At 36.5% G+C, this 72,089-nt stretch overlaps 1 protein-coding gene, 1 long non-coding RNA gene, 1 other non-coding gene and 3 pseudogenes across 12 annotated transcripts; 5 read left to right on the forward strand and 1 right to left on the reverse strand.

Moving 5' to 3' along the window:
- Nucleotides 1-5,410: 5,410 nt before the first annotated feature.
- LOC145814713 (G-type lectin S-receptor-like serine/threonine-protein kinase SD2-5) lies at nt 5,411-10,223 on the forward strand (annotated as a pseudogene).
- A 7,361-nt stretch (nt 10,224-17,584) lies between these two features.
- Nucleotides 17,585-20,293, forward strand: LOC114322391 (uncharacterized). 3 transcript variants are annotated; one of them, XR_014358014.1, is made up of 6 exons: nt 17,619-17,936; nt 18,642-18,741; nt 19,000-19,150; nt 19,273-19,373; nt 19,495-19,530; nt 20,080-20,293. It is a non-coding gene; the product is annotated as an uncharacterized LOC114322391 (transcript). The 3 variants fall into 3 exon arrangements; XR_014358013.1 differs by having other exon boundaries at nt 17,620-17,936; nt 18,656-18,741; nt 20,080-20,292; XR_014358015.1 differs by lacking the exons at nt 18,642-18,741; nt 19,000-19,150; nt 19,273-19,373; nt 19,495-19,530; nt 20,080-20,293 and adding an exon at nt 18,215-18,382 and having other exon boundaries at nt 17,585-17,936.
- A 4-nt stretch (nt 20,294-20,297) lies between these two features.
- On the forward strand, nt 20,298-23,398 carry LOC145814668 (protein ILITYHIA-like). Of its 7 annotated transcripts, XR_014358011.1 has the most exons (10): nt 20,298-20,356; nt 20,453-20,563; nt 20,666-20,857; nt 21,012-21,185; nt 21,897-22,007; nt 22,105-22,174; nt 22,319-22,397; nt 22,659-22,722; nt 22,837-22,918; nt 23,167-23,398. XR_014358011.1 is itself a non-coding variant. In XM_082911641.1 (9 exons), exons 3-9 carry the CDS (start codon nt 20,816-20,818, stop codon nt 22,861-22,863), a joined length of 567 nt encoding a protein of 188 aa, XP_082767767.1. In that variant the 5' UTR covers nt 20,298-20,356; nt 20,453-20,563; nt 20,666-20,815; the 3' UTR covers nt 22,864-23,398. The 7 variants fall into 7 exon arrangements, 4 of the variants coding, with proteins under 4 accessions (XP_082767767.1, XP_082767771.1, XP_082767766.1 ...); XR_014358010.1 differs by having other exon boundaries at nt 22,659-22,918; nt 23,167-23,223; XM_082911641.1 differs by having other exon boundaries at nt 22,837-23,398.
- A 481-nt stretch (nt 23,399-23,879) lies between these two features.
- Nucleotides 23,880-27,482, reverse strand: LOC114284066 (uncharacterized). Of its 2 annotated transcripts, XR_014357963.1 has the most exons (4): nt 27,378-27,482; nt 25,030-26,027; nt 24,427-24,940; nt 23,880-24,312 (listed from the first exon to the last, which is right to left on the reverse strand). It is a non-coding gene; the product is annotated as an uncharacterized LOC114284066 (long non-coding RNA). The 2 variants fall into 2 exon arrangements; XR_014357962.1 differs by having other exon boundaries at nt 24,427-26,027.
- A 13,147-nt stretch (nt 27,483-40,629) lies between these two features.
- LOC145814714 (uncharacterized) lies at nt 40,630-44,252 on the forward strand (annotated as a pseudogene).
- Nucleotides 44,253-45,380: 1,128 nt separating this feature from the next.
- Nucleotides 45,381-49,582, forward strand: LOC145814715 (LRR receptor kinase SERK2-like; annotated as a pseudogene).
- The last annotated feature ends 22,507 nt before the right edge of the window (nt 49,583-72,089 follow it).

Raw genomic sequence — 72,089 nt, forward strand, 5'->3', positions numbered from 1 at the left:
GGTTGAGCTCAATTATCACCGAGAAAGTAGATGTCTATAGCTTTGGTGTGGTGGTCTTGGAAATGTTGTGTGGGCGCAAAAATTTGGATAGGTTTCAGCCTAAGGAAGATATGTAGTTACTGGGTCTGTTTAAGAGGAAAGCAGAAGGGAAACGACTTCTGGATATTGTAGATAAATACAATGACGACATGCAGACACATAGAGCAGAAGTTGTGGAGATGATGAGGGTTCCTTTGTGGTGTCTACAAGTGATTTTTCCATTAGGCCTTCCATGTTGGTGATGGTTAAGGTCTTGGAGGGTTCTGTAGATGTTGGAAGCAATTTGGATTATAGCTTCATAACTGCTGTGGTACCAAGAGCAATCGCAGTTGCTGGTCACCGAGAGGATGACATTGGTGCTGCTACTCCTTTATTTCCAATCAGCTTTATTAGGACCGAGGTAAAGAAAGTAGACTACGAACAAATTACAGTTGATTGTTTAAATTTTTTCTATTTCTTTCTCTCTCTTTTTTTTTCTTTTTTCTTTCTTGGACTGAATGTTTTAGGATTTCGATTTACTCTAGAAGCATTGCAATACAAGGGAAGAAGTTGTCCAAACATGCCATGAAGGCTTTGTAAAATTCCCTGTTCACACCATTCTTATTTAGAAGTCTTGTACAAATTTCACTAGTAAATCTTATAAGCTGGTTGTGGTTATTTCTGCTTAATTTGGTCAAAGGCCACGGTAAAATTGCATGTTCACACACCCAGATCCTTTGAAGCCCAATATTTAGTGAACTATAATCTAAGATTTTTATTTGTGCAAATCACACCCCACGATTCTAGGATTAATGGTGTTTTAGGAAGTGTCTTCTTCCACAGTTCTTTCAATATTCTTCCTTTTTATCTTTCTTCAAGTTCTTCCATCATCATTGCCACCGAACATATAGAACTTGATGAATGTATTGAGCAGTATTAGATTTCTCATAGTTTTAATTCAAACATTCTCAAGTTTTGTAGTGAAGGGGAAGAAGATAGATATTTTGTGAGAGTATGTGAGTTTCTCATGATTCAAGTAAAACAAGAGAACATCAATTAGTGGGTTACCTTTCAAACTTTATTCTCTAAAAGATGTGTGAATAAATAGTAAATTAAGTTTGAAGAAGGAACAAATCTAGCTTATATTTTGGACAAATTCAGAGCCATTTTATGACTAATTAATTTGGTTGATGGGAAATGTTCTTGAATTGCTTGGAAAGAAAACATTTTGTACGTCTGTTAGTTTGCAGAATGTGCATTTTTTTTTTCTCACCTTGAGCTTGACTGGGAAAACAAAAAGAGTGTGACATGATGAACAAAAAAATTCACATTCTACTTGACATGCTTTTCCCCTTGCTTTCCCGGAACCTATTAATCTATAACAGCAAATGGATAAACTGAAAGCAGTGTTGCTATTTCTCTTGCTATTGCATTTTACATTGATTTTGGGCATTTTATCAACGTGCAGCCTGTTGAGCATTCAACCGCTAAACTGTTCACTACATGGATCAACAGCCCCTTAACTTTCATTAATTCCAATGAAGTGTAGATTGGCACCTGTCCTTCTTTGAGGATTCATTGGCTCACAGTTTGTCTATGGCATGAAATTGCGGGCCTCTTGGGAGTCCTCTTGCTCCAGAGTAGATAATTTGTTTTGGAAGACACTTCCCTAAGCCACTGACCCCCCAAATCGTCTTCCAAATATATCTTTATTTTTGGAAGTACATCGCGAATTATGCTATGCTTCCTAGTGGAAGTTTTGCTCTCTTTATAATTAGTGTTGACCAAAATCAGACCATTTGGGGATGGACACCTGAGTTGCTCAGGCAAGCCTATTTGAGGGCAAGGCAAAAAAAATGTAATTGGAGCCTTTTGTAATTTTTTTATACTATGAAGTTTTTTATTATAAATTTTATTTAAAATTCATAACAATGTTCCTAACCTTTGCAGTCAAGATAATTGAGGACTAATTTTTTTATTTTATTTATTTATTTTTGTGGTCTTGAGTAAGAAAATGCAAGAGGTGTAATGTAAATGTCCATTTTGTATTTCTATCTCTATGATTTGACCGATAGTCTAAGATACCTATTGAAGTGGTATTCTTGTTTGATAATTTAATATTTAATCATTTTTATTTGTTTCCAGAGAGATTTTTTTGAGAATTATTTTGACTAAAAGGTCTTTTATGTATATATACTGTGTAGTGAATATATAGTAATTAGGGCCCTCTCTTACTCAGAGTGTCTAAGTTGCATACCTTTTGAACCACTACTAATTTGCAGTAGATATGGTACCATAGCGTGGCAAGTGTGGACTGCACTTGCCCTATTTTAAGCAGATAAATGATAAGCATCATAATCTTGGATGTTTTGAAATTACTACCTTGTACTGAAAAGCTTCAAAATATCACAAGCTCGTAGAGCTGAACAATGTTGCCTACTTCACTGTCAAGGTTGACAAGTCAAATACTACGAATACATAGACATGAAGAATAGTTGCAAGCAACCTGCTTAAGTAACTGCTCTTGCAAGGCTGCTCTGTTTTGTTTAAGTGAAGTGTCTAATTAAAATTCAAGTGGAAAAGGGTTCTTTGGTGGTGGCTAAGTGCAAGAAGACTCATACACTTTATTCGATGTAAGGAAAAATTTGTAAAGGTGTTGTCAATGCAATTGAAGATGATACTTCTACCGAATTATGGCACAAGCGGCTTGGCCATATGAGTGAAAAGGGGCTGCAAGTTTTGTTTAAGAAAAAGCTTCTACCCGGTTTGAAAGGTACACATCTCAAAACTTGTGTTCATTGTTTGGTGGGTAAACAACATAGAGTTTCTTTTCATAAAAATGTTGCTTTAAGAAAAGAAAATGTTTTGGAGTTGATTCATTCGGATGTTTGTGGTCCTTTGAAAGTTAGAACACATAGTGGTGCACTTTATTTTGTTACTTTCATTGATGATTATTCAAGGAAAGTTTGGGCTTTTCTACTAAAAATTAAAGATCAGGTTCTAGAAGTATTTAAGCATTTTCAGGCCATGGTCGAAAGAGAAACAAGGCAGAAATTGAAGTGCATCCGATCAGACAATGGTGGTGAATACATTGGGCCATTTGATGAGTATTGTCACAGCCAAGGTATTCGACACCAAAAGACAGTTAAGAAGACTCCTCAACAAAATAGGGTTACCGAGAGGATGAACCGCACCATTGTAGAAAGAACAAGGTGTTTGCTTTCACAAGCTAAATTGCCAAGATCTTTTTGGGGTGAGGCAATGAAGAGGGTTGTTGACGTGATCAATTTGTCTTCTTCCTATCCTTTGAATGATGATGTTCCAGAAAGAGTTTGGACCGGCAAAGATGTATCTTATGAGCACTTGAGAGTGTTTTGTTGTTGAGCTTTTGTTTACATTCCAAATAATGAGTGGTCCAAGCTTGATAGTAAGTCAAGACAATGTATTTTTCTTGGCTATGGGCGTGATGAATTTGGTATCGATTGTGGGATCCGGTCGACAAAAAAAGTCATTCGAAGTCATGACGTTGTGTTTCTTGAAGACCAAACAATTATGCCATGGTTAGTACAAGGCTGGATATTGCTCACGCCGTTGGTGTGGTGAGTCGTTTTCTCTCTAATCCGGGTAAAGAACATTGGGCAGCGGTAAAATGGATTCTAAGATATCTTCGAGGGACTTCGAAGATGTGTTTGTGTTTTGGAGATGGTAAGCCGATGCTTGATGGGTTCACAGATTCTGACATGGCTGGTGATGTTGATTCTAGGAAATCTACTTCGGGGTATTTGACGACTTTTGCAGGGGGAGCTGTGGCATGGCAATCTAAATTACAAAAATGTGTTGCTCTCTCAACTACTGAAGCTGAATTTATTGCCGTTATGGAAGCTTGCAAATAAGAGTTATAGTTGAAGAAAATTTTGCAAGAGTTGGGTTCGAAGCAAGAAAAGTATGTGCTTAATTGTGATAGTCAAAGTGCTATTCACTTGAGTAAAAATTCTACTTTTCATTCGAGATCAAAACACATTGATGTGAGATACCACTGGATTCGTGATGTGTTAGATTCGAAATTGTTGCAACTCGAAAAGGTTCACACAGATGATAATATTTCGGATATGTTGACAAAGACTTTGTCGAGGGACAAACATTTGAAGTGTCGAACTTTGGCGGGTATGGTTGATCTCTTCACCTAAGTTGGTAGGGAGAGAATTGTAGGGTATACCTCCTTATTGGAGTGTGGGACCTAATTGGTTTGTTAAAAGAATTTTAATTTGGCTTGGTTTAGGTATAATATATTTTTATATATTATATTTGAGGAGACCCAATCCAATTTGCTAACAATTAAGGTTTTGATAAAAACCTAAAATTCAATAATATATATATACATATATATATATATATATATATATATTGTTTTAGTTCTTCGAAAATGTGGGTGGCTGCTACAAACAATTAGTCCTTTTTCAGTGGGTTTTTGGTTTTTCAATGGCAACAACAATTTCATATAGTGCTACTGCTGTTTGGAAGTTTGGGTGCTTTGGTTTTTGGTTCTTGGAAGCACTGTCAGTGTGCTTGTTTGGCTGCTCTGTTTTGAAGATAATTTGGTTCGTTAGTTTGGGTCTTCTTCAACTCTAGTTTTGAAGACTTTTGTTCATCTATTTGGTGAGGTCTTTCCTCTTTGTTTATTTGTGATTATTTGAAATTCACCTAAGGGTGGTTTTGTGAGACCATTCGTGTCTCGTTTGTAATCGTTTGGAAACTTATTTGGTTGATAGTGGAATCGGATTTCGATCTCGTGGATGTACCTCACATTGGGGGAACCACGTAAAATTCTTGTGTTGTTTTTGATTTAATTTTTTCGCATTAGTTTTTATTCCCATTGATTGATTTACTTGTGGGGAATCACATATTTTCCCGAATAGTATGGTCTACCAACACATCAGGAAAATTTTTCATTGGCTTGAATTTCACCGAATTCGGAAACCTTGTTCTCTTTGATAGAAACGATGCAACGGTTTGGCAGTCAATTGATCACCCAATTGACTCCTTACTTGTTGGCCAGACTTTGTTTCCTAGCCAGAAGATCACCTCCACCACATCCTCATCGAACTCGACTCTAGGTTTGTATTTGCTTATAGTTCAGGATAACTGTCTGTTGGGTTATGTAGAATCCAATCCACCCTTGCCCTATTTTCAATCTTCAATATGTTTCATGAATGATGTCAAATACGAGAATGGAAGCTTCAGCGGGCAGAAAATCCCTCTTGCATCATCATCATCAAGTCAATTCATGAGGTTGGATCTTGATGGGCATTTGAGGTTTATGAGTCGGGAGGATTGAATTTGAGCGGCAGTGGTGGATTTGCTAACATCTGGTATTAGTGATTGTGGGTATCCCATGGTCTGCGGCAATTACGGTATTTGTTCTTCAGATGCGCAGTGTGACTGTCCTGACAATGCCAATAGTGAAACAAGTACTTTCAGGCAAAAAACTTATAGGCAACCCAACCTTGGATGTTCCCTTGTTACACCCATTTCTTGTAGCCATTCTCAATATCACACTCTTTTGGAGCTTAAGAATACTAGTTACTTTAACTTCAACTTAAGATACACAAACAAAAACAGTTTCCTCGATGAGGAAATAGATTTAGAGGATTGCAAGAAGAGTTGCTTGAAAAACTATTCATGCAAAGCTGCTTTGTTTGCATATGATTCAAGGAAAGGTTGCTTATTATTGTCTGAAGTCTTTTCTTTAATAAATAATGAGGGAAGGGTTGAGAATGTTACCGTATTTCTTAAAGTGCAGAAATCTTTGACTGCACCAACAAATTCTCCTTTAAGGAAATCAAGGCAAGTCATGTTCATGCTGGGTTCCAGTCTTGGAACTTTCTTTGGTGTATTTTTTGTGGTTACCTCTTGCTTTTTTCTAGTAACGAAGAAACGAGAATCCGAGGAACTTGATGAATTCTTTGTCGATCAAGTACCAGGGAGTCCTACTAGATTTTCTTATGAAGAATTGAGAGTCATGACAAGCAATTTCAACGATAAGCTCGAGGAAGGAGGATTTGGGACGGTGTTTCATGGGACATTAAGCGATGGTACCAAAGTGGCAGTGAAGCGTCTCAATGGTTTTGGTCATGTTAAGAAGTCATTCTTAGCTGAAGTTGAGACAATTGGCAACATTCACCATGTCAATTTGGCGAGATCGGTTGGATTTTGTGCTGAAAAGTCATATCGGCTTTTAGTTTATGAGTACATGTCCAATGGATCCATGGATAAATGGATCTTTCAAAGGCACCAAGAGCTGAAACTTGGGTGGCAATCTAGGAAAAAGATCATCATGGATAGAGCCAAGGGACTAACCTATCTCCATGAGGAATGTAGGCAAAAAATATTCACCTGGATATCAAACCCCAAAACATCCTTTTAGACGAACACTTCAATGCGAAATTTTTGATTTTGGATTGTCAAAACTAATTGATAAGGACCAAAGCCAAGTTGTAACAATGATGAAGCGAACACCCGACTATTTGGCTCCTGAATGGTTGAGCTCAATTTGTCACTGAGAAAGTAGATGTCTATAGCTTTGGTGTCGTGGTTTGGAAATATTGTGTGGGTGGAAAATTTTGGATAGGTCTCAGACTGAGGAAGATATGCATTTACTAAGCCTATTTATGAGGAAAGCAAAAGAGGAAAAACCTTTGGATATCGTTGATAAATACAATGATGACATCCAGACACATAGAGCAGAAGTTGTGGAGATGATGGGTGTTGCTATGTGGTGTTTACAAAGTGATTTTTCCAGGAGGCCTTCAATGTCGGTGGTGGTTAAGGTCTTGGAGGGTTCTGTAGATGTTGAAAACAATTTGGATTATAACATCACAACTCCTATGGTACCCAGAGCACTCATAGCCACTGGTCACCAAGAGGATGACATTGGTGATGCTACTCTATTATTTTCATTAGCTTTATTAGGACCAAGGTAATGAAAGTAGACTCCAATGTATAGATTACAGCTGATTGTTTAAAGTTTTTTGTATTTCTTTCTTTATGTAGTGAACTATATTCTAAGATTTTTATCTGTGCAATTCACGCCCTAAGATACAAAGATTAATGGTGTTTTAAGTATTGTCTCCTTCCAACAATAAAATTTCAACTCTTAATAATGTTCTTCCTTTTTATCTTTCTTGAATTTTCTTCCATCATCATTGCCATAGTGAAGCATACAGAACCACATGAATGTAGTGAGCGAAATTTGATTTCCCATACCTAAAATTCAAACATCCTCAAGTTCCAAAGTAAAGGGGGGAAAAGATATATATTTTGTGAGAAGATGTGAGTTTCTCATGATTCAAGTAAAATAAGAGTGTCAATTAGTTGGTTTTTCAAACTTTCTTTCCAAAAGAAGTGTAAATTAATTTTGAAGAAGGAACAAAGCCAGCTTACATTTTGGACAAATTCAGAGCCATTTTTATGACTAATTCATTTGGTTGATGGGATATGTTGTTAAATTGCTTGGAAAGAAAACATTTTGTGAATCCGTTAGTCTGCAGAATGTGCATTTTTTCCCCCTCACCTTGAACTTGACTTGGAAAACAAAAAGAGATTGACATGCACTTGCCATGTTTTTTCCCATTTGTTTTTTCATAACCTACTGATCAGTAACAGAAAAAGAAAAAAATAAAATATTATTGCACTAATTTTCTTTCCTTCACGTTTTTCATCAATTCAACACTTTTGAACAATGCTCAGCCTGTTGAGCTTTAAATCTGCCCCAATCATATTTTGAATCTGCTTTAGAAGGAAATCCATTTGTCTTTGAGGATGGAAGCTTCAACAACTGCACAATTCCTCTTTAAGCAAGCACTTCTTATGACCATCAATATCATAGTTTTCTAAAGCTCAAAGATAATACTTTATATTATAGTCAGTTTTCTATGGTGGGGAAACAAGGTTGGCTGGGAAAAACTGAGTTGGAGGATTGCAAGAAGACTTGTTTGAAGAACTGTTCATGTAAAGGAGCTTTATTATTTGCATATCAAATAGCTAATAATCTTTTCAAGGGGAGGTTACTTATTATTGTTGGAAGTCTTTTCTTTTACAACTAATGAGGGATGGTATGCCAATGTCTTTGTGTTTATAAAGAGATCCAGTCTCGGTGCTTTCATTGGTTTGTGTATGTGCACTTTTCTTTCTTCTTCTTCTACTTCTTTTTTTATCACTTCACCAAGTCTTATTTTAGCTTCACATTTATGCTCAATTTATATTCAATTTTATAAATATTAAATATATAATATAAATTTTCTATTACAATGTGTAACGGAGAGTCTGATCTTTTTTCTCTTTTTATTATTAGTCAACAAAATGTATGCACCTTTTTTGACGCAATAAAAGGAGTAGGGAACGTAAACAACATCTCTAAGGACTCTTGGAATAATTCTTGTAAAGTGTTGTACACTTGGACTCACCAACTTCAATTCAATCTCCACGGCAAAAACACTCTACCCAGAAAAATCTGTGATGGAGAATCTGGGTCCATAGCATTTTTGTTTGTGATTTGAAATGCAACACTTTCCTTATGGTTAGACGTGGTTAGACACAAAATCTGGAGTTTGCAACACCTTTCTTCTTCAACACCTTCTCCTCCATTGCTTTCCCTAAAGAAAACCAAAAACTAATGAACAAGATGAAGAAACAGAGCTCTACTGGATAGACATAGACCACCACCAATGGGTCTATGTTGTTGTTGTTCTATTTATTATTATGTTGCTGCTGCTGCTGCTATTATCACCTTTTTCACATCCTCTGCACCTTTCAACAAGGCCCAACCTCAATCTCTTGTTGCTGTTGTATTTCCAACAAATGGTGATCCATCTCCAAATCCAGTTCCTGTTGTGTATCTATTAAATGGTGGTCCATCTCCATCTCCATCTCCATCTCCAGCTCCAGCTCCACCTACACCTCCATCTCCACCTCATCCTCTACCTCCATCTTCTGTTGTTGTTGTTGCTCCATTTGCATTTCCATCTCCTGCTGTTGTTCTTTCTCCATTTCTATCTCCATTTTCACCAGCAAATTCTTCTCAAAAGAAATCAAGGCAACTCATAATAATCATACTTGGGTCCAGTCTCGGAGTTTTATCTTTTGTGGTTGTCTTTTGTTTTTACCTTTATAGAAAAAAAGGAGAATCCGAGGAACTTGAAGAGTTTTATGTTGATCAAGTACTAGGGATGCCTACCAGATTCTCTTACAAAGACTTGAGAGCCATGACATGCAATTTCAACGATGAGCTCGGGAAACGAGGATTTGGGTCAGTGTTTCAAGGGAAATTAAGCGATGGTGCCAATATAGCAGTGAAGCGTCTCAATGGTTTTGATCATGTTAAGAAATCTTAATTGAGACAATAGACAGCATTCACCATGTCAATTTGGTAAGATTAATTGGATTTTGTGCTGAAAAATCATATCGTCTTCTAGTTTATGAGTATATGTCCAATGGATCCTTGGATACATGGATCTTTCACATGCACCAACTCTTGGGTGGCAATCCAAAAAGAAGATCATCATAGATATAGCCAAGGGACTAACCTATCTCCACGAGGAATGTAGGCAGAAAATATTTCACCTAGATATCAAACCCCAAAACATCCTCTTAGATGAACAGTTGTGAACATTTCTGATTTTGGATTGTCAAAACTAATTGATAAGGACCAAAGCCAAGTTGTAACAATGATGAAGGGAACACTAGGCTATTTGGCTTCCAAATGGGTGAATTCAATTATCACTGAGAAAGTAGATGTCTATAGTTTTGGTGTCGTGGTCTTGGAAATGTTGTGTGGGTGCAAAAATTTGGATTGGTCTCAGCCGAAGGAAGATATGCATTTGCTAAGTCTATTTAAGAGGAAAGCAGAAGAAGAACAACTTCTGGATATTGTTGATAAATACAATGATGACATGCAGATACATAGAGAAGAAGTCGTGAAGGTGATGAGGGTTGCTATGTGGTGTTTACAAAGTGATTTTTCTAGGAGCTCTTCAATGTCAGTGGTGGTTAAGGTCTTGGAGGGTTCTATAGAAGTTGAAAACAATTTGGATTATAACTTCACAACTCTTGTGGTACGAAGAGCAATCAGAGTTGCTGGAAACCAAGAGGATGCCATTGGTGCTGCTGCTATCCCATTAGTTCCATCAATTTTATCAGGACCAAGATAAAGCAAGTAGTTTTCAACAAACAAATTACAGTTGATTGTTTGAAGTATTGAGTATTTCTTTCTCTACTGTTATGTTTTTATTCTTGGCAATCTCGTTTGACAAAACTCCTTTCAGTTGTAATTGTATTCAATCTTTTATTTCAGTGAGGCTATGAGTTTTAGATGCGAATCCAACCCGAATTGTGCCTTGTAGAGAAGTTTGTGATGTCTATTCTTTCATGTTTGCCAAGAGTCACACACACTTTTTTTTCATGGGATCTATGCTTTTCATATAATGCATCACTTTCTTTTATGAGGAATCTTCTAGAGGCTATGCACATTGTGTTTTCAAGTAATTGTGCTTCTTGGATAATCTTGTGTGTTTTAAGGTACAAATATGAAATTCCTTACTTGCTCCACCATATTATTTTTTGTCGTTTTGTTCTTGTTTATTGTTTTTAGTGTTTGTGGTTGCTTTTAGTGAGGGGGAGTTTGGTTTATCATTGCAAGAGTTTGTTAGCATGAACACTTTGAATTGTTTGGTAAGGGAGATTGGCTTTAGTTGTTTTGCATATTGCTATGCACTGCTTCTTTATTGTTTCCTTCTTGCATGCTACTGCTAATTACATCATCATATCCTTGCTTTTGTGATTTATGCTTTTACTATAGCTGATTGAGCTTTCTTTGACAATTCATGACAAAAAGGGAGAGAAAGTTTGAGGGTGCATGTGTCTTAGCATTTTCATCTATTCATGCTACATGTTCTTAAAGTCTTAGAATTTTCATTTATTCATGCTACATGTTCATATTTCCATCTCATGCTTCAAGATAATCTTGTCATATGTCTATTGCTTTTCATATACTCTTGTGGCACTAATAGTTGTTTTGCAGATTGTGGCACTAATGGCTGTTTTGCAGATCATGACCTTGAGAAAGAAGTTTGCTTTTGTTGGTTGTAATGGGTTGGGGTGATTAGGATTTTATTTGTTAGGTGTGTTTTGTCACGGCATTGCCAAAGGGAGAGATTGTTAGATTTTTATTCTTGGCAATCCTGTTTGACAAAACACCTTTCAGTTGTAATTGTATTTGATCTTGTATTTCAGTGAGGCTATGAGTTTTAGATGCGAATCCAACCCGAATTGTGCCTTGCAAAGAACTTTGTGATGTCTATTCTTTCATTTTTGCCACTTCGCTGACTATGTCGGGGATCGAGCTGACTATGCATTCGAAGTTGCTTGTTCGCTCGAGTGGCAGTTTGTGTGCTCGAGCGGAGAATGTTTGGTTCTAGAAGTTTGACCTGTCTGCAAAAGTACTGAAAGTTGAGATTTTACGCTCGAGCAAACTTTCCTGCAAGGTCTGCTCGAGCGGCCATTCCTGCGCTCGAGTGGAGAACGCGATTCAGTTTTCTATAAATATGTGTTTTGGTTAGATTTTAGGATATGGCTTCTAGATCTTCTTTGAGGGTTCTAGGTTTTTCCTTTGGGGCTATTTTGCTAGTTTTCTTTGATGTTTAATTGAGTAAGTAACTCATGGTTTAAGAAATATACATCAAAAGATTGTTTGTTTATTCTATACAAAAGAGAGAGTTGTTTCTCGGTGGATTCCGTGGAATTTGGGCCTGAAGCTTTGGTGGATTCTGGAGTGGCTCATCGTCATGGATTCGACATCGGCGTTGTGGATTCAACGTTGGGCAAGATGATTCTGAGGTGAAGACCGTGGTGGAAGAGACATATAGGGGTTGGTTCAATTCGGGCGTATATTCGCTAGGTAATTGAAAGTGCACTTGTGTAATTCTTTTTGTCTTCTTAGTTGATTGTTTTGTGGCTTTTGCCCGTGATTTTTTTTATCACAATTGGAGGCACTTCAATTGTGGTTTTTCCACGTTAAAATCATTGTGTTGATTTGTCTTGATTGTTTGATTGGGATTGTTATGTACTGCTTAAAATTGATACATAATCACAAATCAATATCTAGGGGATTTCTAGTTTTTTCATTTACGTTTGTTTTTTTTTCTTTTTTTTTGGGACTAATAAGTTTTAGGATTTCAATTTATTCTAGAAATAAACATCATTGTTCAAGGGAAGAAAACTGTCAAAATTGTACAGTTCTCTGTTCACACCACTCTTACCTGGATGTGGTTGAAATTTGTACAAGACTTATCTAAGAGTCATATTTCTGGTTAATTTTGAGAAAGGTCTTGTCAAATTCCCTGTTCACACACCCAGGTCCTCTAAAGCCCAAATATGTGGTGAACTATAGTTCAAGAGTTTTATTTGTGCAAATCACACTCCATGATACCAAGATTAATGCTGTTTTAGGTAGCGTGTTTATCATTGATAAAATTTTGACTCTCTCAACAATATCACTACAAAAAATTCAGGTTTTTACGACGGTAAAATGCCGTCGCTAATACTCCTATTGTCGTCTCAAAAAAATTTTAGCGACGACAAATGACTTTTAGTGACAGCAAAAGGGGGGGTCACAATAGAGGGCGTTGCAAAAACTTTTTAGCGATTTTTTGTGATGGAAATTGTTGCTTTTTGCGACGGCACTTTACTGTCGCCAATAATATGTAAAAAAGTGAGAACTTTTGCAACGACATTATTTTACCGTCGCTAAAAGTCTTATTTGAGACGGTAAGTAATGTTGTCGCGATTTTTTTTCTTTTTTTCTTTTTTTTTTTTTGGCGGTGTGGTGCCATCACAAAAAAAAAAAAAAAAAACTGCAATATAATTATTAAAAATATTAAAATTACCTTCTTTTTTTTTTGCAATGTTGTGGTGCCATCGCAAAAAAAAAAAAAATGCAATATAATTATTAAAAATATTAAAATTACCTGTATTAAATGAAAAACAATTGAAAAAGAAACTAATAATTACATAATAATATAAAAATTCCTGTATAGAAATCACAATTTCTCTATAATAAAAACATTCTTGCATCCATAACTACACATCAACAAAATTACCCCGCTAAATAATATTCCATAATACATATATAATGTTTAAATACATAAAGTTGTTCACAATTCAAAATAACATAAACCAAAATTTAAAATTTTCCTCATCATTCTCCATGGGTAACAAAAACAAAAGTTTTGCCTTTTTCACAAGCATGCATTCCACAAGAAGCAAACTCCTACTCGGGAAATATCTGAAAACAAAAAATAAAAATAATTAGTGACAATATAATTATGTGTTAATATGTTAATTACAAAAAAATATAAAAATTTAACTTCTATACAATTATAAAGATAATTAAGTAAATAATTTTGCCTAGACCGAAATCCGACTCTAACTCCCAAACCGAGAACACGATTTGAGTCTCGTCCTCTCCTACAAGTCTCTTGTGCCTAGGCGGTCATGTGTGCCAAGTTTCGTGCTAATCCGACGCTGTTTGGTGATTTTGGGGTGTCAATACCTTGAATTCTAAGTTTCTTAAGGAACTATTTTGTCTAGCTTGAAATCCGGCTCTAACTCCAAAATCGGGAACCCGATTCGAGTCCTGTCTTCTCCCACAAGTCTCTCGTGCCTAGGCGGTCATGTGTGTCAAGTTTCATGCTACTTCGATGCCGTTTGGTGATTTTGGGGCGTCAATACCTCGAATTCTAAGTTTCTTAAGGAATTAGTTTGCCTAGAGTGAAATCCGGCTCTTACTCCCAAATCAAGAACCCAATTCGAGTCCCGTCTTCTCCCACAAGTCTCTCGTGCCTAGGCGGTCGTGTGCGCCAAGTTTCGTGCTACTCCGACGCTGTTTGGTGATTTTGGGGCGTTAACACCTCGAATTCTAAGTTTCTTAAGAAACTAGTTTGCCTAGAGTAAAATCCGGCTCTAACTCCCAAACCGGGACCCTGATTTGAGTCCCGTCTTCTCCCACAAGTCTCTCGTGCCTAGGTGGTCGTGTGTGCCAAGTTTTGTGCTAATCCAACGCCATTTGGTGATTTTGAAGCGTCAATACATCGAATTCTAAGAGGCCATAGCTTGCCTATCCTATCTATGGAGTGTTTGAAGATTGTCTATGCTTCCACCCAACTTCCAATTTGTTTAGGGCATTTCAAGATAGTCATTAACACTTCTTTTCTAATATATAGGATGGGGGAAAAATCTCTCTAATTATTTTGATATAATAAAATTTATATATATAACAAATAAATGTTATTATGATTATTATTATTATTGTTATTATGTATCTAAAACATATATTTTGTCTATTGTCGTGTCTTTACTTTTTGAAAATTACTGTATATACCCATGTCTTGTGTCCGCATCTATGCTTCTTAGGTCCTAGAAAATGGGTTTCCAAAGTTTTAGGAGTTTCCCATCATATAAATAGGCTTCAAAAGAAACAAGTTTTTTGTCAAAATTAAATTTAACCTTAAACAAAATAGAAAAAAGATCCAACTCTGTGATAGTTAATTGGAAACAATCTGTGATACCCCTGTTCTGTATTATGTTAATTGGCCCCTAATACGTATGTGATTATATGTTTTGATATGATTTTGTGTGCCATTATGTGAATATATGTGATTTTAGAATTCTATCTGTTCACCGTAGGAATACCTGTTTGAATAATCTGCTTTGGAAATTAAATTGAGGGCCTTATCGGCCATGGAACCCGAAATCGATTACGCCATTGTGACTAGCGTAATTTTTAGAGCCTACGGTGAAATTTAATTGAAAATTGATTCGGGTCAGATTAAATTGATTTATTTAATGGCATTATGCTCAAATTGTTAATATTTTTAATTGTGGCTAGTGGGGTTTGTTGTATTTGAGCACTACACATCCCATTCTCTCCTATGACCTCATTTTGGCTGATCAAAACTTGAGAAAGGGAGAGAGAGCCGGCTGTTAGAGAGAGAGAGGAGAGAATATTGTATTTGTGGTTCAAGACTTGGACCTTTTGGAGATTAAGCTCAAGTGTTGCTAAATTGGGAAGATTAAAGCTCCTTGGTGAGTGATTCATGCATTTATAGTCATCATCTTGTGAATTCAAGTTTAATAGATGGTCAAGAGCATGAATTAGTTTGAATGTAAGGGAATTGAGTTGCTTGTGTTCAATTGAAAGTCAATGAAGGCATGCATGTATATAATTGTTGTGGAAATGCATAATCTAGCATGTATTGAGTTGAACATGGAAATAAAGGTGTTAAATCTTACATGCAAGCATGCTTTTGTTGTATTCCATGAGAGTGAACACCATTTGCATTGTTTGGGATGGAAATGAAATCAAGATTAGCATGCATGTTTGAATAATTAGGATATGAGCTTTGAATGTATGATTTTGTTTGTATTAGAATGAGTTGATGGGAGATTGGGGCATGCATGTGAATTAATTGTGAATTGGGCTCCATTGTAATGTGTTTTGGTGTTTATGGCATGTTAGCATAACTATATTTGAGATTTGAGCCATAACATGCATGTTTTGTTGGTTGAAATTCGAATTGGAGCTCAAGAACTCAATCTGGAAAATCCAAATTTTTGATGTCCGCTCGAGCGGGGGAAGAGTCGCTCGAGCGGGAAAATCGTGCTCCCAGCACTTTTTGCAGAGTTGGATGTCTGCTCGAGCTGGATATCTCACGCTCGAGCGGGGAGTTTTTGTAGACAGGCCTTCCGCTCGAGCGCTCTATTTCACGCTCGAGCTTATTTTTCATGCAACCAGTACTTTTGCAGGCCTTAAGGGTTCGCTCGAGCGGGGAAGTTGGCGCTCGAGCGGGGACCCTGTTCTCTGAAATTTTGTATGCTCGTTCTGTGTTTCGTTTTCCGTTCTCTTTCACTTGTAAGCATTCTTAGGCATATGTTAAGCATTGTAAATGAGTTAATAAGATAAGAATAAAGCCTAAAGAGGAATATGTGAATCAAAGAACGGATTGAACTATTAGTGACCCTTTTGTGTTCATGAAATGTGTAGGGTCAAGCTCCAAGGCAAATCCACAAGCCGATCACTGTGAGTAATATCGATATTTGAAAGCTTGTCAATGTCCAAATGTTTATTTCCCTTATAAACTTTATGAGTTGCTAATTGGGATTGTGGACAAAAGTTTGACATGATAGAAATGAATGGACCGAAGGTCGTTTTGACATGAATGAGTGGGCCGAAGGCCATTTTGACATAAATGAATGGACCCAAGGTCGTTTTGACACGAATGTATGGGCCGAAGGCCGTTTGGACGTAAATGAATGAGCCGAAGGCCGTTTTGACAAAAATGAATGGGCCGAAGGCCGTTCTGACATAAATGAATGGGCCGAAGGCCGTTTTGACATGAATGGAAATCTGATTAGGCCAAAAGCCAGTATGTTTGGAACTACAGTCATTTGATCTGAATTTTGTATAAGTGTATATATGTTAAGCAGAAATATGCATTGGGCCCAAGGCCGTTCGGAGCATGTTGTTCTTCATATTGCTTATGTAACTTATGTATTCGATATTATTCACTGGGCTATCGCTCACGCTCATTCATGTGTTTGTAGGTGAGCCGAGGGAAGTCTAAACCCAGCCCCAGTGAAGTCTGCCAGGAACAACATGAGTTTTGGAGAGTCAGCCTTGTGTCTCACGTACGAGACCCATCCTTGCCATTTTGTTATGTATTTATATTTTGTCTTGTTGGCAAGGACTTTGTGTACATCTGTATATAGTTTTGATATGGGTTGACTCAGTTTGGATGATCCTGTCTGTAAAGGATTTTGTGATACTGTACTTGTTGTGGGTTATTAACGTATATGTGCATGGTTTGTTTTGAGTGCATATAAGCACGGCTCTATGGACAAAGTTTTAAATTTTTGCTTCTGTTTGGCCCTTTTACTTTGACGAGTTATGTCTTTTAAGGTTTGAGGCCGTAGGAAATCTCAGGATTACTGGCCGGTTATGTCCTTAACCCATAGGGGCGGGTTCGGGTCATGACACAATCAGTTTATAATCTTTCACTCATTCATCAAGTTGCACTGCCAATGTTAAATACATCCACTATATAACTCACTGCTATATGCTTAACATTACCACAACTTTTAACAATTTACAGCTCAACAAACTCTTGGGCACTTGACTATTTGACCACTTAATCAAACTAAGTAAAAATTATCAAGACTTACAATAGAATTAGACTTCCACATTGTACAAAATATTGTCATTGGCATCAACTCTAATATGAATTAACACTAACATCAACTCTAATATGAATTAACACTAACATCCACCTATCCAAATATACAAGTGCATTAACTCCTAATACTAGGACTTATTGAAACTAACAATCATCACTACAGGAAATAAGACAATTAACGGCGTTTAATTAACGGCGTTTTATTAAACGTCATGTTTGCTAATTTTTAACGGCGTTTTGTAACCGTCGCATATTTTTTAAAACCAAAACGGCACCCTTTCCAATTGAAGGCGCTTAAAAGCGCCTCCGAATGCTGTAGCTACACGCGCCCCTTTATGAAACCCTTATTTTTTAATCTGAGTGCGAAGTGTAATACAATTTCGCGCACATCTCTCTCTCTCTCTCTCAGCGACGAAGAAGACGGAGGAGATCAATCGGCTGTTCTTGAAGCTTGAATACGCACACATCTCTCTCTCTCTCAATCCGTATACGCACACATTTCTTCATCGAAGCTCCATCTGCACCTGCGATTTCAAAGATTCAGAGCGATTTCGAAGCGATTTCGAAGATTCAGATGGATTTCGAGATTCAGAGCGATTTCGAAGCTCCATCGCCACCGTCATCTGCACCGGCGAGGTAGCCAGCTCCACCGTCTCTCTCTCTCTCTCTAGATCTATGAAATCAATGTTTTGAAGGCATTCTTACTTGAACCTCATTTGCAGAGATTCAGAGAGAGGCATTCTGACTTGATCCTCATTTACTGAACTTTAATCGATACTCTCTCTCTCTCTCTCTCTCTATCGAATTTTACTGCATGTATAACATTTGTATACATCAATATTTGTTGAATTGTTGAATTGTTGAATTGATCTGTTAGGTTCTTTTTTGATCTCTCTATATACATATACATACAGCACACCCTATCTCTCTCTCTCTCTCTCTCTCTTTTCTGGAAGTTCATTTTGATGGCGTCTGAAACCCTAGAAGACAAGAAACAAGAAGAAATAGCTAACGTCGAAGACAAAGGTGAAGTGAAAGAAGAAGGGAAAACAGAGGAGGGTGAAGAAGAGAAGGAAGCGGAATTACTGAAACCCTGCTCTATTTCTATTAATTTAATCGCAAACATCCTAATCTCTTTTGCTTTATGTTTGATTTTAAACCTATGAATTACTGGTTTGGCTTCTTTGTTTACTTCATTTCTATATCCACTGCAAAGTCTCTGTATGGTTCCATGTGGAAGAATTTGCAAAATAAGCTGTGTAAATTGCATTCTTAATTAACCACAATTAACTAACACTTCACTTTTTTGGTTTCTCTCTCTGTGTCAACCCTCTCTAAAAGCTTATCATTCACAGAGATTCAGATCGATCTCAGTGATTTCATCTCAGAGCGGTTTCGATTTCGAAGCTCCAAAACACCATCTGCACCATCGTCTACTAAGGTGAGCTCCATCGTCTCTCTGTCTCTCTCTGAAACTCTTCATTTCGAAGCCTATTTCAGTGCTGTAATGGAAACATATCTCTCAATTCATTATTATCGTTCGTTCTCTCTCTCTCGCTCTCTCTGTCTCTCTCAATTCACTATTTGTGCTTGGAATGCATGAGAATGGCAGTGGAGAACTTAACTAGGTGACCTGCCCCAACCCAACACATATCTATTTACATATATAGTTATGGTCTGGTTAATATTACTTTTTCAGAACCAGGATTGGCTCATGGTCTGGGCTGTGATGTGGATGCTTTTCAATATGATCAAGTTTCGTAAGCCTTGCACGACTTGAGATAACATGATGGTAGCAAAGCAAAGCAACAACTTTGATCCTCGTGCTGCTGCTGCTAATTTCCCTTCAGGTAATGGACTTTCTAATTTTACCATCAGATTCTCAAGTATTCATCACTGTTGTTTAGCTGGCTCTCGGATGTGCTTACAGCTTGAAAGTGCAAATAACATTTTAAAAAATTGGACATGTCAGGTGTGCAAGCATATTTGGCTGGGCTTACATTCGCATTAGCCGTTTCACCTTGCAGCACTGCTGTGCTGGCAACCCTGCTTGGATATGTAGCTGCATCCAAGGTACTTTTAAATGTTTATTGATTTCAATTTCCATCTGAATTATTACCTTTTCAGAATGCTTTATACTGATCGTCTAATCCAATTTTTTCTATCATCTCTTTTTGTTGATGTGGTCATCTAGGGTGATGCTTGATGGTGGTAGACTCTCCATTAGCAGGTAGTAATAACTCTTAAGGTGCATGGTTCTTTTGTGATGCGCTTGTTTTATTAATAACTCTGCGAGTGCATGGTTATTTTGTTGATGCAATTGTTGCAGTAAGATATTTATGATAAAGATGTGCTGATGTTTTTGTAATTTTAAAAAAAAGAGTATAAATGGGAATATTAGGATGCATAATTTACAAATTTCATTTCCAGTTTTCTTTGGTTTTGTGGTAGTAAAATTGGAACATAATATGTAACTCTGAATCATATGATATCCTACTATATTGCCACTCAATTTCGACAGATATCTACTAATCTTGCAAGAAATAGTTGAGTTTTTGTAATGTTGATTGTTGTGAAATTTTCTATTTCATTGTGTACTTTTGTACTAATAGATAAATTGCAATGACTAAAATCATTGTGTTGGGTCTAAAATTTTTGTACCTTTTCTGAAAAATTGGATAATTTTGCTGAGGTCTAATTTCTTTTCATCTTTTTAAAGTTAAGGTGGTTGTATAGCATATTGTCTGATTGCCAATTTTGACTGTGGTTACTACCATAGGGCCTTGAAGATAAAGCTTGGCGAACAAAGCAAAGTAGTGTTCAACTTCTTGGTGCTATGGCTTACTGCGCTCCACAGCAACTTTCTCAATGCCTTCCTAAGATTGTGCCAAAATTGACAGAGGTATATCTTAATGAATTATGACCTTATGGCTTCCTAGTTTTGATTTGACTGGTAACTTCATCGTCTTTGAGGAGACATAAATTCTCTATGATTGCAGGTGCTAATAGACACCCATCCTAAAGTTCAGTCAGCGGGGCAAACAGCCCTTCAGCAGGTCGTACTTTGTGTTATTAGTTTAGTGCTCATTCACTTTTGCGTACTTGTGTAGTTTTTTTGTGCTCTTGTAATCACGTCTTTGTTTTATTTCTAGGTTGGGAATGTGATTAAAAATCCAGAAATTGCTGCTCTTGTCCCAACACTTCTAATGGGCCTTACAGACCCCAATGACTACACGAAGCATTCCCTTGATATTCTTCTCCAAGTAAGGATGTGAACTTTACTATTAATTGTTATGATTTATGCATCTGTTCCTTTTTTTCCCCCTTAAAATAAAATAGCTTTAAATGTGTTTCATTGGTTGCAGACAACATTTATCAATTCGATTGATGCTCCTTCACTCGCACTGTTGGTACCAATAGTTCATAGAGGGCTAAGAGAGAGGAGTGCTGAAACTAAAAAGAAAGCTGCCCAGATAGTTGGAAACATGTGCTCTTGAGTGACTGAACCGAAGGATATGATTCCTTACATAGGTTTACTCCTTCCTGAAGTAAAAAAGGTACCATTTTACACTCTAGAATCTTACATGTTGACCCAACGGATATATATCTTATAGGCATTTTGCTTCCTGTACATGGTTTTCTATCTGTAAGACATTTTTTTTTATAGAAGAATGGCAAATTTACTATCTTTCCATGTTCCTGATGAAACAGGTTCTTGTGGATCCAATCCCTGAAGTTCGGTCTGTTGCTGCAAGGGCCCTTGGTTCTCTCATAAGAGGAATGGGAGAAGAAAACTTCCCAGATCTTGTTTCATGGTTGTTAGAGACACTCAAGTCTGATGGTAGTAACGTTGAACGCTCTGGAGCTGCTCAAGGACTAAGTGAGGTTAGAGTTTACTATTTGTGTTTGATTTTTCTTTTCGTTGTTTTTCTTTTTATTCTAACTCTTTTTTGATTTTTTTTATATTAATCATCAGCATCTAATTGGTTCATGTCTAAGTTTTTCATATAATTTCGCATCATCCACCAACTTGAGTGACCTTGATTTTGTTCGAATAATAGCAGTCGTATTTTCAAAATCGAATTGTCTTTTAGGAAATAACAGAAATATATAATTCAATATGAACGACGAATATGAGAACAAAAAACTACTATAACCTGTCTATATTATATAATCAATGGAAACAAGGCCGGAATTTTGGGTCTGAATTAAGTAATTGATTACACTGTTATGCAGTCTTGGGATCAAAGCTTGTATTTTCAGCAGAATGATGCGAGTTATCTGTGTTGCTATGACTTGACATAGACACTGTGCACCCAAACACTTGTGCTATTGGCCTGCCAAATACAATCTAGGATTTTAATTTCTGAATCTGAAAACAGCACGAGTGTGTAGAGACCCAGACCCCCCTTCTAGGCATTACTGTTAAAACATTTGTTTAGTTGCTGCATAAATGCCTGGACTTTAGTTGCATTTTGTGTTTTGTCATTACAACACTAGTACTTCGATGATGTCTGTTTTTTGTTTGTGTCATTTTTGAGACCTGTGTTTATTTGAATGTAGTTTTTGAGAGGCTGTTGTCTTTTTCTTCTCTAGATTTTGGCTGCACTAGGAAAGGATTATTTTGAGCAGATACTTCCTGATATCATTCGGAACTGTTCTCATCAAAAAGCATCCGTGCGTGATGGTTATTTGACACTTTTCAAGGTGAGGAGAAGAAATTGATTATTTGGTGTATGTTCTGGTAGTATTTGTTTTATAGGAAGTCTTTTATTATTGCCTTCTAATTGAATTTCTTTTGCAGTATTTCCCAAGGTCATTAGGTGTCCAATTCCAGAACTATTTGCAGCAGGTGTTGCCTGCAATCCTAGATGGTAAGTATTGTTTTTCTCATGTTTTGTTTTTCTGTGTCTGTATATGTTTGATATTATGTCTTTTTTACATGTTATATACTCACTGTCTCCACCTATTTCTTGGCCCTATAATTTGAGTCTGTTGTCTCCTTCTACCATATGCAGGCCTTGCTGATGAGAATGAATCTGTTCGTGAAGCTGCACTTAGTGCTGGGCATGTTCTGGTTGAGCATTATGCAACAACGTATGTTCTTTTTGGTTGTGCATTTATTGTTCTGATCCATTACACTATAGATTATTTATCTAAATCTGAATTTGATTGAGGTGATTATATTAATAAGTTGTAGGGAATAAGAAATGAGTTGTTGAAGGGAAATCGTACCATTGGCAGCTTTAGTTTGTAATAACATTGTAGTTTTTCTGTGTCTGTATATGTTTGATTGAGGTGATTATATTAATAAGTGAGTATCATCAGTCAGGCCCTAATATTTGTGACACGTTCTAGGAGTTGGTCTTTCGTTGAACGTCCTGGCCTTTTGCTAGTGGTGGCTTTTGTTGTTGCTCAGTTGGTAAGTGAACTGCTATTTTCTATTCTTTTCTTTATTTTTTCCAGGCAAGTGCATCCTAAGTCCTAGTTACTTGAAGAATGACCTTTAGAATAAACTTTCCGTTTGTGTGAGCAGGTTGCTACACTGACAATAGAGGATTGATTTCAATTCCTTTTTGTGAAATCAAGAGATTAGTTGGCTGATGTTTTCAATGAAGGTTTTTGTAGTAGGATTTTTTACCATTGTTTATGCTTAGTGTTGGTTAGTAGTAGTTTGAGGCATAATTGTGTACTTTGGATCACTTCAATATAAATGCTTTTGTTTATGGTAGGGAACCTTAATTTTGGGTCTCTTATTAGCCATGTTTACATTTACCATTGTGATTCCCCCTTACTTATTTTGCATCCCTTTTTTATTTCCATTGATTTTGTGGCTTGATTTTCATTGTTGTTGGTTCTGTTTCAGTAACCTATGGAGGACTACATCTGAAGAAAAGAGAGAGTTGGAGCGTCTGGAAAAACCCATGATTTTTGGATATATGTTAGTTTGTGGTTAATGTTAAGACATAATTTTTGGATATATGTTAGTTTGTGGCTAACGTTAAAACATGATTTTTAGATTTTGGATATGTTAATTTTGTGGGTAATGGTGATTGGATATTAATTGAATGAGAAAGTGAATTAATGCTTCATTACAACTATTTGAATGGGAGTTGTTATTTTATATTAGTGCTATTGCAGATATTTTTTTAGCTCAATCAAATAAAATTAGTACAATTTTCAAAAAAAAAAAAAAAAGGATATGACGGCGTTTCTACAAACGCCTCTTAAATCTTACCGGCTAACGGTCATATTTGTTTAAAAAAGATATGACGGCGTTTTTCCAAAAACGTCGCTAAATGTCGCGAGACATTTGGCGCGTGGTTAGGAGGACATTTGGCGGCGTTTTTTAAAACGCCGCCTATACTAATATCACGACGTTTTAAAACGCCATAAAGTTATAGCGACGGCCGCGTCCTCGACGTTTGGTGCTAAGCGTCACAAAAAGAATTGGCGGCGTTTTTGACACTTTTAGCGGCGTTTTTTAAACGCCACTAAAAACTGAATTTCCTGCAGTGCATCCTGTTAATGGCTATGAAGTAGCAAAATTTGAAGGCACTGAATCATCAAGTGCACCAAAAATATTGAGCAAAGTCCACCAAAAAAATCAGATGTTTAATATGTCTCTAGCTACACTATGGAAGCAGTAGATTGGTAATATTACTCAAGTATTTAATAAGCAAACAATTTCAACTACAAAATGAATCTGGAGATAAAGAATTCTCATTCAATTATACATACATTCATAATAACATTACATTTAGTTTTATATTAATATTGAGCTGTCTAGCAACCAGAACAAATTATGTGAAGTGGGCCCATCTCATACAAAATAGTAAGCAATTAAGCCAAATGGCTTTCAATATGAAGAAAAAAGCAACTGAAACATTACCTTCTTCTTTGCGTTGCAGAAAATAACAGCCTGAGTGGTAGTAAGGGTATCATAAAGATCACACAAAGTATCAAATTTCCACTCCTCCCTTTCTACTGTAACGAAGAATTGCTTGATTCCCTGTCATTTGGGATAATATAGTTAAATTGCAATATAAGACGGACAACAAAGAAAATTTGAAATTTTAGATTGTTTCTCAAACGTAGCTGATATAAGAGCAAAAAAATTAGTTACCTCAAGAGTCAACTCGTCACGTTTCACAAGAATCCTAACAGGATCTGTCATAAATTTGCTCGTCATCTCCAAAATTTCATTAGGAAGAGTGGCAGAAATCAAAACAACTTGCAATTAAACTTATCAAAAAAATTCCAAAACATGGTACATAGATTCGCTGACACCTAAAATGGGTCTTAGAGCATGTCCAACCATACTCTCTAAAATGCCTCCTCAAAGTACACATAAAACTACCTTCTTTATTTTGCCTAACTAGTTTAGCCAGTGTACACTCCAACAATACTCTTTATTTTAGCTAACCAATCAAACTAACTTAACTAATTTTTAAAAGAAAACTATTATAAGCATTAATAAATAAATAAATAAATAATCTTTTTATGAAAGCTTAATGAGAACCAAACTACTAGCATTTTCTGTGGACAAGAGCATTGGTCCCAAAACAAGGGTTGGACAAACTGTTGGCAAACTTAAAAGCCTCACTTTCTGCTTTTGTTTTGGAAAGACAATACCAATTCTAGGACAATGAACCAGAAAATCAATATAAATATAGAAAACATGAGCATGGAACCTACAGTTTTAAATGAATCTTGTTTAATTGATTACATTAGTTCTTCTGCAGTATTCCGCATCAGACCAACAAGTGTCGCCCTTCACTTGACCCTTGGGCCATTTAGGGTTCAAGGAAATAGTAGCTCCAGAAGATACAACCACCACTCATTTGACATTTGCTTCAGAACATGAATTGAGTACATTAAGAGTACCCTTCACAACAGGCTCAATTAGTTGCACCTGCACTAAAGCTATTAGATAATATGGAAGTAAATTAACTCACCCAGCTCTTTGTGGTTTGAGTAATAATTTCAGGATTTTGTGTTTACTAAACTTTAAAAGCTCAAGACTTTTTTCTATTTATAGATGAGTACAAGGATAGGAATTCATTCACGCTTAATCACTAACTCAAATTTGCCTCACTTTTTTGAGAATACAACCTGAGCACCAAGTTTGATTTAAAGAGCTGCATATATTTCATGTCAGTGCCTATGGAACTTGTATTAAAAGAGGTTGTGGATGCCAACAAGAAGAAAAGGGTTCAAGTTCCACAGACCAACAAAAATGACTCTGGCTTCCTTCACATAATATATATTTTACAATACCAGAACTTGCAGAAACAAGAAGAAAAGGGTTCAAGTTCCTCATCAAGATTCCTAATCAAATAAAGAAGTTCCATCATGCAGTGATTTCTTTATCTTAGATAAAAGACCAACATGACTTGAACATGCTTATATATAAACAAGTATTCACAGTCTAGTTCAAGGGTGACAATTAACCCCTAAAAAATCACAATATAAGGATTCCCAGAAATGGGTAAAAATTAATCCATTAGATACTCTACTTCATGAAAAAATTTCAACTGCTGGCTACAAACACAACAAAAAGCACACCAATACACCATTTTTTAACATAAACATTTTACTGCAAATTGAGTAGAGGTCATTCAATCTTGCAGAAACAAATACATATCTCTTTGAGGCAATTTATCGAACGTGTAGAGGACATTGGAGAAAACCCTCTACACATTGAAAAACCCATCATCAAGCAATCTATAAAAGCAAATACAACAAAATATAAAAGTGAATCACTCAATCTACCAGGCACATTGCATAAACACTGAATATAGAACCAAAACCCAATTTTTTACCCCAAAAAAAGTAACAAATGCAGCTTTAAATATACAAAAATAGCATGAAAATACAGACCAACAAACAAAAATTGAAACTTTTGACAATGATGCGCCCTCAGATCTCATAGCTTCAAATAAATCATCAACGTGCTGGATTAATTTCTAATTGGGACCGCATATTTAAATGTGTGTGTTATCATTTATGAAAAGCCTCAAAATTTAAGTGATCTAATTTAGTTAGTAGGCTTAAAGGGTATGTTTGTCATGGACCTAGTGTGTGGATACTATTTGCACAATTTCTATTTCTATGAGGGGCAGAAATAGAAATTGTGTAAGTTGGTTATTGTTTGGTGTTCAACTGCCACGATTGGTTTTACTTGAACTACCAACCAAAACAAAGGGTTATGGTCCCAATCTTGCCATGCATATGCAAGAACAATATAACTTCTTCAAATCCTCTCTCTTGAAGAAAAGCATTAAGGGCATAGGAAAGGATTGGAAAGCATTACCACAGGCAATCTCGTCTATCAATCACGCTTCCGTTTAACCATTACGATGGATTCGGGTACGCAATTTTGTTTTGATTTCTTGATAATACACATGATATATGATCCAAAGTTTAAGTTTTTATGTTTTGAGATTACCAAGTGGTATCAGAGCGGTTATGTCATGTCTATTATTAGAAATCGATATGCTATTAATTCATCCAATTTAGTTTTGTTGGTTTGTGGGCTTCCACATTACTATTGTAAATCCTAATTTTTTTTTTTTGTTTTGGTTTTCCTTGTTTGTCATTCTGTATTTTCTAGTTTCTGGAAATGGTACTTTTTATTTTATTTTATTTTTATTTACTACCATTTGCTATCATCGGTGATCATGAAATAGGCAGTGGGTATGAATCCTTCTAATGGATTAGTGCAAGTGTTTATATATATAATATATATGGATGATTGTATGTATGAAAATGATGGCAGATTAGTGCATGTGTTTATATATATAATATATATGGATGATTGCATGTATGAAAATGATGGCATTAGTTTGCATTTGGATTATGCATTTCCATATTAGATGATGGTTATCATGGCCACTATTAGTTAACAATCTTTTCATATTGTGCCTTTCTTGTACATAATTTGTTTCAACGGTTTATACCTAGTGGCTATCATCAATTTCCCAATGAACAATTTCAGTACACAAACCCAATTTTTGCAAATGGATTGCCCTTAAATAGGGAAGTGGAGAAAGAGAAAGAGAAAGAGAGCCATACCTGTGATCATCAATGGGCTGAAACAGAGATGAAACAAGCAGTGAAGGAGGCCAACACAATGGCGGGAAGAGTGCTTTGCCTAGCAGAGAAGAGTAGAGAAGACGAAGTAGACGATTAGTGAAGATCAGTGAAGAGAATAGGAGAAGAGAGAGAGGGCGGTGAGGGAGGAGGTGTGGCGGCGACAGTGGTGGTCGTCGGTAGCGACACCAGAGGCGACGATGTAGGCAGAAGAGATAAAGAGAGAGGAGAGTGGGAGAGAGTGAGAGGGAGTGTTAGGTTAGGGATTGGGGATTTGAGATCGTGAGAAACAAAAGTGGGGAATGAAGTGGAAATTCAGATAGAAATTGCGAGAAAACGAAAAGAATTTCATTTTTTTCTTGTTAAAATAATTTTTGTTTTGGTAGTTAATGATTTTTTTTTTTTTTATTTTTCATTTTTTTAGTTAATGATTTTTTTTTTGATTTTTGATTTTTTTTGATTTTTGATTTTTCATTAAAAATTTATTTGTTTCATTTTTATTTTAATGAAAAAAAATTATTATTATTTTTTATTTGGTAGAAGTAAGGGTAATATTTTAATGAAAAATATTTTCTATTAAAATAAAGTTAATTTTTTGTGGTCAATGAAAAATATTTTTTTGCGGCCCATTTTTTTTGTTTACTAATAAATTAGGAACTAATTTTTTGTGGTAGGGGAGAGGGAGTGGCAGTAGTGGTGAATGTGGTGGACAAGAAGTGATGGTGGTGATGGTGGTAGTGGTGATGGCGAAGGAGATTAGCGGTGAAGTTGTGGTAGTGGTGGAGGAGAGGGAGTGACGGTGGTGGAGGAGAGGTAATGGTAGTAGTAGTGGCAGTAGTGGTAGTGGTGGTAGTGGAGTGGTGGCGATGGTAGTAGTAATGGTAGTTGTAGAGGTGGAGTGGCAACAGTGGTAGCAGTGGTGGTAGTGGAATGACATTTGCAGTAGTGATGAAGGTGGTAGAGGAGATGGGTGGTGAGAGAGAGAGAGAGATGAGTGAGAGACAGATAGAAAAGAGAGATAGAGAGACAGAGACAGAGACAAAGTGATGAGCTAAAAGTGCATTTTCTTGTAGTAGATCGATAAATTGAGAGAGAGCTTGGTAAATAGAGAAGAGGGAGGGAGAAAGTGAGCAAGGCGAACATAGTGGGGGAGAGAGACAAACAGACAGGTACATAGAGAGAGAAAGAGAGATATAAGAGAGATGAATGAGAGAGAGAGATAGAGAGAAAAAGACAAAAAAAGAGAGAAACAAAAGATGAGCGAGAGAGAGAGAGAGAGAGAGAGAGAGAGAGAGAGAGAGAGAGAAAGAGAGAGTGAAAAAGGTAAATGAGAGAGAGACAGAGAGAGATGAGTGAGAAAGCGAGAGAGATAGAGAGAAGAGAGATGAGCGAGACAGACAGAGAGAGAAGAGAGATGAGCGAGAGACACAGAAAGAAAGAGAGAGACAGACAGACAGAAAGAGTGATGAGTGAGAGAGAGAAAGAGAAGAGAGACAGAGACAGAGACAAAGAGACAGGAAGATGAAAAAATGGGTGAAAAGAGAAATATTATATTAAAAGAGTAAGACGACGTCGTTTTTTTTAATTTTTTTTTATGACAGAAAAATACCGTTTCATTTATTTAAACTATTTTGTGACTATATATATATGAAACTGTCTCAAAGCCACAATATATTTATATATATATATATATATTTTTTTTTTACTTTTTTTTTTTTGCAATGGTATCTATTACAGTCGCAAAAAACTCATTTTTTTTTGCGACTGCAGTTGGTGCTGTCGCAAAAACTCTATTTTTTTGCAACAACAATCTCTGCCATCGCAAATACTTTCTATTTTTTTGTGACAACAATCTCTGCCGTCGCAAATACTCTCTATTTTTTTGTGACAACAATCTCTGCCGTCACAAATACTCTTTTTTTTTTTGCGACAGCAATTTCTGCCATCGCAAATACTCTCCTTTTTCATGACAGCATTTTCTGTTGTCGCAAATACTCTCCTTTTTCGCGACAGCAAGTTGTGCCATCGCAAAAAACTCACATTTTTTGCGACGGCAAGTTGTGCCATTTTGCGACGGCAAGTGTGCCATCGCAAAATATTCTGTCTTTTAAGCCCACTTTTCTTGTAGTGTATTCTTCCTTTTTGTCTTTCTTCAAGTTCTTCCATCATCATTGCCTAAGAACATATAGAACTACATGAATGCAGTGAGCAAGAATAGATTTCCAATACTTTTAATTCAAACATTCTGATCAAGTTCTGTAGTAAAGGGAAAAGTTCCGTGAGACGATGTGAGTTTCCCACGATTCAAGTAACAATTCAAGTAAAACAAGAGAATATCAATTATTGGGTTTTTCAAACTTCCTTTTCCAAAAGATGTGTAAGACCGAACAAAGCAGGCTTATAGTTTGGGGAAATGCAGAGACATTTTATGACTAAAATTAATTTAATTGATGAAATATGTTCTTGAATTGCTTGGAAAGAAAACATGAAAACATTTTGTACATCTCTTAGTCTGCAGAATGTGCTTTTTATTGCTTTTTTCATTTTTTTTCTTACCTTGAGCTTGACTGGGAACACAAAAAGTGAGACACAACGAACAAAAAATTCACTCTCACTCGCTATGTTTTTCATCTTTGCTTTCCCAGATACTGATCAGTAACAGGGGAAGAAACAAAAACCAAAAAAAACCAAAAACCGAATCTGTGTTGTACTATTTTTGTTTCAATCACATTTTATATCGATTCTGCACATTTGAACAATTCCCAACCTGTCGAGCATTCAATGGCCAAACTGTCCACTACATAGATAAAGTGCCTGGAATGCACATTTGATCCTCTTGCTATGAGCTCAAAGTCACTACTGATAATTTGAAAAGTAAACTTTGGCAAGGACGATATGGATTGTTTTTTGAAGGGACTCTTCTATGCATTGGCACCGAAGTTGCAGTGAAGCATCTTGATGGCTTAGGCCATGTCAAAGAGTCTTTCGTATTCACCATCTAAACTTAGTAATAAGATTGGTCAGATGTTGAGCGGAGAAATCACATACATTTAGTTTATGAATATATGTGTAATGCTGGATATTTGACAGGAAACAAGAGGTTGCTCTGGCTTGGCTAACCAGAAGAAAGATCACCCTATCTCCATGAAGAGTTCCAACAGAAAACAGTTCACTTAGATTTTAAGCCCCCAAATATCATTATAAAAATTTGTCACCTTTGTGTCACCTTAATTATTATTTTTAGCAATTAACGCCTTAAATCAGTAAAATTAGTTCACTTTGTTCCAAAATCACATGAATTGATAAGTGGTACAAGGAGCAATGAAGGGAACTGTAGTCCCTCTCTAGTCCAATTAATACCAATTTTGTAAATGAGATTTGCATATGTAATTGAACTCCGTCCTTAAATGCCTTAACAGCAAGCTAAACAAGCTTGAACCACAACAAAAAAAAAAAAAAAAAAGAAGAAGAAGAAGAAGAAGAAGAAGAAGAAGAAGAAGAGGGAATGAAAGCAAAGTCATTTTGAGTTTAAAATGAAATCATTCCACAAAATCCAAGAAATCACCGTTACTCTTTTCCTTGTAGTTGATGTAGTTACTGTTGGAGAATGATAGTGCCACCTTGATTTGTTCGTGTGAGCTTCCATAAAGATTTGTTAACGTCATTAATAATTTGTTACAGAACGAATTAATGCCTTAATTATTAAACTAGATGGTCCAAAAGATTAATATAATACACGTATAATAATTTGTGGAGCAATGTAAAATTTTCCATCAAATAATGTAACAAAATGTATCAGTCTGATTTCATGAAAAAATAAAATGAAATTAACACCAAAAAAAATATTAATTTTGTTCTCATTTTCTCCAAACCTAAAATTAAATTAAAATATAAAATATAATAAATGATTGATCTAAAATAAAATTAGATAAAAAAGTTAGGAGTTATAATAAATTATTAAGAATAATTGTAGTTTAACTGAATTAATGTTAGGAATTATAAATTATAGGGTATAGCGCCACCTGCCCGCAAGTAGCATGCCCTCTAGGGGAACACAAGCATTATAAATTATAGGGTACATTAAATTATAGGGTATAGCGCAAGCTAGGGGAATCACACAAGCATTGAGACCTTACTTTGACATCAATTGTAGGATTTCAACGCTTACTATCTCACCAAAACTCATAAATAGTGATAAAGGTGCAACTTTATTCCCTTAAAGGGGTATAGTTCCAAGTGCTACAAGTCGACTGTGACTCGACGTTACCTCGGGCCTCCGCCATGGCAAGATGCTGCCCCAAACTCAGGCCAACATAAATTATATGCATATTATTGTAATTTCACATCTATAATTAACTTGGTTAACATCACAATTTGGTCTATAATCACATGAGACTTTGTGTCTACATTTGAGTATAATTTCAGACCTCAAATCAAAAAAGGTGAAATAAATTTGGGAAAATATCAAAAAAATGAAAAGTAAAATAAGTAATTGCAAATTAATGAAAGTACAACAGTTATTTGCACAATTTAATGTATAAATTATTTGTACTGAGTTTTCTATTATTTTTCCATTTTTCATTTTTATATTTTCCCAATAAATTTTACCCCAGACACCCGTTATAAAATAAATAAAATAAAATTGACCCTAAAAAAGGAAAATTATTTTGGACATCTAATTTTGGACCCCCAAACTAAATCCAAATGATGTGTCACAAATCACATCACTTCCAAAATTAAGAATCCAAAATGGGAGATGTATCATTACTGCTTAAAAAAAAGTCATCTAATTTGCCCCTTGCCTATGCTTCCTTTCACCACCTCCCAAACATGGTGTTAAGGACACAGGGATTACATACCAGTGGAAGAAAACTTCTGTGCTTTCTCTCTCTCTCTCTCTCCCCTGAAATGCTCTCCTCACTCCACAATCCTCGCCTCCTCCTCCTCCATTACCGTTGGCCGAACCTCCATTGTCCGCCAAAACCCCTCCGTGAAAGTTAGGCTGTATTTGGTTTAGAAATTTGAAGAGAAATTTAAAAGAAAAAGGAAAAAAGTAAATGAAATTCTCAAATTTTCCAACCATAACGTTGTATTTACTTAGGGGATTTGGAAAATGAAATGAAAAATATGTGTGAAATTAAGTAAAATATAGATATATTTTATTTATATTTCACATATCTTTTTTCTTTCCAAACACAGTTCATGAGTAAATAATTGCACAAATTTTAAATTACACTATCTTATTACATAGCTCTTTTGTTGGTTTGTGAATTAAAATACATTATTAGACTCAAGAAAAATTCTATAATACACATTTCATTTGAAATGTGTGCCATATATACATTTAGTTACGATTTTTATAGTTTTTAGTTATAATATATTGTGATATTAGTTATGATATGTTGATTATGATATTATTTTCATTATAATCAAAACAAACTTTTGGTTATACATTAAGTATTGTTCTGTTATAATATATCTTTTTTTCTCTCTAATAAAACTTCTATAAGATTGAGTTATGACATTGGTAGTAATCAAACCTGTAAATGTCATAGCTTACGTATATAGTACATACATTTTAAGTGTGTATACCATAATCTCTCTCTAAAATCTAAATATAATTTCTAAACTTTAAAAAAGATGAACATAATTCATCTTAATTTTTAACTTGCCAAGGTGTCAACACCGAGTGAAATAGCACATCATTCATTTTTTCGAAGGTGCAAATCACTTTGTTTGGTTATTTGTATTTTTTTTTTAAAATTAAATTTTTTATTTTTTGTATTTTTTGTGAATTTTTTTAATATTTTATTTAAATTTTTTATTTTTTAGATATACTAAATTTATATACATTTACAAAGTATAACAATTGTGATTTTTTTTTAAATATAAAAAATACAAAAATTCAATAAATTTTCTTATTTTGTTGTATTCAATAAATTTTTTAAGTATATCAAGATTTAAGTGGATCTAAAAAGCACATAAAAAATTATTCAAAATATTTTTAAAAATTACTAAAAATATAAAAATAAAAATTTAAAATTCAAAAAATTATTTTTAAAACTCTAAACCAAACCGATACATTTTAGAAGAGAAAAAAAAAAAAATTAAATGTTCTGTCTGTGCAAGTCGAGTGGACTATAGAAATTGTATAGTTGGAAAAAGTCTACCCTTGACTTTTATAACGGCTTGGGTAACATGTCATTTTCTGTTTTGATTTGATGATAAAAGGGTAGTCTAGATTAGGTTGAAGTAGGGTAGTAAGAAAAATTGATAGAAAAAAAATAAAATTCACTCAAGGTGACTGGAATTTTTATTTTTTGTTTGTTTTTTCAGAACGTGTGGTCTGTTTCAATTTTGAAATTGTTTATATTGATAAAAGTCGAGCTAACTAAAATCTTAGATTTAAAAGCTTGTATATTTTAATTTTTTTTTATACATTATAAGATAAGTAATTAATACTACTCATTTGACATTTATAGAATAACTTTTACTTTTTTTTTTTATATTTATTTTTAATGTGAAATTTTACAATTTTCTTTTTATAAAATCTTTTAAAATTTCATGTTAATCATTCATTTACACCAAATTGACAAAATTAAATCGTAGCATGTTGGCTGTTTGTTTGGGAACGTCAACCAACAAAACTGAAAGATTTGATTTGGTATTAAATTTTTGAGGAAATTTCTTTTTTTTATTTTTTATTTTACCTTCCAAATTATCATTGACAAATCAATTTATTTATTCATAAATCTCTTTTTACCTACTTATGTTTTATTTAGTTTAAATTATTTTTTTATATTCTAATAAGTCTTACGGATGACATAGTTACTAAAATACCATAATAATAATAGGGTGAAGCGCACATTAATGTTTACATTGATAGTGTGAAGGTTTCATTATGTGAATATTTACACGACCAAATTTTTTTAATGTGAATGTTCATAACATGGAACATTTAAAATAGTCCAAAATAGGGCACACAAAGTTGCTAAGAGTTCAAAAATTTTATTTGTAAGGGTAAAATTGTCCATAAATTATCTTAAATATGAGAATTAAGATTTAGTAGATTAAATGTTCAAAATAATAGAACTTATTGGAATATAAGAATATATTATGGACTAATTGAGATACACATACTTGAAAGTAGATTTTCTAATAATTTCCCCCTCTTTTTTAATAAGATTAATTATATAACTAAACTATTTGTTTTTTGATAATTTTTTTTTTTTTTTGCCATTAGTTGTCTTCTATAATCAAATAGAAGTTTCTGACGTTGTATCAAAACTTCATTTAAAATTTCAAAAATTCTAAACATACATAAAATTCATAGAAAAAAACTTGACAAGAATGATATGGCAATGCCATTATTGTAAATAAATCCATTTTCAATGATTTTTTGTTTTGAAGAAAAATGTCCACAATGAGCCTGTAGACGTGCCCGGGAACTCTCCGAGCTCCGCGCTGCGAGGGCGCGGATTTCGTTTTGTTCTCTAACTACTACAGTTCGGACTCAATGTTAAGGTTTTGAATCTAATCTCACACAGTGCAATGTGAGACCGATAAATCACCAAAGAGTCTAAATCCGGCAAATCGTTTTGGAAAACTGATTTTAATAAAGAAGTGCCAAACATGGACTGCTTTGCCAAATACAGAGTCGCCACCTAAATATTTTATTTTGGGAGAAATTTAGGAAATCCTGACTTGTGCCTAAGGTCACGTGTCCGTTATCACAAAAGTTGCCTCGGCTCGGGAACTTGGGTATGAGAGGGGAAGGTCATGCAATAAGCACCCCCGCTCGCCCGATCAAAGATCGGTCTGTACTAAGCATGATATCTTATTTTTGAAAACACATGTGTTCTTATTCCGGTTATTAACCTAGAATTACTATGTGATGCGCACAGCATATAAGTATAGACTAGATCTCCTAAGTTGGAACAAAACATTGCATGCTCGTTTGTTTGAAAATGGTTTGAAGTTTGCTACTCGCAAGTAGGCTAAAAATGCGGATTTCAATGAATTGTTCCAATTCAAGCAATTCAACCTTCACCCATAGGCATTCAGGCAGTTATATCAAATAAACAGTTAGCATCATGGCAAGCATGCTTTCATGGCAAAATTAACACACATGCAGTATGCTAAAGCGTAAACACTCACAGTGTACTCCGAGCCAAAACAGAGAACTAGTTAGAAATCATGCATGATCCTAGTTCATGTTAAGATGGCTAATGCAACACATGCGAAAATGCAACTCAAATAGGCTCGGCTATCCTAAGATGTCATGTGAAATGCAACTTGATACATGTATTCAAATTGGAATTGAAAATACAATGCAATTAGTATCATGTGCCGAGCCCGGTGCATGCAATACAGATGAATGGATGCACGCATGCGATGCATAAGGTATGCTAAACAAAATATGCCCTAAAACTAACTACTGAAAGCAGGTAAGTAAAAGGGAGAAAGAAATGAGGGTTGGAAGACATGCATCACACATACGCACGCTTATTACAACAATACGCCCTCTCAACGGAGGGTCCGAATAAGAAGCTAACTAGCTAATCTAAGCTAATTAAGCTAATTATTACACAACAAAACTAGCTAACTAATTAAGCTATTACAAAACAAATAAGCAGCTAAACGCATTAACTACTTAATTACAAAACCAGAGCATAAACTAGCTAAGCAAATTAGCTAAGTAAAGCAGTAAAGTAGGAGCTTCAGAGGGAGAAGAGTGCATGCATGCCCGGTCACCTCGTTCGGAAATCCGTCGCGATGCCCCAACTTGCCTCTGTTTGCACTTGTTCTCAGAACTTTGCACTAAGCTCCAGAAAGCTTCAAACTCACCTTGGGGACCTGTGGGAGTGCTGCTGACCAGTTGTTAAGGTTGGAGACCACCTATCGACCACTTTTCTTTGCTAAAAACCAGAAAAAGTGGTCGGCCAGCTAGTATTACTGGTCGGCCGACCAGTTTTTGCTGCCAGACTCCACTTTGCTGCAACAGAGAGCAAGAAAGGGCATGGCAATGTATTTGCAAGATATGTGTGCACGACCATCCTCCCTATCATTTCATAAGCTCAAGGGAGTATGGTTCTCGATTCTCGGGCCACCAATCACACATCTAAATGCATGATGGTCGAGAAGCCAAATTGCACAATTCAATATGAAATGAATGCACACATAAACACGTAAAGCCTAAAACTCTATCACGTATGATCAAGAGTGTCGGCGACCGAGAATTGAGGCACGTTTCGCCACTTCAAGTACGAAACGTCCCTCGTTCCTCATGTTTGGACTAACACCTATTCCAAACAACAATGCAAACAATAACATGCAAACATGTAACGCAACTTAAGCATGCAAAACACAATGCAACTACATGGCATACACAATGCAATGTAACAATAGCATGCAAACAATCATACAAGGGACAAGCATGCAACAACATGCAATGCAACGTGAACAAATTACCAATGCTAAAGGCATGCATAGTCAATGCAAGGCAAGACAAGATTCTAAACACAATGGAATGCATGTATGTATAATGCAATGCAACAAGGGCAACTTATCAATGCTAGGGACATGCATACTCAACGCAAGGCAACACAAACATGCAAACAATCATGCAAATAAACATGCTAAATGGACTTAAACCAAAAGGGATAGACCTCAGCCATGCCCAAAATCAGTGGCCATAATGATGAAACATGAAGGCATGAAAGCAAGACAAGCATGCATGCCAATTGGCTCAAGAATTAAGGCATAAGTACACAACTCTCAAAGGTGCTCAAGGAGTGAAAAATGTGGAAGTGTGACAACACCATAAGCACTGAAATAAGGTAAGAAATGATGCTAAATCATTCAATCAACACAAGTATAGCATGCAAAGGTCCTTAAAGCATGAAGCTAATAAAGAGGACTACAAAGGAGGCATGCAATACATGGCACAAATGCATGAATCAACCACAAACAGAGCTCAAGTGGGTCTAAACAAGGACCAAAACATGTTGAGATGAGGGCTCAAAGGCCTAGGCATGCAAGTATGCACACTTGGCCACAAACTAGGCAACAATGCACAACACTCAAAGGCACTTAAAGAGTGAATGAAGTGGGAACATGGCAGTCCTATATGCTCTGAAATGTCATGATAAAAGATGCCAAATCATGTACACAACACAAATAAAGCATGCTATGGTGCCTAAAGCTTGAAGCAAACATAGGCACTTGCACTATAGCTATGCAAAACATGAAGCATATGGCAAAGTCAACCCAAAATAGTCCTAGAACATGTCAAAATGAGTCTAAAACATGCATGGACCAAAGCTAAAACATGCTAGCATGAAGGGCATAAGGCATGATGCATACAAGGCAAATAAGGTGGATTGCACTACACCTATTAAGGCCAAGCATGGGATGACTTAACCAACACAAATTAGAGTTATATCATGGTATAATAACCCTAAAAATACATTGAAATGATAGCTCGCAAGCTTAGGCATGAAGACATACGCAATGGTTCATGTTAAGAGCATAAAACACAAACTCCCCAAAGCATGGAATAAGTGAAAAATGCAAGTGTATGGCCATGAAACATGGACTGAAATCACATAACAAATGATGCCAAATCATTCAAATAGGCCAAGCAATACATGCTAGTGGACTTGATACACAAAGCTAACAAGCTAAAATGCACTATAGCTATACAAAGCATGGCATGCATGACCAAAACAACACAAATTAGAGCTAGAGCATGCTAAAACATGGACAAAAGCTTCTTAGAGTTAAGCCAAAAGCATGCTAAAATGACATGTTGAAGCATGAGACACATTAGGCTAATTCATGGAATTGCACTACAAGTGTATTATGCATGCAAAGGCCAACCAAACCAAACCTTAAAAGAGGTATGACATGGCAAAACATCACCAAAAACCTACTGAAATGGAGTCAACACAAGCTAGAATGACATGCTACTTCATGAAGCATACAAGACTAGTTTGTAAGATTTACACTACAAGTGTATTACACATGCATGAGGTGCTCAAGACAACCAAAAAAAGTGGCTTGCCATCTCAAAATAACCCCAAATACATGCTAAGAATAAGCCAACACAAGCTTAATAAACATGTTCAAACATGAGGCATATGAAGCAAGTATACAAAACACAAGGAGAGGGGATGACCCTCTCCTATTTGGGACTCCAAAACCACATTTCCACCACAAAAAATCCTCTGGATTTCAGTGGTAGAAAGGTCATGCAAAGGCTACAACAAGAGCCTAAAGGGATGGCTCAAAACAAGGCCTAACAAGGCCTAAGAGGGAGTAGATTACCCCCAACAAAAAAGTGACCTTAAACAAACATTTTAAGCATGAAAAAATAGAACCCTTTTCAGTTAAGAGTTAAACTTAAATCAACATACAAATAGGTCTAAAAGTTTAAGCAAAACAAAGAGATAAAGGGCTAGTTGACTCACCCTCAAGGCTGCAACTCCAGCAGCTTTCTTGGATCAAAACTAGTCCAAAACAACCAAAAACAATCTCAAGAAGCCTCAGCAACAAAAGGATGGTGTTTGAGTGTGTGTTTGTGTGTTAAAGTATGATAAAATTACACTTTAAGGCACAAAATAAGAACAAACAAGGAAATATAGATACAAATGTGTATGTATCTCTCAAGGCACCAAAATTTGAACCTAGAGGAGGGAGGAGGTGGTTCTCTCTTATAGAGAACAAAATCAAAGCTTCTTGAGGAAGCTAAGGTTCAAGGCCATCCCTCCATACACGTGTATGGAGGATGGTTTCAGTGCCCTCCACAGCTGGAGAAAAATATCTCCAAAAAGGGGACAAAAAAGCGGCCGACCAAGTGGTCGGCCGACCACCACAAGTGGTCTCCTAGAAACAAAACTGGTTAGCCATAGGTGGGAGTGGTCTACACACTGAAAGAAAGATGGTGGTGGGGTGGCCGACCAAAAAAGGTGGCCCAAAGACCAAGAAAACCAGTTATCTGACCAGAAAACTGGCTGGCCGGAAGGAAAGTGGTCTCCAAGGGGAAGAATTGGTCTCCCACCCTTGTACCACCTTCCAAACAAGGAAAACAAGGTTTGTACCAAAAACAAACCAAAATGGATGCAAGACGAGAGATCGGGAGGCAAGGCGTGCAGCCGAGAGACCTAAAAACTAGTCTACGAGCACCAAAAGTGGTCTACGACCCCAAAAGTGGTCTCTCGGACCACAGTGTCCCTCTAGGCAGAGGCAACAAAGTGTGGTTCAAAAACCAAGCCAAACGGAGAATGTTAAGCGGTCCCGAGACAAGGTGCGCGGTCGAAGGCTCCGAATATTAGAAACTGGTCTCCAAACGGGAAAAGTGGTCTACGACCACAAAAGGAAGGTCTACAAGACCTCTCCCTTCCTCCAGGGAAGAGAAAACAAGATTCGGTCCACAAACCGAGCCAAAGCACAAAGAGTTCAGAGGCTCGGAGGCAAGGCTCTCAGCCGAAAACTCCGAAACCTGAGAACAAGCATAACATGCACAATTATCGAGCGCTCAATCGATGACGTCTGAATCTTAAGATCAGTAAAAAATGGGGTGTCTACAGAACCATATCATTATGTATAAATTTTTTGTTTGTATAGTATTATTCTTAAAATTTTATTTCACGTCTCAAAGTAATAATTATAAACTTATATTTCTATTTCATAATCATTAGATATATAATGAAAATCCTTTATTATAAATAATAGAAATCCTTTATTATAAACTTGTAACAAAGATGGTCATAGTCCGATACAGGAAATATCATTTTAATTTTCAAACTTTCATGTTTTTTTTCAATTTAATCTCCAGATTTCAATTAATATCAATTTTACACCCAAACTTTAAATTTTTTGATTAATTTGGTGCTTGACGTCACATTGAGTCTGACGTGACACCAAAATTTATTTAGAATTTCATTTTGGGAAAATTATTTATAAGTTCTATTATGGGAACTTGTTGAGAAGATAAAGGCTATCCCAATATCAATGGGATAAGCTAGGAAAATAGATATGCATTGTATTTACTGTAAATCTTTAAGATACCTATTATAAATGGGATTCCTAGGATGTCACTTGTATAAAGCTGTATACTCAGATTCAATATTTATTCAAGGCAGAATATTTTCTCCTTTATTTCACATGGTATTAGAGCAAGTTTAAAAAAACTAGCTTTTTCTTTTGCCTCATTTCACCATTTTCCACCATCATGGTAAACGAAAAGGGTTCGGATGAAGGTCAATCAACTGCCGTCACCGACACCGCAAATATTTTTTCTCTCCATCATTCTGATCATCCTGGAATGGTGCACGTTTCTAAGCCTCTCAATGGGGATAATTACTCGACTTGGTCTCGAGCTATGACCATCTCTTTGAATGCCAAATCCAAATTGGGCTTCATTGATGGAACCATAGCCATGCCGGCTATCACCACTAAACCAGACAACCATGCATCATGGAGACGAGGCAATGATATGATCCTATCTTAGATCCTCAATTCTCTCACACCAGATCTTGCCGACAGTGTCATTTATTCAACCACTGCCCAGGAGGTATGGGACGACCTTCGGGATTTTTTTTCTCAAAGTAATGCCCCTCGTATTTTTTAGATTGAGAGGGACATCGCTTGTCTTGCCCAAGATCAAATGAGCGTTGCGACTTACTACAACAAACTGAAAGGATTATGGGATGAACTCGGCTTCTATAATGCCACCGTTTGCTCTTGTGGGACAGATCATAAGCGTCGCAAATTGATACAATTTCTCATGGGACTCAATGAGTCATACAGCGCAATCCGAGGGCAAATCCTTTTGATGAATCCTCTGCTTGATGTTACCAAGGCCTACTCCTCCATTGTACAAGAAGCAAAGCAGCGCAGTGTGGGCACTGCACATGAGACAACGGAGACTGCAACTATCGTTGTTCATAGGGATAACCAGACTACAACCATGGTAGTTCCCAGGGATAATCGCAACTCACCTAATCGCAAGCCATTACATTGCTCTTACTGCGATCAAGATCATCATGTGCGAGAAACTTGTTGGAAATTGAATGGGTACCCGCCAGGACATCCACGCCATAAATCAAACAAACCCACTCTGGGAGGTACTCGTTTCAAACCCAACACTAGTACTCAGCCTTCGGCAAATACTGTCACGGAGGACTTTACGATGTGGGAGATACTGTCAGCTATGAATGGACTTTCAGATTTGCAATTCCAGCAAATATTATCTATCGTAAATGGTCAAGGACCCCCTCAGGCCAACGCTATTGGTACTGCTGCAGGTTTGTCGCACGTACCATTGTACACTCATCAATTCATTATCGATAGTGGTGCCACTAACCATATTACTTCATCTCCAAATTTACTTGTCAACAGTTGTAAGAATACTTCTTTGCTGTCAGTTATCATGCCAAGTGGAGAACAGGCTCCCATTCTCTCCACTGGAACTTTGGCCCTGAACTCAGTATTGTCTTTAAAAAATGTGCTTGGCGTGCCATCTTTTAAGGTGGATTTGATGTCTGTGAGTCGAGTGACAAGAAGTTTAAATTGCTCCGTAACTTTTTTTCCTTCCTGGTGTATTTTACAGGACTTGACGATGAAGATGACGATTGGTTTGGGTAAAGAACGCAACGGACTTTATTACTTGGTTGCCTTAACATCAGACACACCAACTCCTAGCCGATCCTTAGCAGCCAAGTCTTCAGTACCACCCATGTGTCCATTCTGTTCTCATGTCCTCTCCTCTACTGACTTGTGGCATCGCTGATTGGGACATTTATCTTTCGCTCGTTTAGATTTTATGGCCAGACACTTGTTAAATTTTTCTTTTCAGTCAAGTAAACCTTGTGATGTTTGTGCACTTGCCAAACATCGTCGGCTTCCATTTTCTGTTAGTTCTATTTCATCTATTCGGCCTTTTGAATTAATTCATTGTGAAATTTGGGGTCCATATCGAAATGCTTCCCTTTCTGGTGCAAAATTTTTTCTGACTATTGTGGATGACTATTCTAGATTCACCTGGGTCTTTTTTATGCACAACAAAAGTGACACTCAACACTTGCTAATTTTTTTTCCTTTGTCAAAACCCAATTCAGTGCCTCTATTGCTAATATTTGGGTTGATAATGGACTCGAATTCTATGCTATGCAGGATTTTTTTAAACAACAGGGCACTTATTACCAGTGTTCTTGTGTCTCTACTCCTCAACAAAATGGGGTGGTCAAACGTAAACACGGCCATATTCTTGTATCGGCTCGCGCCTTTCGTTTCCAGTCTCATCTTCTTATCCGTTTTTGGGCTGAATGTGTCCTCACTGCTGTCCATCTAATCAATCATTTACCCACACCACTTCTTTCTCGTCACACACCTTATGAACGCCTCTATGGCAAGGTCCCTTCCTATTCTCACCTTCGGGTTTTCGGATGTCTTGCCTATGCCACCACTGTGAATGTTCCTCATAAGTTCGCTCCTCGAGCCACCCGTTGTGTCTTTCTTGGTTACTCAGATGGCTAGAAAGCTTACAAGCTCTTTGACCTTACCACCCATTGAGTCTTCACTAGTCGTGACGTTGTTTTCATGAACATGTTTCCCCTTTTAAGACCTTCTCCTCTTCGCCTTCACTCCCTCCTTCTGCCACTGTCCTCCCTCTTTCTGTGTTCGATCTTTCTTCTTCAGTCTCTTTTCCCCCCGACCCACTTCCCCACCCTCTTGCTACAGCTTCGGAACAGCCTCCCTCCAGTCCCGATCTACCTAGTCCCGCTCCTCCTGCTCCTGCTTCTGCTCCTCCCTTACGTCGTTCTCACCGTTCTCATGCTCCTCCACCAGCTTTACGTGATTATGTTTCCAACCAAGTCACCACTACCCTTCTATTGTCATCTTCGTCATCTGGTCCACACAAAGGTACGAGGTATCCTCTTAGTAATTTTCTTTCTTATCATCATTACTCTTTACAGCATCGTTCCTTTGTTGTTACTATTAGTCAGGATGTTGAACCTTCTTCTTATGATGAGGCTGCTTCTCATTCCCACTGGCTTGCCGCTATGCAATCTGAGTTGGCTGCTTTGGATGCTAACAACACTTGGTCTCTCACTTCTCTTCTCCATAGCAAACAACCTATTGGTTGTCGTTGGGTTTATAAGATCAAACGACACTCGAATGGCACCATTGAGCGTTACAAAGCTTGTCTCGTTGCCAAGGGTTACACACAGCTGGAAGGTATCGATTATCACGACACTTTTTCTTCCACTGCTAAGATGATTACCGTCCATTGTTTATTAGCTCTGGCTGCTGCCCAAAATTGCTCTCTTCATCAACTGGATGTCCACAATGCTTTTCTTCATGGTGATCTCCATGAGGAAATTTATGTCTCTGCCTCCTGGTCTTTTGCGACAGGGGGAGTATCTGGTATGTCCCCTCAACAAGTCCTTGTATGGTTTAAAGCAAGCTTCCCGTCAATGGTTTGCCAAATTTTCTATAGCTATTCATGCTGCTGGTTTTGTTCAATCCAAAACAGATTACTCTTTGTTTACATGTCGGAACGGCAAATCCTTTACAGCATTGTTGATATACGTTGAAGACATTCTTATTACAGGTAATGATCTCATTGCTATATCTGCTCTTAAGCAATTTTTACACAGTCATTTCCGGATTAAAGATTTGGGTCATTTGAAGTATTTTCTGGGCATTGAAATCTCTCGTTCAAAGAAAGGTATCTCCATATCACAACGCAAATACGCTTTGGATATTCTAAAGGATGGTGGATTATTGGGAGCTAAACCTGTCAACTTTCCCATGGAGCAAAACATCAAACTCTCAGATGAAGGTGCATAACTTAGAGATCCATCTCTATATAGGCGGCTTGTTGGATGCCTAATTTATTTGACTATTACCTGGCCAGATATCACTTATTCAGTGCATGTGTTAAGCAGATTCATGCATGCACCACGCAAACCACATATGGATGCTGCCTTACGTGTGTTGCGTTATTTGAAGAGCAGTCCAGGCTAGGGTTTGTTCTTCTCTTCTCAGAATGATTTATCTTTGCGAGCTTTTTCAGATTCAGATTAGGGTAGTTGCCCAATGTCGCGTAGATCCACCACGGGTTACTGTGTCTTTTTGGGATCTTCTCTTATTTCTTGGTAGACAAAGAGGCAGAAAACAGTATCCCTCTCCTCAGCATAAGCCGAATATAGAGCCATGATAGGTACATGTTATGAATTATCTTGGCTATGCTCATTGTTAAAGACTTGCGAATATTGCATCCAAAACCGGCATTATTACATTATGATAGCAAACCAGCCTTGCATATAGCAGCCAATCCAGTTTTTCATGAAAGAACCTGACACATAGAGATGGATTGTCATTTCATTCGAGACAAAATACAAGACAGCTCAATTATAACCGAACATGTTGCTTCGGCAAAACAGCTTGCAGATGTATTCACCAAGCCATTGGGAAATGAAGCTTTCTCAACCATGATACGCAAGTCGGGAGCTCTTGACATTCACTATCCAACTTGAGGGGGAGTGTTGAGAAGATAAAGGCTATCCCAATATCAATGGGATAAACTAAGAAACATATATGCATTGTATTTACTGTAAATCTTTAAGATACCTATTATAGATGGGATTCCTAGGGTGTCACTTGTATAAAGCTGTATACTCAGATTCAATATTTATTCAAGGCAGAATATTTTCTTCTCTATTTCACAGAACTTATTTAATGTGAAGTCCTGTGTAATTTCTTATAGAGTTTCAAGTCTTATTTAGATAGGAATATGTTCCATAAGGTCCTATGGGTTGTAAATAAATGGTATTAGTGTACTATTATATCCCTTATTTATTTTCATATTATAGGTTATTGTATCATTTAGTATATTACGTTTTTGGAGGCTTTTAGGAAAGTGGATTGTGCAAGCTACATCCATGGACGTGATTGTCACCTTGATCGCAGATTTCGATGGATTTTGAAAATGTTGCTTGTTTGGATGAGGATATGGCCAATATTGTCATCAAGGTTGGAGCTTGTGTTTTGTTTGTTTCTACCAATTTGGACTCCAAGTGGTTGAGAGAAGGAGGTATGGTTTTTGCTTCTCCAATTGGTGAGATTTGTTGTTGTGTGGTGCCAATTGTTCATGTTTCACTGTTATCTTATCTAATATGGCTTTGACAATCTATTACAACCATCCATTGGCACACTTTCATTAGCCTCCGATGACGTTACATTTAGGTTGTAATGTTAACCCACATCTACAACGTTGTTATGTCTTTTGTGTGTTATGTTCGGTTGTATTTGTCTTTGAATGTGTATTGTGTCGTTATTGTATTCAGTGTTTACATACGCGTCATATTACATTGCGCAAAATTACTAGGTTTTTAATTTTTTTAATTGAATGTGGGTTGAACCCCGTCGTATTATATCGAAGTTACGGTGGGTTGGGCGTGATGGTGGTTCAATACATGGGTTGGGTTGGGATGTTATATGTTGCATTTAGGAGGTTACATTATTCATAATTCAATGGTGGAGTATTGGAATGTCACATTGGTTTGGGATGAGAAGCATATGGGAACGTCATGGTGGGTTTGGGATGTTACATGTTACAGTTATGTTGGGTTTGAGATGAGAAGCATATGAGAATGTCACATTGGGTTCGGGATGTTACATGTTACATTTTTGTTTTGAATTTCAAATTTCCAATCATATAGATATGATCACAGTTTATGGTAATATTGAATTACTTATATATGGTATTGCTATTAATTAAGTTATTTTGAATTCCATAAACGTATGGGAATGTCACATTGGGTTTGGGATGTTACATGTTACATTTATGTTTTGAATTTCAAATTTCCAACCATATAGATATGATCACAATCTATGCTAATATTGAATTTCACATATATGGTATTGCCACTAATTAGGTTATATTGAATGTAGATATGATCATCATCTATGGTAACATTGGATTTCCATATATGGTATCATTAATTAGGTTATCAATTAATTAAGATTTGGGGTAGATGTGTCTACAAGAAAATCATAGGACCTATTAGGTTATAAGTTTTTTCATAGGACCATATTTTGTATAAGTCTTCCAAATAGGACTTATAAATAATTTACCTTTCATTTTATTAAATATTTAAATTTAATTTTTTATATTTGGGGGGAAAATTGATTTTTAAGGTATAGTTTTGAGGGTAAAATGAAATTCTAAATAAAATTTGGTATCACGTTAACACATTCCGCCCAATTGTAAGCGAAATATGACGGCAAGAACCAAATTAATTAAAATTTTAAAATTTAAATGTAAAATTGATATTAATCAAAATTTAAAAATCAAATTAAAAAGCGTGTGAAAATTTAGTTGGCAAAATGATATTTCCTCATTTTTGACGTAACAAAAAGGAGTGGGGAACGTAAACAACATTTCAATGACGTGCAATAATTCTTGTAATAGTGATTTAAGAATGATTTGAAATGCAGCACTTTCCTTGCTGTTTTGCGTTTGGGAGAAACAAAATCTGGAGTTTGCAACTCACCTTTCTTCTTCAACACCTTCTTCTCCATTGCTTTCCGCAAAGAAAAACAAAAACTAGTAACCAAGAAGAAGAAACAGAGCTGTAATGATAAATAACTCCAATGGGTCTATCTTGCACTATTTGTTATGCTGTTATTATCTTTTTCATAGCCTTGGCACCCTTCTTTAACAATGAGCAATTTGCACCTTCAATGGCAAAGTTAACTACTTCTTGGATCAACAAGCCCTCAATTTATAATTTTGCCGATTATCACAGTTTCAATCTCACACCCGTCCTCCAAGGATCATCCAATGGCTCATTTGATCTGTGGTTTCTATTGCCCTACTCAACAAACTCAGGCATGCCTTCTTGGTGTTGTACTCTTCGGCGCTATAGATTATTTAATTGCACCGGAACTAGTTTGGTCTGATAATCAGGACCGTCCTGTTCAAATTGACACCACCTTACAACTCACTGGAGATGGAGATTTGATATTGCATGACGCAAATGGCACTTTCGCATGGTCTACTAACACATCAGGAAAGTCCGTCTTCGGCATGAATTTCACTGAATTGGGAAATCTGGCCCTTTTTGATCAAAACAATGCAACGGTTTGGTAGTCGTTTGATCACCCAACTAACTCCTTGCTTGTTGGCCAGACTTTGTTTCGTGGCCACAAGCTCACCTCCAGCAAATCCACATCGAACTTGACTCCAGGTTTGTTTTCTTTTAAAGTTCAAGACTATTACAAGATGGTGGGGGCTTATGTAGAATCCAATCCACCTTTGCCCTATTTTAAATCCTATGTAGGAGTGAAATATGTTAAATTCAAGAAAGAAAGCTTTTTGGGGCACAAAATCCTTGTTGCATCATTATCGTCACCTCATCATCAGTTCATAAGGTTGGATCTTGATGGGCATTTGAAGGCTTATGAGTGGGATGGATGGAATTGGAATTGGAATTGGAATGTGACGGCTGATCTGATGACATCAGATATCGGTGACTGCGGTTATCCTATGGTGTGTGGCAATTATGGCATCTGTTCTTCAAATGGACAGTGCAGTTGTCAGGAGGAAGCCATCTACAACAACACTTTTTGGCAAATAAATTCTAGGCAACCCAGCCTTGGATGTTCCCTTGTTACACCCATTTCTTGTGACCATTCTAAATATCACACCCTTTTGGAGCTTAAGAATACTAGTTACTTACTTCTTCTCCCACAAATCCTTATCCTCAAACTTTTATTTGGAAGCAAAATTAGCATTAGAAGATTGCAAGACAAGTTGCTTGAAAAACTGTTCATGCAAAGTAGCTTTTTTTGCACATACTTTGGGCTATGATTCAAAGCAAGGTTGCTTATTATTGTCAGAAGTCTTTTCTCTTTTAAGTAATGAGGGAACAACAGATGAAACCGTTTTTGTATTTCTTAAAGTGCAGAAATCTCCAACTACACAGAATCTTATTCCTTCAGCAATAAATTCTCCTCAAAAGAAATCAGGGCAAGTCAAGATCATAATGGGTTCCAGTCTCGGAGCTTTTTTTGTTCTATTTTTTGTGGTTGCCTCTTGCATTTTCTTTTTCAAAAAGAAATAAGAGTCTGAGGATTTTGATGAGTTCTTTGTTGATCAAGTACCAGGGATGCCTACCAGATTTTCTTATGAAGAATTGAGAGCCATGACAAGCAATTTCAACGATAAGCTCGGGGAAGAAGGATTTGGGCCAGTGTTTCAAGGGACATTAAGCGATGGCACCAAAGTAGCTGTGAAGCGTCTCAATGGTTTTGGTCAGGTTAAGAAATCAATTTTACCTGAAGCTGAAACAATAGGCAGCATTCACCAAGTCAATTTGGTGAGATTAAATGGATTTTGTGCTGAAAAATCATATAGGCTTCTAGTTTACGAGTACATGTCCAATGGATCCTTGGATACATGGATCTTCCAAAGACACTAGGAGCAAACTCTTGCATGGCAATCTAGAAAGAAGATCATTATGGATATAGCCAAGGGACTAACCTATCTTTATGAGGAATGTAGGAAAAAGATATTTCACTTGGATATCAAACCCCAAAACATCCTCTTAGATGAAGACTTCAATGCGAAAATTTCTAATTTTGGATTATCAAAACTAATTGATAAGGACCAAAGCCAAGTTGTAACAATGATGAGGGGGACACTAGGCTATTTGGCTCCCGAATGGTTGAGCTCAATTATCACCGAAAAAGTTAAAGTAAATGTTTATAGCTTTGGTGTCGTGGTCTTGGAAATGTTGTGTGGGCGCAAAAATTTGGATAGGTCTCAACTTGAGGAAGATATGCATCTGCTAGATTTGTTTAAGAGGAAAGCAGAAGAGGAACAACTTGTGGATATTGTTGATAAATACAATGATGACATGCAAACACATAGGGCAGAAGTTGTGGAGATGTTGAGGGTTGCTATGTGGTGTCTACAAAGTGATTTTTCCAGGAGGCCTTCCATGTCGGTGGTGGTTAAGGTTTTGGAGGGTTCTGTAGATGTTCAAAGCAATTTGGATTATAACTTTACAACTCCTGTGGCACCAAGACCAATTACAGTTGCTGGTCACCAAGAGGATGCCATTGGTGCTGCTACTCCATTATTTGCAACAACTTTATCAGGACCAAGGTAAATAAAGTAGACTCCAACAAGAAAATTGTAATTGGTTGTTTAAAGTTTTTGTATTCCATTTCTTATGTAATGAACTATAATAAAAGATTTTTATTTGTGCAAATCACAATCCATGATACCAAGATTAATGGTGTTTTAGGTAGAGTTGATAAAATTTCAACTCTCTCAATTATATTTGCCCTCTTTTATTTCTTCAAGTTCTTCCATCATCATTTCCATGGAACATACAAAACCACATGAATATAGTGAGCAAGACTAGATTTCCCATAGTTTTAATTCAAACATTTTCAAGTTTTGTAGTGAAGGCGAAGTACAAAGATATTTTGTGAGAGTATGAGAGTTTGCCATGATTCAAGTAAAACAAGAGAACATCAAATTAGTGGTGAAAAATCTAGAAATCTCCTAGATATTGATTTGTGATTATGTAACAATTTTAATGAGTAAATAACAATCCCAATCAAACAATCAAAGATAAATCAACACAACGATTTAACGTGGAAAAATCACAATTGGAGCGCCTCCAATTGTGATAAAAAACCACGGACAAAAGCAACAAAACAATCCACTAAGAAGACATAAAGGAATTACACAATTGTACTCTCAATTACCTAGCGAATCCACACCTGAATCGAACCGGCCCCTATATGCCTCTTCCAGCCCATCTTCACCTTGGGATTGTCTTGCCCAATGTTGAATCCACAATGCCGATGTCGAATCACGATGATGAGCCACTCCGGAATCCACAAAAGCTTCAGGCCCGAATTCCACAGAATCCACCGAAGAACAACGCTCTCTTTTGTATTGAATGAAGCAAACAATCATTTGATGTATACTTTTCAAACCATATTTAAACTCAAACAAACATCAAAGAAACTACCAAAGAAGCTCCAGATATAAATCCCAATATCCAAGAAGAAGATCTGGAAGTCGTAATCCTAAAAACGGATAAAATCATATATTTATAGAAAACTGAACCGCGATCTCTACTTGAGCGCAAGAATGGCCACTCGAGCGGATTGACACTTGGGCTCAAGAATGGCCTCTCGAGTAGGAAAAAACAACTCCCAGTACTTTTGCAGGCGAGTCAAAATTCTGGAACCATAGATTCTCCGCTCGAGCAGACAAGCAACTTCGATTGCATTTTTGCCTTTTGTTTGGGGGGCGCTGCCCCTCGACCCTACTAGGGCGCTGCCCCCTGGACCCCCGTAAGCTGATTGGGTAGCTCAATCCCTGACATAGTCAGCAAAATGGCAAACATGAAAGAATATACATCACAAACTTCTCTGCAAGACACAATTCAAGTTGGATTCGCATCTAAAACTCATAGCCTCACTGAAATAAAAAGAACGAATAAAATTATAACTGAAAGGAGTTTTATCAAACAGGATTGCCAAGAATAAAAACCTAACAAGTGGGTTACGATTCAAACTTTATTCTTTGAAAGATGTGTCAATGAATAGTAAATTAAGTTTGAAGAAGGAACAAAGCTGGCTTATATTTTGGACAAATTTAGAGACATTTTATGACTAATTAATTTGGTTAAAGGGTTATATTCTTGAATTGTTGGGAAAGAAAACATTTTGTACATCAGTTAGTCTATAGAATGTGCAATTTTTTTTCTCACTTCAAGCTTGATTGGGAAAACAAAAAGAGTGTGACATGATGAACAAAAAATTCTACTGCCATGTTTTTCCCCCTCTACTTTCCCGCAACCTACTGATCTGTAACAAGAAATGGATAAACTGAAATCTGATTTGCAATATTTTTTCTTGTATCATTTTTTTACATCGATTCTGCCCATTAGATCAATGCCCAAACTGTTGTGCGTTCAATGGCTAAACTGTGCACCACATGGAACAAACCTATTTGAATGAAAGTGAAAAATATAATTGGGGCCCTTTGTAATATTTTTTTTATAATTTTTATTTAAAATTCTTAACAATTTCCTTAACCTTTACAATCAAAATAATTTTGATAAAAAGGCCTTTTATTTATTTATTTATTGACTTGACTAGATAATGGAAGAGGTGTAATGTAATTGTCCTCTAGTAAGAGATGTTGTTTTCTCTCTTTATGATTTGCCTGTTAGTCTAAGATAACTCATGAAGTGTTATTCTTGTTTGATAATTTAAGATTTAATCATTTTTATTTATTTACTGAGAGATTTTTTGCTACTTTTTTTTTTTTGAGAATTATTTTGAGTATAAGTTCTTTTATGTATATATATATATATATATGTTGTGTAGTGAATATATAGTAAGTAGGGCCCTCCTAAAAAGAGCGCCTACCCCTTAAGCCACCACTAGTTTGCGGTAGATATGGTACAATAGTGTGGCAAGTTTGGACCGCAGTTACTCAAAAGTGGCTAATAGCAATACAACTAAGCTATTTTAAATAGATAAATAAATGATAAGCATCATAATCTTGAGTGTTCTGAAATTATTCCTTTGTTCTGCAAAGCTTCAATACATCATAAGCTCATAGAGCTAAAGAATGTTACGTACCTCATTGTTGAGGCTGACATGTCAAATGCTATGAATAGATAGACATGAAGAGTAGTTGCAAGCAAGCCTGTTTAAGTAGTTGCTACTACAGAACTACTCTGTTTTGTTCAAGTGATGTTTCCAATAAAAATTCAAGTAAAAAATGCTCTATATATACTAACAGAGATCATCTAAATGGAGGTCAATATAAAGTGCACGTGAAGTCAATAATCAATTTGTAATCAAACTGGTATCCAAACTTGGAGCGTTTTTCTGGTCTCTTTATTATAATTTTCATCTGTGTTTTCCTTTTCAAGGTAGAAAAGAGGAATTGATGGAACCGAGGAGGATTATTTAGATCAAGAAGTGCCGGGAATGCCCCTGAGATTCTCTTATAGAATTGAGCTCAAAGTCACTGACTGATATAATTTCAAAAGGAAACTTTGTCAAGGATAATATGTATATTGGTCTTTGAAGGAACTCTCTTCTAAGCGACAGAAAAATCAAAGTTGCAGTGAAGCATCTTGATGGCGTAGGCCATGTCAAGAAGTCTTTTCTTGGCTGAACAAGTCCAGATAATAGGCAGCACTGACCATCTAAACTTGGCAAGATTGGTGAAAGATTGTGTTGAGAAATCATAGACTTTTACACTGTATTTGGTTGGGGGATTCGGGAAGGGATTTGGAAAGGGAAAGGGAAAAGGTAGGTGAAATATGAATAAAATATATCTACATTTCACATAATTTTACACACCTTTTCCCTTTTCTTTTCCAAATCTCTTCTCAAATCCCCAAGTAAACACTGCGTTAGTTTATGAATATGGACTGTTTAGTGTAATTTATGGAGCTGTTTATAGCTCTCTCTTTTTTATATTGAAAATACGTGTAAAATTATTTGGTGTAGCTTCTACTTACTGCTTTAAGACAAAAATAATTTTCAAAAAAAAAAAAAAAAAACCCCTTATTAATGGAAAGCAAGGTAAAGGTGTCATGGTATTGGAAGTCCTTTGTGGATGGAAAAATTTAGCTGGTGTACTTGTTGTCAATTCCACCAGTACCAAGCTGTTGGCCAGTGCTCTCTTTGTTACTCATTCCATTGCTGTCATATGCTTTTTTACAAGATGTTGGGGGAGATTTTATACAATAAACCATCAATATGATTATAAAAAAAATCAAAATATATATTGTAAATATGTAAATCAAAAGTATAGTAAATAATTCTTAGCTTCTAATTATGAGAGACATGTAGTAATCACTCTTTCAAAAAAGTTATTACCTACCCACGTGATCGTATTAACGAGAATAATGGATTACTCCAAAATGCAACCTATATTACTGTTAGTCTTTATGACGTTTGCGCACATTGAAAAAGGTTCAATAAACCATTTATGATCAAAAAATATATATGAAAATAATAAATAAATAAACAAACCCAAATTAACATGTTGGAAATTAAAGAGCTTTAATGTCGTATATAGACATTGTAGTGTGTTTTTATTAGTGCCACATAAACAAACCCTTAGTTTTAAAAGAACATAGTTATTCGATTAAATTTGAAACTCTTAAAATATTGTCTACAAAAGAAACTTAAAATTTTAGAAACAATTACTTGAACTTTACCATTGAAATAAATTGATGATGATTAATTTTGAATGACGTCTCCTTACTTAATTAACCTTGAAAAAAAAGAGGGTTAATATTAGCACCTACCTTTTTATTTTTGCCCTCTAATTTTTTGGACTCCCATCCAGCAAAATAAGTCCTCACCATTTCTGTTCGAACCCCGACCTTAATACCAACTATCCCCCTAACCCTAAACCCAAACCTTAGACCCTACTCCCAACCACCACCTTCGGCACCACTACTGTTGCCTTCGGCAGCCAATCCGTAGCCTACCTCCGACCCTTTTTCTTCTTCTTTTTTCTTTTCACCCCCTTTGTCTCAACTTCGACAAACCACCATTTCACCACCACAATCTGAATCTATACCATTGTTTCCATAACCACCCACCCCTCTGTCTCCCCATCTTCTTCTTCTTCTTCATCTTCAGATCACGATCGAAATTGTGACCTAATCACCATCAGTCCTTTCATTTTTATACCTTCAGTCTCCCATTACCTTTCTCATCAACTCTTCCTTCGACCTCCTCTCCTCTTATTCTTGTTTTTTTTTTTCATTAAAACCCTAGATTTGAAAGTGGAAATCGGGCTATGACGGTGGTGACGACGAGGATGAGAGCGATGGCTTGTTGACGTAGGGGCTGTGATGGCAATGGTCAGCGATCTCTCTCTCTCTCACTCTCACGTACACACACACACACACATGCTCTATGATAGATGATGGCAGTGATAATAGTGACGCCGGAGGTGGAGTAGTGATCAAAACTCAATTTGGAGCTTACAGTGGCATCGACAATGATGGGTGGTGACAACAGCGCTGATGGAATTAGGGTTATGGTTTGGGAAATTATGGGAATGAGTGTAGAAATGGAATTTTATAGTGATCCGGGCTTAGACTCGACCCATATATTGCTTTTGATTCTGAAAAACCATATCCGTAGCGGTTGTTCTTCCTTCTTTTCTTGTTGGGTTTTGGCTTCGAGATCGACACCATCCTTGGTGGTGTCGACACGGCCTTATTTTCTTTGTTTTGTTCTGCTTCTGGGGTCGACACCAGTCTTGTTGGTGTCGACATGTAACATCCTCAAAATAATACATAACTAATCATTCACAAGATCCATAATTAATAAAAGAAACCTTTTAATTTCATTCATCAGAGTGTTCCTTACAAAAGATGTTATATGTTAACAACAAAAGTAGATGCCTTACGGGCTTACAACTTTCCAAGTTAACACTTGGTTTTAACAAAAGAGGGTCAAAAGCCCTTTATAATTTAAGCGCTCGACTTGGAAATAAAACATATAACATAATAGAAAATCAACAAACGAAGCATGCTACCTCTAAACCACCCAAACTAGGTCCTTGGAGGCACCATGTCTCCTGTACCTGAAAATGATGTCCCATATAGGGTGAGCCAAAGCCCAGTAGAGACATGCTAAACCAAATATGAGAAATAACTAAAACATTAGCATATGATAAATGTTCAACATATGTGCATCAATTTACACCATTACTATAATCCATCAACATTAATATTCATCTTTCAACCCGGTTTCATTTCTATTTCCAATTCACTTGATAGACATGGTTCGTTTATCCAAGTAAGTCAAATGAGATTACAACTCATAAAAACAATTCTTCAATTCATCAACAATTCAAATGAGACTACAACTCATATAATCAACACTTCAATCATCAACATCATTCAGATGTGTGTAAGGTTTTAGGACTTTCACACTGGACACTCCGGCCAACTTAATTATCAATGGAGTCCATCCCCTATCTCCACTCAAATAGTGGAGTACATCCCCTATCTCCTCCCATACAAGATACATATGCAATGTATTTAAACACTTTATCATATACAATGATCAATTAAAGCACATATTCAATGTGTTAATCCAATTGTCATATTCAATGACATAATTCAAGTGATTAGTTTCAATTTATCTAATCATCATGCAGTGTATACAATAATCAAGACTATCATCCACCGATAGCCCAAAGCAGTTATCTCTAAACAGATAAATAATTCTATCAACAGATAATTTATTACATTTTCCATCGATGAGTGATTCATCACTCCAACTACACCAACTAGTCCCAATTCTATCCAATTTCATGATTTTCAAATCAATTTCATATTTTTCACCATTACCAAATTAATTATTTAAATTTAATTAGGGCATTTTCCCCATTTTCTCAAACATTGATCCTAAGGCCAAATTTGACCTATCAAACCCACAAAACCTCATTTCCAAGACCTCATATACATATAGAGCTTAAAAACACAAAACCCCTCTTTTAAATATCACAATCTCAAACCCTAACTTCCTAAATGATCAAATCTCACAATTTATACAAAATGACCAAAATTTATGTTAAAATCCATAACAAGGAGTAGATTATCCCTACCTCAAATGGAGAGACTCAAAGGAGTAGAAGGATGAAACTTAAGATGCTCCAAATCCCAACTTTTGCGGATCAAAATGTAGCCCACGCAAAGCTCTACCCTATTTACAAAAGGATTAAGGTAGAGACACTCTAAATCAATTGTATTTGTAGAGAGAATGAGTGTATAGAGAGAGAGAGGGTCGGATCTAGGGTTTAGATGAAAGAGATGATGAAAAAGTGATGTATAACATGCTGCTGCCAACTGATATATGCGAAGCTCGCTCGAGAGAAGAAGTGGTCGCTCGAGCGACCAGACACAACAAATACCTCGCTCGAGCGCAAAAAGTCTCGTTCGAGTGCACAATTCAAAGCTTCAGGTCTGTTACTCAGACGCACGCTCGAGCACAAGAGTGCTCGCTTGAGCCAAGAGACACATCAAAGAAAGCTTGCTCGAGTGCAAGAAGCCTCGCTCGAGCGAAGAAGCAAAAACCCAAGGCTCGCTCGAGCGCAAAAAGCCTCGTTCGAGCGCAAAAAGCCTCGTTCGAGCGAAGATGCCAAATTCTGGACAACAACCATTTGTTTCAACTCACGACCAACCTGTTCCAAACTTACCCAACACATCCCGAAACTCAAATAAAAGGAATTAAAGGATGGAAACAAGATATAGACAGCAACCAACCACTACGGAACCTAGGTCCGGAACACAATATATGACGGGAAAAATTGGGATCGTTATAACCTCCCCTCCATAAAGAATTTCGTCCCCGAAATTACATATATAAATTTCAAAATTGTGATTATTCAATTCCCAACATGATTATAATACATCACTTACCAACATGATCCACTACCGATCATTCCATCTCTTCTCAAGAGAACAACTTGTAAATGTAACTCAACATGCATTCTATTGAAATTCAACAACTTCAACGCAAATAACTCATATTTTCCAAAACATATTCAATGTTCTTTTCAAGTTTATATTTTCTCCAACATTTAAGCAACATATACAATGCTCTCACTATTTTAAAACATATATAATGTTCATATTAAACTTGCATTTCCGGAATACATCCGACATTTACAATGCCTTCATAACAAATAGTTCCCAACATATACAATGTTTACATATTTCTTAAATAAAACCAAGATCTCAATTCACACTTCAACACCAACAAATAGGTCCGGATACTTTTCTCGGACCTCCAATTTACGTTCCCAAGTCGCTTCCTTAACTTCGTGATGTTTCCACAAGACCTTTACCACGGGAATCATCTTGCCTCGCAAGACTTGATCCCGTCTATCCAAGACCCTCACCAGTCTCCTCCTCATATGAAGCATCATCGCCTACCTCTAAGTCGGTCCAATCCAATACATGAGATGAATCCAGCTCGTATTTCCGAAGCATACTAACATGAAACACGTCATGCACTCCGGACAACTGCGGTGGTAAAGCTAAACGGTATGCAACCTCCCTAATCTGCTCAAGGATCTCAAAAGGGCCAATAAACGGATGGGACAACTTCCCACTCTTCCCAAACCTCATCAAACCCCACCTAGGTGATATTTTCAAAAAGACGTGATCACCCACCTCAAATGTCAAAGGCCTCCTCCGACAGTCGGCATAACTTTTTTGGCGACTCTGGGCTGCAACTAACTTCTTACGGATAAGTTCAACATTCTCCGTCGTTTCCCGTACCAACTCGGGGCCCAACAAAGGTGTATCACCCACCTCAGCCCAACACACTGGAGATCTACACGGTTGGCCATACAAGGCCTCAAATGGTGCCGTACCAATACTCGATTGGAAACTATTATTGTAGGCAAACTCCACTAAGGGTAGGTGTCTCTCCTATGACCTCTTAAAGTCAAAGACATAGCCTCGAAGCATGTCCTCAAGGATCTGAATAGTACGCTCGGACTGTTCGTCAGTCCGAGGATGATAAGCCGTGCTAAAAGTCAATCTGGTGCCCAAGGCAGTCTGCAAACTCTGCCACAATCTAGCAGTGAAACGTGGATCTCTATCTGAGACAATCGACACTAGGACCCCGTATAACCTCACTATGTCCCAAATATACAAGTCGGCAAGATGATCTATTGAATCTCTTATGTGCATAGGAATAAAGTGCGTAGACTTAATAAACCGGTCTACTACCACCCAAATGGCATCACTACCCCGTTGAGTCCTCGGAAGACCTACAATGAGGTCCATCGTGACATGCTCCCACTTCCACTCGACTATTGGCAAGGGTTGCAACAAACCCGTTGGCCTTTGATGCTTGGCCTTCACTTGCTGACAAGTAAGGCACTTAGATACAAAAACTACCACATCTTTCTTCATACCCCTCCACCAAAACTGGCGACTCAGATCATGATACATCTTTGTGCCTCCCAGATATACCGCAAGGTGTGAATGGTGAAACTCTTGGAGTACCTCCTCTCGGCAAGACTCCGGCACAAACAAGTGGTCTCGGTACCTCACACTCAAGTCGGGATACACAGTCAAACCCTGCTCTACCTTCCCACTGGATATCTTTCCCCGGAGAGATTCTACCTCAAGGTCATCCTTCTGTGCCTCTAACACTCGATTCACAAGTGTAGGTTGTGCGACTACAGAAAAGAAGGCTGCTGACTCAACAGACTCGCCCAGATGCAAGTCAAATTCCCCAAGGGCACCCAACATCTCCCATTCCCGGATAGCAATACAAGCTACATCCCCAATGGATTTCCTATTAGGGCATCGGCCACAACATTGGCCTTCCCCGGATGATAATGTAATTCGAAGTCGTAATCCTCTATAAACTTCATCCACCTCCTCTATCTCAAATTTAAGTCCTTCTGTGTAAACAGATATTTCAGACTTTTATGATTCAAGAACACCTCGAATCTCTCACCATAAAGGTAGTGCCTCCAAATCTTCAAGGCAAATATTACAGCTGCTAACTCTAGGTCATGAGTAGGGTAGTTTCTCTCGTGTGTTTTTAACTGACGTGAGCCATAGGCTACTACTTTACCCTCTTGCATCAATACACAGCCCAAACCCTCTCGTGAGGCATCATAATATACTGCATAACCTAAACCCTTCTACGGGATAATCAAGACTGGAGCAGTGGTAAGTCTAACTTTAACCTCTTGGAATGACTTTTCACAAGTCTCACTCCATACAAATTTGACCCCTTTCCGCGTCAATCTAGTCAAAGGCGAGGCTAGCCTGGAGAAATCTTTCACAAACCGACGGTAATACCCGACCAATCCCAGAAAACTACAGATTTCAAAAACACTCTTAGACTGTGCCCAATCTTGCACTGCCTCTATCTTGGATGAATCTACAGTCACCCCTTCTCCAAATACCACATGGCCTAAGAATTTAACCTCTCTTAGCCAGAACTCGCACTTCCCAAACTTAGTATACAGCTTATGGACCCTAAGCAACTCAAGCACCCTAAGCAACTCAAGCACCACTCGCAAGTTTTCCTCGTCCTCCTCCTTACAAGGTGAATAAATCAGAATGTCATCCACGAAAACGACCACAAAGCGGTCTAAGAACTCCTGGAAGATCCGGTTCATCAAGTCCATAAACACAGCCGGTGCATTGGTGAGCCCAAAAGGCATCACCAGAAACTCATAGTGGCCATACCGCGTACGAAATGTCGTATTCGGGATATCTTCCTCCCTGACTCTCAACTGATGGTAACCCGATCTCAAGTCTATCTTAGAGAAACAATAGGATCCTTTCAACTGATCAAACATATCATCTATACGAGGCATACGGTACTTGTTCTTAACCGTAGCCCGGTTCAGTTTTCGGTAATCAATACAAAGTCTCAAAGCCCTATCTTTGTTTTTAGCAAAGAGGGCCGGTGCTCTCCATGGTGAAGTACTAGGGTGGATAAAGCCCTTATTTAGCAACTCTTGGAGTTGAATCTTCAACTCACTCAACTTGGCTGGGGAAAAACGATACGGTGCCATAGAAATCAGTGCCGTGCTAGGCACTAAGTCGATAGAGAACTCAATCTCTCGATGGGGCTGGTAAACTAACAAGATCCTCGGGAAAGACATCCGAGTACTCACAAACCATTCTGGGCAACTCAATCCCGGTCTCATCACACTTACAACTCATACAGCTAGCGAGAAGACAACTAAGCTTACTCTGCCCTCGCGGATCATACACCGGTGGTAACACTCTACCAACCCGATCTCCCAAGAAATGAAAACAATCCTCGCTCAGGGTACATACAGTAACCCTCTGGCGGTAACAGTCTATAGCAGTCCGGTATGACGATAGCCAGTCCATACCTAAAATCACATCAAAACCTGACATATCCATTAATACAAAAGAAAAGAGAAGCCAACGATCAGCGATTTCTATATCACAGCCCCGACACCCCTGTTTCAAAATCAATTCACTCCCAACGGGTGATACTACACAAATAGGAGATGCTAACTCCGCCAACTCCAATCCCAAAACAGATGCAAAAGTAGAAGATATAAAAGAGTGGAATACACTCAGATCAATTAACACATTGGCAACCGAGTTGCAAAACAAAAAGGTAGCTCTCACAACAGATGGAGTCGGCACTAGGTCCTGCGCTGTAACAGCATACACGCGCCTCGTAGGTCTCTGATCTACCTGCTCACCTCTCGGAGCATAAGACTGCTGCACAGACTGAGTTGAAGAGGCTCCCTGATTGGCCCTCGAGGCTTGAACTGATTGAACTGGTTGATCACTCTGTGTCTGCCTCGAACCAGATGCACCAGATGTGCCACTCAACTATGGGAAAAACCTCTTTAGGTGTCCCGCCTGACCACACTGATAATAAGAGAGCGGCTGGTCTCTGCCCTGACTCTGGCTCTGAGGATGAGCCGAAGATGAAACTGCTCTTTGCCCTCCTCCTCTCTGTGGGCAAGCTGGAGACTTGTGGCCCAATTGACCACATTTGTAACAAGTAACGTCTCCCTGACTGCCTCTCCCTGAACCTGAACTCGGTACTGGAAAGGTAGATCTAGTACATGCTCCATGGGACTGCTGAGGGTTAGAGCCCCTCTGCCTTTTATTGTCCCCCTGACCTTTCTGACTCCTCCTAGAGCCCTTCATCCTCTCTTCCTCCGCCTGCATAATGGTCTCAAGATGGGCTGCAGCCTGAACAAGGCATTCCATACTCCCTAGTCATGGACCCGGCCACTCGAAACATGAGTCTGGTCCTCAACTTCTTCTCAAACTCTAGACAGCGGCGTTCCTCAGTTGCTACTAACTCAGGTGCAAACCTCGACAAACTGGTGCATGTAGCCTCAAACTCGGCCACTGGTGTATTAAGTTGCTTGAGCCGATAGAACTGATCTCTCAACTTCTCCCTAACAGTGGAAGGCAAAAACTTCTCCTAAAAGGCATCAACGAAAGCCTCCCAAGTCCCTCAAATATGCCCTCGTACGAACTTCCAACGCTGACCCATGTCTCCCTTCAATTGGAAGGACACCAAGGTCACCCTTAAGCCTTCGTCTTTGATGCCAAGCATCTCAAACGTCTTCGTCATCTGTTCAAGCCATTCGTCAGCCTTCAGTGGCTCTTTTGGATCACCCAAAAACTCGTCCGGATTTGACTAGAAGAACTCCCTCTTTAGAAAGGCCGGCCCTGCCTCAGTTACATGGGCCTCGACTTGATTCTCAGCCATGAAAATGTCCATAGATTCTCTCAAATCTCCTGCCATCTTGCGGGCTAAGGCGCCTATGGCCTGCTGTCCTACTGGCTCGACCACGTTGGCTTGACCAACTTCCTCTTCCTGTGCCGAAATTTCATCCCGTATAGGCATCTCCTGCCTCCTAGGCCTACCACGTCCTCGTCCTGACATCCTAATAAAGGTAACAAAGACATTAGCACATTCATAAATGTGCTGAATCTATTTCACTCGCGTTCTAATACAATTGACAACAATAATTCACTCCACGTACGTACATAATCACATAAACACTTACAAATTTCATTTCCAGATAATGACCGTCCCGTGGCATTGCTAGAGTTCCAGTTAGAAACGGTAGTGATCAAGTGCCTTTCCAACAAGACTCCCAGAAACCCAAGGATCTAATCAACATCCTAGAAACTAAATCCCATACCCATATAGTCACATAAACACATAACATCATCTAACAAGCGAGACAAGCCCATTATGGTACTAACCACTTTCCACATACCTAAAGTATTCAAACCCGGTACGCTTTGATACCAAGTTGTAACACCCTCAAAATAATACATAACCAATCATTCACAAAATCCATAATTAACAAAAGAAACCTTCCAATTTCATTCATCAGAGTGTTCCTTACAAAAGATGTTATATGTTAACAACAAAAGTAGATGCCTTACGGGCTTACAACTTTCCAAGTTAACACTTGGTTTCAACAAAAGAGGGTCAAAAGCCCTTTATAATTTAAGCCCTCGGCTTGGAATTAAAACATATAACATAATAAAAAATCAACAAACGAAGCATGCTGCCTCTAAACCACTCAAACTAGGTCCTTGGAGGCACCATGTCTCCTGTACCTGAAAATGATGTCCCATATAGGGTGAGCCAAAGCCTAGTAGAGATTTGCTAAACCAAATATGAGAAATAACTAAAACATTAGCATATGATAAATGTTCAACATATGTGCATCGATTTACACCATTACTATAATCCATCAACATTAATATTTATCTTTTAACCAGGTTTCATTTCTATTTTCAATTCACTTGATAGACATGGTTCGTTTATCCAAGTAAGTCAAATGAGATTACAACTCATAAAAACAATTCTTCAATTCATCAATAATTCAAATGAGACTACAACTCACATAATCAACACTTCAATCATCAACATCATTCAGATGTGTGTAAGGTTTTAGGACTTTCACACTGGACACTCCGGCCAACTTAATTATCAATGGAGTCCATCCCTTATCTCCACGCAAATAGTGGAGTACATCCCCTATCTCCTCCCAAACCATGGAGTACATCCCCTATCTCCTCCTATACAAGATACATATGCAATGTATTTAAACACTTTATCATATACAATGATCAATTAAAGCACATATTCAATGTGTTAATCCAACTATCATATTGAATGACATAATTCAGGTGATTAGTTTCAATTTATCTAATCATCATGCAGTGTCTACAACAATCAAGACTATCCTCTACCGATAGCCCAAAGCAGTTATCTCTAAACAGATAAATAATTCTATCAACAGATAATTTATTACATTTTCTATCGATGAGTGATTCATCACTCCAACTACACTAACTAGTCCCAATTCCATCTAATTTCTTCAAATCAATTTCATATTCTTCACCATTACCACATTAATTATACAAATTAATTATTTAAATTCAATTAGGGCATTTTTCCTATTTTCTCAAACATTGATCCTAAGGCAAAATTTCACCTATCAAACCCACAAAACCTCATTTCCAAGACCTCATATACATATAGAGCTTAAAAACACAAAACCCCTCTTTTAAATATCACAATCTCAAACCCTAACTTCCCAAATGATCAAATCTCACAATTTATACAAAATGACCAAAATTTATGTTAAAATCCATAACAAGGAGTAGATTATCCCTACCTCAAATGGAGAGACTCAAAGGAGTAGAAGGATGAAACTCAAGATGCTCCAAATCCCAACTTTTTCGGATCAAAATGTAGCCCACGCAAAGCTCTACCCTATTTACAAAAGGATTAAGGTAAAGACACTCTAAATCAATTGTATTTGTAGAGAGAATGAGTGTATAGAGAGAGAGAGGGTCAGATCTAGGGTTTAGATGAAAGAGATGATGAAAAAGTGATGTATAACACGCTGCTGCCAACTGATATATGCGAAGCTCGCTCAAGAGAAGAAGTGGTCGCTCGAGCGACCAGACCCAACAAACACCTCGCTCGAGCGCAAAAAGTCTTGCTCGAGCACACAATTCAAAGTTTCAGGTCTGCGACTCAGACGCACGCTTAAGCGCAAGAGTACTCGCTCGAGCCAAGAGACACATCAAAGAAATCTCGCTCGAGCACAAGAAGCCTCGCTTAAGTGAAGAAACAAAAACCCAAGGCTTGCTCAAGCGCAAAAAGCCTTGCTCGAGCGAAAATGCCAAATTTTGGACAACAAACATTTGTTTCAACTCACAACCAACCTGTTCCAAACTTACCCAACATATCCCGAAACTCAAATACAAGGAATTAAAGGATGGAAACAAGATATAGAAAACAACCAACCACTACGGAACCTAAGTCCGGAACACTATATATGACGTGGAAAACTGGGATCGCTATGTGACACCACCTTGTTGTTGTACTTTGGGTGTGGCTACTGAAATTTGGGGTTGACACCGGTCTTGGTGGTGTTGACACTTGTTCTGTTGATTTGTCTCTGGGGTTGACACCAAACTAGGTGGTGTCGACACTTGTCTTGCTACTAGTTATGGGAATCGCTACTAAAATATAGGGTCGACACCATAGGTTCCTAGGGTCGACCCTTCCCTTGCTATTTTGTTCTGGGTTGTCTACTAAAAAATAGGGTCCACACCATGGTTTCCCAGGATCGCCCCTTGTTTGCAGCCAACATTTGTATCTCAGTATTTTTCTTCTTGAGGGTCGAGACCACTGTCACTATGGTCGACCCTTGTGTGTCATTTCTAGATTTTTGGGTTGTCTTGGGCCCTACTTTTTGGGGATTTTGACTTGTTCTTTTCATTTAATCTTCGGGCTATTATTCTATTAGTACCTAGCCACTATAAAGAGGCTCTAAAACACTTTCCTCTCATTACTTTTCCTTCTCTTTTCCTCTCTACACCGTGGTTACTCTTCTCTCTCTCTCTCTCTACGCCGTGGTTACTCTTCTCTCTCTCTCTCTCTCTCTCTCTTTCTCTTTCTAAACTCTACCTTTTCCACTTAGATCTTCAGATCTACTAACTTGGAGGCATCTTTTCACCATGATCCTTTGAGATATATTGTAGATCTCATCAAGAGCTTTCTTTTGTTCAGAACAAAGTTGGGTTTCGGTGTCGTTGAAGTTTCTTCACTCTTTCTCTTCCACCATTCTAAGCTTTAGGTAGAGATTCTTCACACCTTCTTATGGGTTTTAACTTAGTTATATGCTATTTCTCAAACAATATTGTGGTTTGGGGATTTTTGAACAAAAATCTAGGGGGTTGGGTTTTGAAATCAAAAGAGGGGTTTTCAATTGGAATCATGGGAAAGGTTGTGGAGATGAGATGGTGGTTATTATATGTTGAAATACTGGGCTTCTTTACTCGAAAGTGATTTTGAAGGAAAATGAGATTTTGTTCCAAAACTATGAGTTTTGACTTGTGTTGGAAAACATTGAAAGATGATGTTGATTTTGTAAGATTTGGAAAGAATGTGGATATTAATGAGGAGGGTAGAGTTGGATATATATTATCACTCACATCTTGAAATTTGAAAAGTTTATCTTTATGGAATTTATTTATCTGTTTAGAGATATCTATTTGGGTTATCGGTGGAGGATAGCTATGATCATTGTAGACATTGCATGAGAACTAAGAGAATTGAAATAATTTTCTCATCCATTTGCATTGGGTATTGTTGCGTATTATCACATTGAAAATGTATATTGTTTAAAAAAAAAATGGTGAATACTTAGTGAATTTGGGTAGGAGGCGTGGTTACAATGTTAAGTTGGCCTGTGTGTCCTTGGTGAAAGACCAGAAACTTGTGCGAATAGGTATTGAGCCTTCCAGTTAATACCGGTAAAAATGACAAAAGAGTAATGCTTGTATAGCCTGCTAACAGACATGTACCTAAAGATTCATAGAGTTGTATTCACAGTCTTGTTTTCTATTGGAAAGGAATTGTTTTATGAATTTGTAATATAAAACTGGTATTGCCTGGTTTTGAAAGAGATATAAAATGTTTTGGCACGAGCATTGCATAAGCATTCACCTTACAACTCTGTTAACATTCATATATTGTATTGGATTATTTCTAATGAATTTTAACTCATCCTATGTGGGAAAAACATTTCAGATGTTGACGATACGTCTCTGCCAAGGCAATAGCTTGGGAGGACTTGAAGTAAGAGCTTCATTCTATTCATTTGTACATTTGTTTTTGCACAAGCATAGGGCTTAATTTATATGGAGTTTAAATTCACTTTTGTTGTAATCAAGCATTGTCTTGGAAAGTTGTAAGCCTATAGGGTATTTCTTAATTGTTCAACTTGTTTTCATATCTTTAACAATGTAACAGATGCCATAAATTCAAAGTTAGGGCTTATGAATATATAACTGCATGTGTTATCTTTTGTATTTTGAGATCATATGCAATGGAAGGGACAGTATATTCAAAATGGTATGTTTATTTATTAATGTCGTGGATGGTTTTACTTTAATTATTTCGGGGCGTTACAAATTTTATGTTTGGACAAAATTGGAAGTAGAAGGTCCCTAAGAAAATAGGTAGGTGCTAATAACAGGTCTAAAAAAAAATTAAGTTCCAAACAAAATAGGGTAAATTACATTGATCTCCCTGAGAGAATTAGAAATAATATAGCAAGTTTTATATTTTTGGTTGACTTCCATTTGAATTTGGGTAAAGAGACCGAAATAATGCAGACGGTATATAGACAAAAAGATAAATAAAATAAATTTTGTATTTAGTGCAAAAGATATGATAATTTATTTTATTTATATGATTAGCGTATTATTGACAAAAAAAAAAAAAAAACTATGAATTAAAATTTTAGAAGTGTCCAATATAATTATGTCAAATTTATATCATTTATCATATTATTTTCAAATGTCACGAGAGATCCATGTATTGACAATTGGCTAAAATAGTAAAAAATAAAACAAGTTAATATAAAAACTCAACTCATTCTCTTTGTTTTTTTACGTATCTTTTCATAATAAGTTAAAAAATTATTAAAAAATTTAATTCCCAAATAAATTCTTACCAAAAAAATCTAATTTCAAACAAAATTCGTGTATAACACGGATAGAAAATTAGTACGGGCAAGTAGACCATAGGCATTATCATAGAAACTACAAAGTTGGAAAAAGTTTGCTACCATGACTTGTTAATCGGTGGGTCAACATAAAAAGAAGAATTAATAAATATTTAAAAATATTGATTTGTGGTGTGCATGTGTGCATCATGCACGGTAGACTTATGACTTTGATTTTTTGTGGGGTTTGGTTAAAAAAAAAAATATCATTTTAAAACAGGTTCAATTTTTGATTGGATGGTAACTTATCATATTAACTTAAAATTTAATTTTTAATTTAGTAAAGTGTCAACAATGAGTGAAATCTTACATCATGCATTGTTTGAAAGGTGTAAAATCCAGAAGTGATTTGACCATTAAATTAATTAGATTGTTGATTTGACCATTAAATTAATTAGATTGTTGACTAAGGTCTACAAGAAAATTTTCAAAAAATTAGTGTTGAAGGCCCTAACTTTTTAAAGACTTATTTAGATAAGTCTCATTTTGATATTCAGTTTAAGGCATCTAATAATCTTGAGCCGCTAGTGATAATATCATAAAATTTCTCAAATTAGTATTTACAAAAATAGGATAATTTTAACAAGTGTGGAATGATTTTTATCATGTGGTGGGTCAAACTCAAAAGAAAATAGTGATAAAAAAAAGTTTCAATTTTTTTTTTTTGTTTTGGAACAAAAAAAGATGTTTTAAGGTGTCATTACGACGTCTGCGAGTTAAAACTCCGAGATAACCGGTTGCCAGCCTAACCTAATTCAAAAGAAGAAACTCACCACTGAAATAACAATGGAGCTCACCCTCCAACCACGACAGAGGACAGGGAACGAATGGAGTTAACACGGCTTGCCAATAAGCAAATTGTGCCCCCTTGGGAATGTAACCCATGCCATCTGCGTGGTAGGCAAGTGCCTAATCCACGTTACCACCACCCCCGGTGGTGAAAAAGTATAAATGTTATGTATGTGCAAAGTGCAGTGGACCATAGAAATTCTAGAGTTGGAAAAAAAAATTAATGCCATGACTTTTATAACTTTGTTCACACACTCTTTTTTAGTGGCTAAATAATACAAAAATACAATTAGTATAAAAATTTAAACTTCATATTTAAAGCAATGTAATGGTTTTATCTTTCGCTCCATTTATTTGAGAGAAAAACATTTTTAAATGAACATTTTTTCTAAAGGAAATTTTTTTCAAAAAATATTTTTTGAAGAAAATGTTTTTCTATATTTGGTGGTGGTGGTGATGGTCTTGGTGAAAAACTAAGGTGGAGGTGGAGGTGGTGGCATGATGGTGGGGCGGCTGCAGCGGTGAAGTGGCCGTGGTGATGGTGGTGTGGTGTGGTGTGGTGGTGGAGGTGGAGTGTGGTGACAATGGTTAAACTTAGTTCGGAAAACGATTTCCGCCTTTTGAAAGTGAAAAATATTTTTTGCCATATAAGTTTGTTTTCTGTTGATCATGGAAAATATTTTCCGTTGACTTTCGTTTTTCATTGTACCAAATACCAAAAAATACAAAAAAAATATTTTCTACTCAAATAAACGAAGCATAAAATGATAAATCTTTACTATTTTATACCAAAATGTGTGTATTGTTCACATACTCGTAGGGTGTGAACAAGTTCAGACTCTTTATAATGTTGTAGGTCAACCTGAATGTAACATGTCATTTTGTTTTAAGAGTAGTCCAGACTCATTAAATAACTAAATCAACCATTTAAGATTGATTAAAATTTTGATTTGCGGTCCTATTTTTCAAAATGTGTGGTCTATTTTGATTTAAAATTTTTTTACATCCATATAAATCAAATTGTCTAAAATATTATATTATATTTAAATATTTTTAAATTTTAATTCTTTATACATTAGAAGATAAGTGATTAATTTGTAAAGGAAGACATTTAGAACAATCTTACTCTTTTTTTTTTTTATATTTATTTTCAATGTAAAATTTTACAAATTTTTATAAAACCCATTAAAATCTCTTGAATTATTTCTCTATACTAAACTGACAAAACCGAATAGTAGTATATGGTATATTTGAGTTTATCATCCAACAAAACCAAATGGCTGAATGATTTGGTTCAATGTTAAATTTTTTCTCTACCTGACCGAGCCGAACCGAACCACTTATGCATTAATTTAAAGTTTAGATTTCAGATAGAATTAATTCAAATATATTAAGGTGTTCTTGAAAATTCAAAGATGTTATATTTTGTGAGTCGAAAATTTTCTTTCTTTGTCAAGATTCATGTAATTTTTTCAATATATCTAGAACCTCTAGCTTCACTTATTTTTTTAATGGTATACCATATCTATATCTATGTATATATATATTAGTGGTAACCCGTGCTATGCATGAGACTTTATAAATTAAAAAAAATCATTATAATTATATTGAAGTAGTTTAATATTTTATCTTGCGGTATACATGAAATTTATAAGTTAACTTTTATATTTATAAATTTATAAATTATTAATTAGTTTAAAAAAATTAATATATATATATATATATAAATATGTTTAGTGCAATTTTGATAATTTGTATTAAAAAAAAATTAAACTTGACTAAATGAGATTAATTGGGTTATGACATACCTCTTCTTGTTATGAAAATATACAAATTTAAAAGTTATAATTAAAACAAATATATAATTTTATTATTAAATATGAAGTGAAATGATATTTAACAATAATTAATATGATGTTTCTATTATTAATCCAATAATTTAAGTTACATTCATAACTAAAAATACAATATGAATATAATACACACGCGAATTTCTAGTATTTATGAATAAGAAAGTTTCAAAATATTTTCAAACTTTCATCATTTTCTATTTTGATTTGATATGAATTACTTTAACTTTTTCATTAAATTTTTATCAAATTTTAAAAGAACTTTCATTCTTATCCCATTTTTTTTTTCTTGTCAGCAATTTCTATGGAAAAAATAATAAATTTTAACATTTCATCTTTTTAAATTTTTATCAAGTTATAATTTGATAAAAAAATATAAGGGTTGAAGATTCTCTTAATTGGAATTATAGTGAAATAACATCTTGAAATAGTCAAAGTTTGAGTATGTGGTTGGTTGAAATGTATAATTTAATTAATTCTCTTCTCATATTTGTATAAAAATTGACACTTATGACTACATCATTATAAGTTGGATTATAGAAAAAAATTTGGGGGTATCAAACATTTTCCATTTGTAAATATCCTACATATTAAAAAATGAAAAAAAAAACGAAAAAAAAAGTGTGTAACTTTTTGATATGTGTTTATTAGTTTTGTTTTATGGACATAAAAATTGATGTTTCAATTTAAAAATTAAAAAGTAAAAAAAAATAGATTGGGTTTTTTAGAGATAAAAGAAATCATCCAACTCTTCTATATACTATTAAGATGGACTATTTTAATCACATTAAAAAATAGAAATTAAATTTAGAAATTATCCCTATATATTATGCTATTATATACAACTATAGTTGTAACAGATTAACTATAATATATATGAAAAGTTATATTAAGCTTTCATTTTCAATTAATTGAATCATAATTAACAAACTAACAAATAGCAGTAATGGTCTAATAAAATAGAAAGAGGATAAAAATAAAGAACACAATGATATTTAAAATTTTTAAATTTACCTAGTTATGCAAAAATCTAATGTTATAGTAAAATCTTGAATTCTCAATAAATTTTTACATTTTTTATAAAATAAAATGACAATAAAAAATAAAAAATTTGATAACTATTTTTTTTCTTCAGTTTTATGGTCTTCACTAAAAAAAACAAAAGCCGATCAAAATCCTTGACATGGAATGGACATAAATACTTCAATTACAACCATAATCACTAATAATTATTCTCTACCATGCAAACCTATAAACAAACACATAAACCTCACTGAAACCGAAACCAAAACCAAACCAACAGTAGAGAAAGAGAATCACACAGGGAAAAAATAAAATTAAAAAATAAATAAATTTATAGAGTGGGAGAATGCTACCTCTAGGAGTGTAAAACTAGTCCGTGGCCTGTGGGCAGCCCGAAGCCCACCCGTGGCCCCGGCCTATTTAAGCTTGTTTAGGCTCAGGCCTAAGCCCAGCTCGAGGCCTTGGGCCTGGGCCTGGGCCATCATTTTGAAGCTTGGCCCACCCCATGGGTCGGTCCATCAGCCCGCTCAAGGCCCACTCAAAAGCTCGGTCCCTGCTGCCCGAGGCCCAGTGTTATCTTTAATGGAAAATAATAAAATTTTGATAAAAAAAATTAAAAAAAAATTGTTTAGGCTTGCCTAAGCCCGCCCAAAGCTCGAGCCCAGGCCCAGCCCAAAGCCCGAATACCCCTGGGCCTGAGCTTGGGCTTGGGCCTAGTTTTCTAGCCTGTGGGCCAGTCAAGCTCGGCCCAATTTTTTGCGAGAACTCGCAAGGCCCGACATGGGCTGGGCCCGGCTCGAGCCCAGATGTGTCGGGCCAGGCAGGGCCAAAATTACACCCCTAGGTACCTCCAACAACTTAAACTCTACCTAACCCAATTCGTTAACTCTTTTGTCACTGCTCACGAAGTTTAGGAGTTGGGATGACTAATCAAATTATACTTTAAATATGACTTGAAAATTGATTAATTTGTCTCATTAAGTGATTTAAAATTTTAATATATATATAAATCAGAAAAATAGATAATTATATTACTAAATCATAATTCAAATTTAGATATTGTCATTTTTTTTATACATATCTAAATTTTTTATTTTTTATTTTTGTGTGGTTCCTATTTGGGTTTTTTTTTTTTCAATTTATTTGAGATGGAGTTGTGGGTTTCTATTTTTTTTAAATTTAATTTATCTGTGATTTCTATTTGTTTTTAATTATTATTATTTAGGTAAGTTATGATGTGAGTTAGATATGTGATAGACATGTGAGTTTTATTGATTTAAAGTATAATGGTGGTGTAGACACCCCATTTTTGACCGTCCTCAAGACTTGGATGTCACCGTT

The sequence above is a fragment of the Camellia sinensis genome, unplaced genomic scaffold (genome assembly GCF_055761805.1).
Source record: "Camellia sinensis isolate YWXY unplaced genomic scaffold, ASM5576180v1 Unanchor12, whole genome shotgun sequence".
Lineage (NCBI taxonomy): Eukaryota > Viridiplantae > Streptophyta > Magnoliopsida > Ericales > Theaceae > Camellia > Camellia sinensis.

Bases quoted from the DNA above. Each gene is read 5' to 3' on its own strand.
- LOC145814668 (XM_082911640.1), top strand. From the start codon at position 20,816: ATGATTCCTTACATAGGTTTACTCCTTCCTGAAGTAAAAAAG. The intron at 20,858-21,011 runs GTACCATTTTAC...CTGATGAAACAG, and splicing joins TCCTTCCTGAAGTAAAAAAG to GTTCTTGTGGATCCAATCCC. The intron at 21,186-21,896 runs GTTAGAGTTTAC...TTTCTTCTCTAG, and splicing joins CTGCTCAAGGACTAAGTGAG to ATTTTGGCTGCACTAGGAAA.